The sequence below is a fragment of the Rhinolophus sinicus genome, chromosome 18 (genome assembly GCF_057876585.1).
Source record: "Rhinolophus sinicus isolate RSI-liver-muscle chromosome 18, RSI-T2T, whole genome shotgun sequence".
NCBI lineage: Eukaryota > Metazoa > Chordata > Mammalia > Chiroptera > Rhinolophidae > Rhinolophus > Rhinolophus sinicus.
This window is the reverse complement of record NC_142518.1, coordinates 82011617-82083705: the sequence shown is the minus strand read 5'-3', so window position 1 is coordinate 82083705 and position 72089 is coordinate 82011617. Positions and strand designations below refer to the sequence as shown.

At 39.9% G+C, this 72089-nt stretch overlaps 2 protein-coding genes, 1 non-coding gene and 2 pseudogenes across 4 annotated transcripts; 4 read left to right on the top strand and 1 right to left on the bottom strand.

The window, feature by feature from the left end:
• The first annotated feature begins 38409 nt into the window (after positions 1-38409).
• Positions 38410-38634, top strand: LOC109437682 (large ribosomal subunit protein eL38 pseudogene; annotated as a pseudogene).
• A 4158-nt stretch (positions 38635-42792) lies between these two features.
• On the top strand, positions 42793-42974 carry LOC148754667 (U2 spliceosomal RNA). Its single transcript, XR_016020106.1, has one exon. It is a non-coding gene; the product is annotated as a U2 spliceosomal RNA (small nuclear RNA).
• Positions 42975-43118: 144 nt separating this feature from the next.
• Positions 43119-58048, top strand: NKAP (NFKB activating protein). The gene is made up of 9 exons (XM_019717042.2): positions 43119-43644; positions 45815-45895; positions 49563-49633; positions 49933-50073; positions 51781-51844; positions 53003-53112; positions 53210-53285; positions 54265-54414; positions 56084-58048. Exons 1-9 carry the CDS (start codon positions 43259-43261, stop codon positions 56256-56258), a joined length of 1254 nt encoding a protein of 417 aa, XP_019572601.1. The 5' UTR covers positions 43119-43258; the 3' UTR covers positions 56259-58048.
• A 1557-nt stretch (positions 58049-59605) lies between these two features.
• AKAP14 (A-kinase anchoring protein 14) lies at positions 59606-65720 on the bottom strand. The gene is made up of 5 exons (XM_019717031.3): positions 65564-65720; positions 65389-65480; positions 61034-61213; positions 60250-60302; positions 59606-59707 (listed from the first exon to the last, which is right to left on the bottom strand). The coding sequence occupies exons 1-5, from the start codon at positions 65718-65720 to the stop codon at positions 59623-59625; spliced, it is 567 nt and encodes a 188-aa protein (XP_019572590.3). The 3' UTR covers positions 59606-59622.
• On the top strand, positions 61113-69336 carry LOC109437674 (antizyme inhibitor 1 pseudogene; annotated as a pseudogene). Its single transcript, XR_012493264.2, has 2 exons — positions 61113-62841; positions 66825-69336. The product of XR_012493264.2 is annotated as an antizyme inhibitor 1 pseudogene (transcript).
• Positions 69337-72089: the final 2753 nt, after the last annotated feature.

The window sequence follows — 72089 nt, the reverse complement described above, 5'->3', positions numbered from 1 at the left end:
GTGTTCCAGTGAGAGTGAGACCTTGCCTCAGCCAGATCATCTTTCTTAACAGACGTGTTCTCATTCTCCTTTGTGGAACCCTCACACAGTGCTATCTTTATTTGGCAAGTGAGACAAATGTTCATGGGTGTCGTAGTAAAAGGTTGGCAATGATAGAGAGCCAGTCTCATCATTTCAAGCTGCTCTTCCAAGCACAGTACCTCTTTTTCTTCTGGAAGATACCTGGGTTAGAGGAAGAAACCACAGTGGTCTCGCTGCACTGCAGGGGACTTTTGCGAGCATCCAGTCCATTCCCTTCATATTACAGATGAGGGAACGCAATCTCAGGGTAGTGGGGTGGCCAGCAAGAGAAAGCATGCAGAGGTCCTCCCGGAGTAGGCCAGCCTCTAGGTGGCCATGCCTTCCCCTGAGCCCTGGATCATCCAGCTATAGGCAGTGCACATCAGCCCAGGTTCAACTCTTCAGCAGTTACACCTCCCTCCCGCCCAGAACTTTTTCCCTCAAAGGGCTGAAAACTCAAAGCTCCCTCATTATTGAGTCGTTTTACCTCTAGGACAAGTAATCAAACTCCATGAAGGCATCCAGTCACCTGGTGTCCACAATTTCAGGCCTTGAGAGACTGATGCGATTTGTACCCTCCTCTCAAAAGTGTGCTTCCACTACAACATCCCTCATTTCTCCCAGTCTCCTTGCAAGGGAGAGTGTGCCAACCAATGGCATGACCCATGAGCAAAAGCGAGCTTTGAGATTGTGTTGAATTGACCCAGGAAAGTAGGTTAACAGCTTGGAAACTGTTAAGCAATAAAAATTCACTTTGGAATTGATTATGGTTTGCCTTGATCAGTGTTACACTTGCTCCTTCTCAGATATCAGCATAGATCTATGGGGCAGGGACCCTGAGTGCAACGGTGTAAATATAATTTTCAACTGCAATGAACTGTATCCTCTCCACCCCTGCCACACAAAGAGTGGGTCTTAAGGTGAATGTCTGAATTCCCAATATTTTAGACTCTAGAAATACAAAAGACATTTCCTACACACACTCTTGCTTTCAAAATCAGAGGACGGAAGATTGAAGTGGTGGTGTTCGGGCATGGGTACATAATTGATATGCCTAGACACATCCAAAATACAGCCCCCAGATAAAAATTAGAGCTGTTATGAAAATTGTAGATTTGGAGCAGGATTTTCTCCTATTCCAGACCCAAGAGTTGTGGTTTAGCAAAGAAAACAATGGAGGCAAGGTGGAAACCAAAGAAAAGTCTCTGTCCAATTCTTTCTTGAACAAGGGAGACAAATGAGGAAACAAAGGCTATTTTAAAACAGGAAGTAGAAAAGGAGGCTGTAGAGACCTAGGGGAGCAATACATTCAACAACTGGGCCCAGAGCTGTTCATCAGGTTTAGTGAGCTGGGTGGTAAGTGAGGTGGTAGACAAGCACTTCTTCTGGGTGGTAGCCAGTCGGACACAAGGAGATGGCTCTGGCCTGCTGGGCTTTATAAGAAAAAGGAAAAACAGAGCTCAGGTTCCTATGCAAATGACTTCCTATGTCTCCTTGCACAGCTCCCATCACAAGGTCAAGCAACAGACCCGTCTTGTCTCTTTTTCTCTCTCATCTACCCTCCTTTTAACTCAACTGATCACCTTAGGGACCGCACCAGGATTGAAATAATCATAAGGAAGAAGGAAAAGTCAAAACAGGGAGGGGGTCTCACAATGTGATTAGCCCTCGCCCAGGTCCCCAACCCCAACACCCCCAAGAAACATCCAGGATGGTTCTATTTCTTCATTTTAACCAGAAGAAATTTCCAGAAATATCCAAGGGTTTCTATGAGCCTACCCACCACAATAAAACCTTGCTTCCTACAGGGAGTCATACAGAGATATTGCAAGATGTTACATTGGTTCTTCTGCTATTTATTTAACATAGAGACTTAGATTTCAGGTGTCGCTGTGGCCAAACCTGTCCTTCCATTAGATGAATGCATTCTGTAGTTTCAAAACTCCACTTAACCTTCAGCTTAAAAGAATGTTCAGTCCATTGATTCCAAACATGAAGGCGGACCACTGTCCTGGTCAAGATGGGGCTATGAAGAGATGAGGAAAGAGAGCTCCTAGTCATGAGGTATCTGCTCAAGAGTAGCAACCAAATCCAAAGCCAGAAATTGAGGTCCATTATCCTCACCCTTTTCTTTCTCACCATCCCTTCCCTTGAGAACCATGAGAAGACCTTAATCCATAGGCAACAGACAAATGTTATTTGAATACCTCTTAATACTCCCTTGACATTTCAGGGTCCTTTGCATTGCATAAGCATGGCTTGTTCTTCCTCACCACTAGTACTGTAATATTGTACATCAATATCTCAATTAAATAGAATCACACCAGGTAGAAATTTTGGTTCATAGCATTGCATATTTATTGTAGGAAAAGGTAAATTACCAGGAAAGAAACTTTTTTTTCTTTTGTTGAGTGTTTATCTTTTTTACTTTCCTACTGTTTCCATTGTAACCATTTAGAGAAACTCACAGGGGTCAGTACACATTCCATCAAATTGTCTGTCTTTTCTAGCTACTCTCTTCTGACAGTGAAATTTGATCTCCGGATTGATGACTCTGAGGCACTACACCCTCACAGCAGACCCCCAGAACCTGCCATGTTTGTTTCTGACCCTACACCTTTGCTTGTTATTTTCCTGTGCCCCTTTTTCATCTAGCCAATTCATTCAGGCCTTGCCTCTTTCCCTCTTGCCTTTTCCTCCTTTTCCAACCTAGCCTGTCCAGCTGTTCTCTCTGCTCCCTGAACTTCTACACTCTTGAAGTGTGCATCACTCATTTGTCGAGAAAAGTTATAAACCATGTCCTCCCAATGAAACTTAACTCTTTCATGATATAATTCTTGTGTCCCTTACCTGCACAGTAAGTACCTCAAGTTTCCTGTTAGGTGTTCTACGTTTTTTGCTTCCCGCAATACAGCTAGCAAGGTGGTGCTTTATGTGTAACAACAATGAATAATGACAATAATAACAGTTACAATTTTCTGAGGGCTTATTGTATACCAAGTACTGCGCTAAGCAATGTGCATGTATTACCATTATTCTTTTTGCAGATGAAGAAACTACTACAGAGAGATTAAATAATATGCCCAATATCACACAGCTGACAAGTGGCTGCAATAGAGTTCACTGAATCAAATATTCAATTCACTTAAATAAATTCTTTGTATTTGAGAGAAAAATGTACTAGTGCATGTTTTCACGTTTCTTTTCTTAAAAAATGGAAGTAAACAAAAAACATAGGTTTTGTGTTCATTCACAGTTCATCATAATATTCCATTAACAAAAATAACCCCATATCTTGGGCCTTCTATTGAATTAAGGTTTCACTTGAATATATCTCTATGCAATACTTCTGGATAAAAATTAAGTATGTTAAACCACTGGGTATGAACCAGGTAGTTCTCATTTATTTTGTGCCTGCACCAATTAAATGGATTCCATTTTCTCTGCTTTAAACTATCTTTTTTGTTATTCATTCATTTATCCACTTATTCTATATCTTAGGATTTAAAGCAATGTATAACATATAAGACACATACAATACAATAAGAAAAGAAAAATTAAAAGTAGCTGTTTTTTTTAAAAGTGGATTAAGCTGTTATTTTTCAAAGAAAACACGATGTCCCTTTCCCGGTGTGAATGGTAAGCAGTGTGTGAACACACAATATGATGGAAATACAGAATTCTCACACTTTAAAAAGCAAGACAAGGATTTCTAGTTTCCAGTCCAACATGTAAAGAGTATGGAAGTCATTCTTGTCTTGGTGTAGAATTAACCCCTGGTCGTTTGCAGAATGTAAAAGGATTTACGAGACTCTACAAGAGTAAGAAAAGATTTATTGAAAGTAAAAGAGAGAGCGAAAGAGAGTTCTATTTGGAACTGGCAGAAGTTTTCCAGGGCAGTCTGAGAGGGACAGCTGCAGAGACAGAGAGGTAAGAGAGACATACTGGCAGAAGTTTGCCAGGGCAGTCTGATGGAGACACTGCACTGATGAGAAGGAGTGCTGGGGTTTTATATTTTTCTAAGCAGGATGTAGGGTGCTTGTCAGCTTGCAGGGAGGCTGCCATTACAATTGTCTTCTCCTGAGAACTATTCTGTTCCTACCTATGATGGATGTAACGTGCTTGTCAGCTTGCAGATGCAGTGCTAGCCAGGGGATTCAGAGCCAAATGGTTAATGCTCAGTTCATTCCTGTTAGCCCACAAGCTCGCTCCTGTTAATTCTTTGCCTGTCCCACCCTGCTAGCTCACAAGCCCACTCCCATTAATTCTTTATTCAGCTCATAAATTCTCATATTCATAACAAGAAAAAAATGAACAAAATGAAAACAACTCTTCTTAGAGCCATCAGAAAATTAGATCACAGAGTCAAACTGCTGCTCTGAAAACTAGAGAAGGAAACTCTTTATCTAAAGAGAAACACAGTTTACCAGGAGCAGAAGGCCAAAAGCAGAAACCCACAGTTGGAGCCAGTATGAGTAGAAACACATTAAACTAACTGAAAAATTTCTAGAGCTCTACCATAAGTGTGGACTATTTTGAGAGTTAGCACTGTGTGAATGGCTTTCTTAAGGAGACTCCATACTTTCATGATTTTTACCTCTAGAAGCCCCACCAAATTATCACTGTAATTGGAGAAAAATCCCCTCCTGCTTACAGCAGGGGGAGGGTAAAAGTAACCTTTCTGAAATATGTCCAGAGCTCTTTGTTTTCCTCAACCAAGGCCTGCCCTGAAGAGAAACTATTTTACCAGAGACTAAGTCACTGGGGTTTGACCAAAGCCTAACGGACCACCGGGGAGGGAAATACCCAACTCCAGCTCCTTCTAGCCTTCCTGTCTCAGTGAAAGGGAAGGGTAGGGAAGCTGAAAAGCACTCTCAAATGTCACAACCCAGGGAGGCAGGCTCACTAAAACACTGAGATCCAATCATAGAACTATAGAATGCTTCCCAGCCCCTGAATCTTACCAAAACACCAGCAGTGCTCCTGTGTAATAACAGTGAATTGCAGCTAAAAGAACTGCATACCTTAGACCCTATTTAAGAACAAGAATCTAGGGAAACTCAAAGATAATAGGGGAGAGAAAAACAAGGACACTAAACGAAATTTTAGCCTCTGATACCTACAGTTACAGCAAACAGTGAACACATTCTAAATCCTAGCCAGATAAACATAAAACCTCACACTAAAACACTGTCTACTTCAGTTCCTTTACCTAATACATCATGTCAGGCTTTCAACAAAAGAATTGTAAGGCATCTTAAAAATAATAATTGAAAAAACATATTTGGACGAGACAAAGCAAGCATTAGAACCAGACTCAAATATGGGAGAGATTTTGGAATTATTTAACCTGAATTTAAAATAACTGTGATTAATATGATCAGTGTTCTAATGAAAAAAGTGGACAATGATGAGACAAGTGAAGAATGAACAGGAGAATAAATAGATCAAAATGGCGGCACGAGGTGAGCCTCTGGAAATCTCCCCTGGAATTTAAAACTAATCGAACAACTATAACTCCACAAAGGATTCCCTGCACAGCAGACAGGAAAGACGAAGAGTCTCACAGCTAAATTCACCTAAAGGTGGGCAAATCGCGCAAGCAGGGGAGGAGAGAAGGGAGAAGTGTGGAGAAGGAGTCGCGCGGGCATAGAACGCAGACATAGCTCAGTGCTCTGAGGTCGCTGCATCCCAGAACTACCGCAGCTGTGGGAGAGGGAAGAACTCGGACTGCTAGGGCTCAGTTTATGGCTCACAGGACTGAGGGGACAGCATATAACATGGCTGAACCCAACACTCATGGCAGAGACCTCGGAGCAAAGACTGAGGGAACAAGGCTGAAAACGGTGGTTGAAGCTCTCACTACCGAGCAGAAAATGGAAGCCTTAGGCACTGAGACTAGCCGACCCCTCCCTACCCTCCCAGAGCTCGCCCCACCCCTACCTGCCCACTGCTAGAAGCAGAAAAGTAGCAGTGTCAGATCAGAAGAACAGAATATTTGCAGTTCTGAGACCTGTGGTCCACAGACACAGATTCGCAGCCCAACTAGTTCCAGCAAAGGGGAGAGAGCTGTGGAAGCAGGAACGGCTGTGGTGGTGGTCGCTGCTATTGCTCTGAGCCACCTCTCACAACCCACCCCGCCCCTGTCCCCACCTATCTGGGTGATCCATGCAGGAGTAAACAGAACTGATGAAGCACACGGCCTCTAAATCTGGTGCAGGAAGAGATTTGGGACTTCAAAAGCTCTCCGCATCCCCACAGGGACGTGGCACCCTATGACCCAAGCGAACTGTTAACAAAGGAGAAGCCCACCTCCCAGGGAATCCCCCCATTGTTTGAGAAACTGGTATACTGCAGAGAAAACATAGCACTACCATGTGAGAGAGAAAAAAAGGCTACAGTCCGAGAGAAAATAAAACATTCTACCAAAAAGTACTGGAAAACAAAAGAAAGACCTCTTCCTATCAACGTGTTGCAGGAGCCATTCCTGTAGATAGATGTCTACGAATAGAAATAATAAATCATTAATTGCCATGAATAACCAAGGCAACAAGACAGCTCAGAAAGAAAGTGAAAAGTCTCCAGAAAAGGAACGTAAAGATATGCAACTATGTGACTTAAATGACAGAGAATTCAAGATTGCAGTTCTGAAAAAACTCAATGAGATGCAAGAAAACACAGAAAGGCAGTTTAAGGAACTCAGAAACACAAAGAATAATATGAACATATTACCAAAGAGATTGAAATTTAAAAAAGGAACCAAATAGAATTTCTGGAGATTAAGAACGCAATAGAATAAATTAAGAATGAAATAGTCAGCTTAGGTAATAGAATTGACCAGATGGAGGAAAGAATCAGTGACATCGAAGATAGAAACATGGAAATGACATAGATGAAGGACGAGAGAGACTTGAGACTTAAAGAAATGAAAGAACTCTACAAGAACTTTCTGACTCCATAAGAAAGAGCAGTATAAGAATAACGGGCATACCAGAAAGAGAAGAAAAAGAGAAGGAACACAATGTATATTCAAGAAGTAGTTGATGAGAACTTCCCAATTGTGAAAAGAATGGGATCCTCAAATCTAAGAAGCAAACAGAACACTTAATTACCTCAACCCCAACAGGCCTTCTCCATGGCACATTGTATTGAAGGTGTCAAAAAAAAAATGACAAAGAAAGAATCCTCAAGGAAACCAGGGAAAAGCAGACAGTAACCTACAAAGGAAAGCCCATTAGAATATCATCAGATTTCTCAACAGAAACTCTACAAGCCAGGAGGGAGTGGAACCAAATATTCAAACTACTGAAAGAGAGAAATTATGAGCCAAGAAAAATATACACATCAAAGATATTCTTTAGATATGAAGGAGGAATAAAGACCTTTCCAGACATACAGAAGCTGAGGGAATTTTCTAATACAAAACCTGCACTACAAGAAATACCAAAGGAGGCTATTCGACCACCGTCAACGGGGACAATTTGTGGCAACCAAAACTAAAAGGGGGAGAGTAAAGGCCTGAACCGGAATATGGGAATGGAGAACGTAAGCGTGCTGAAGAAAATGGAATACTCTAAATATCAAACTTTCTTTTATATAAACTTAAGGGTAACCACTCAAAAAAAATCCAGAACTGAAATATATACTCTGATAAAAGAAGAAACAGAGGGAAACATCATAGAATACCACCATACAGAAATAATAGACAACAACAAAAAGGCAAAGAAACCACGGAGACACAATCTTACCAGAAAACTAAAGATAGAACGATAGGAAATCTTCACATATCAATAATCACCCTAAATGTAAATGGACTGAACTCACCAACAAAAAGGCACAGAGTAGAAGATTGGATCAAAAAACTAAACCCAACCATATGCTGTCTCCAAGAGACACATCTCAGCTACAAGGACAAGCACAGACTCAAAGTGAAAGGGTGGAAATTGACACTCCAAGCATATAGTACCCAGAGAAAATCAGGTGTAGCCATAATGGTATCAGATGAAACAGACTTCAGGGTAAAAAAAAGATAACAAGAGACAAAGATGGACATTTCATAATGGTAAAGGGGACTATACAACAAGAAGACATAACAATCATCAATATTTATGCCCCCAATCAGGGGGCACCGAAATATACCAAGCAACTACTAACAGAACTAAAGGGAGAAATTGACCAAAACAGAATTATACTCGGAAACTTAAATATATCATTGACAGCTATGGATAGATCATCCAAACAGAAAATAAATAATGAAATAGCAGCCCTAAATGACACATTAGATGAAATGAACATAATTGACATATATAGAGCACTTCATCCTAAAATATCATACTACACATTCTTTTCTAGTGTACATGGAACAATATCAAGGATAGACCATATATTGGGATATAAAATCAGCCTCAGGAAATTTAAGAAGATTGACATCATACAAGCATATTCTCTGATCACAAGGCTTTGAAATTGGATATCAACTGCAAAAAGAAAGCAGGGAAAAACACAAATACATGGAGATTAAACAACATACTTTTAAAGAACGACTAGGTCAAAGAAGAAAGTAGCGGAGAGATCAAAAGATACATAGAAACAAATGACAATGAAAACACATCCTACCAAAATTTTTGGGATGCAGCGAAAGCAGTTTTAAGAGGGAAATTTACATCATTAGAGGCCTACCTCAAGAAACAAGAAAAATCCCAAATAAATAACCTCACATTACACTTTAAAGAACTAGAAAAATAAGAACAAATGAAACCCAAGGTCAGCAGAAGAAAGGAAATAATAAAAATAAGAGCAGAACTAAATGAAATAGAGAACAAAAAGACAATAGAAAAAATTAATGAGACAAACAGCTGGTTCTTTGAAAAGATTAACAAAATTGACAAACCCTTGGCTAGACTCACTAAGATAAAAAGAGTGAAGACACTAGTTAACAAAATCAAAAATGAAAAAGGGGAAGTTATCACGGATACCACAGAAATACAAACGATCATCCAAGAATACTATGAAGGACTATATGCCACCAAATTCAATAACCTAGAAGAATTGGACAAGTTCTTAGAAACATATAGCCTTCCAAGTCTGAACCATGAAGAACTGGAAAATCTAAACAGACCAATCACCAGTAACGAAATTGAATCAGTCATCCAAAACCTTCCCAAAAGCAGAAGTCCAGGACCAGATGGCTTCACTAGTGAATTCTTCCAAACCTTCAAAGAGGATCTAATACCAATCCTGCTCAAACTCTTCCAAAAAATTGAAGAAGAGACAGTACTCCCTAACTCATTTTATGAGCCAAACATTACCCTGATACCAAAACCTGGTAAGGACAGCATAAAAAAAAGAAAACTACAGACCAATATCTCTGATGAATACCGATGCAAAAATCCTAAATAAAATTCTAGCAAATTGAATACAACAATGCATTAAAAAGATTATTCATCACGACCAAGTGGATTCATCCCGGGGCACAAGGATGGTTCAACATCCGCAAATCCATCAATGTGATACATCACATAAACAAAATAAAGGACAAAAATCATATGATTATATCAATTGATGCAGAAAAAGCATTTGACGAGATGCAACATCCATTTATGATTAAAACACTTAATAAAATACGTATAGAAGGAAAATACCTTAACATAATAAAGCCATATATGACAAGCCCTCAGCTAATCTCATAATTAATGGAGAAAAACTGAAGCCCTTTGCTCTACATTCAGGAACAGACAGGGCTCTCCCCTATCACCTCGGCTTTTCAACATAGTGTTGGAAGTCCTTGCCAGAGCAATCAGGCAAGAGAAAGAAACAAAAGGCATCCAAATTGGGAAAGAAGAAGTTAAATCATCACTCTTTGCAGATGACATGATGCTATATATAGAAAACCCTAAAGACTCCACCAAAAAGCTATTAGAAACAATCAACGAATACAGTAAAGTGGCTGGCTACAAATTCAACGTACAAAAGTCCATTGCTTTCCTACATACTAACAATGAAATCTCAGAAAAAGAAATACAAAAAACAATTCCTTTTGCAATTGCAGCAAAATGAATAAAATACCTAGGAATAAACTTAACCAAGGATGTGAAAGACCTATATGCTGAAAACTGTAAGACATTTTTAAAAGAAATTGAAGAAGACACATAGAAATAGAAAGATATTCCATGCTCATGGATTGGAAGAATCAACATAGATAAATGGCCATATTACCCAAAGCAATATACAGATTTAATGCAATCCCCATCAAAATCCCAATGGCATATTTTAAAGAAATAGAGCAAAAAATCATCAGATTTGTTTGGAACCACAAAAGACCCCGAATAGCCAAAGCAATCCTAAGGAAAAAGAACTATAATGGAGGTATCACACTTCCTGACTTTGGCCTGTACTACAGGGCCACAATAATCAAAACAGCATGGTATTGGCAGAAAAACAGACACATAGACCAATGGAATAGAATTGAGAACCCAGAAATAAAACCACATAAATATGGACAGATAATTTTTGACAAAGAAGCTAAAAACATACAATGGAGCAAAGACAGCCTCTTCAATAAATGGTGCTGGGAGAATTGGATAGCCACATGCAAAAGAATGAAACTGGACTGCTATTTGTCACCATGTACCAAAGTCAATTCAAAATGGATCAAAGACTTAAGCATAAGACCTGACACAATAAACTGCATAGAAGAAAACATAGGTACTAAACTTATGGACCTTGGGTTCAAAGAGCATTTTATGAACTTGACTCCAAAGGCAATGGAAGTAAAAGCTAAAATAAACGAATGGGACTATATGAAACTTAAAAGCTTCTGCACAGCAAAAGAAACCATTGACAAAATAAAGAGGCCACCAACTGAATGGGAGAAGATTTTTGCTAACAGTGCCTCCGATAAGGGGCTAGTATCCAGAATATACAAGGAACTCATGCAACTCAACAACAAAAAAACAAACAACCCAATTGAAAAATGGGCAGAGGACTTGAAGAGACATTTCTCCAAAGAGGACATACAAATGGCAAATAGACATATGAAAAAATGCTCAACATCACTAATCAACAGAGAAATGCAAATCAAAACCACAATGAGATATCACCTCACCCCAGTCAGAATGGCTATCATCAACAAGACAAATAGTAACAAATGTTGGAGAGGTTGTGGAGAAAAAGGAACCCTCATACACTGTTGGTGGGAATGCAGACTGGTGCAGCCGTTATGGAAGGCAGTGTGGAGGTTCCTCAAAGAATTACGAATAGAATTGCCGTATGACCCAGCAATCCCTCTCCTGGGTATCTACCCAAAAAATCTGAAAACATTTAGAGATAAAGACACGTGTGCTCCAATGTTCATTGCAGCTTTGTTTACGGTGGCCAAGACATGGAAACAACCAAAATGTCCTTCGATAGATGAATGGATAAAGAAGTTGTGGTACATATACACAATGGAATACTATTCGGCAGTGAGAAAAGATGATATAGGAACATTTGTGACAACATGGATGGATCTTGAGAGAGTAATGCTGAGCGAAACAAGTCAGACAGAAAAAGCAGAGAACCATGTGATTTCACTGATATGTGGTATATAAACCAAAAACAACAAAAGAACAAGACAAACAAGTGAGAAACAGAAACTCATAGACACAGACAATAGTTTAGTGGTTACCAGAGGGTAAGGGGGGTGAGGGTGGGAGATGAGGGTAAGGGGGATCAAATATATGGTGATGGAAGGAGAACTGACTCTGGGTGTTGAACACACAATGGGATTTATAGATGATGTAATACAGTATTGTACACCTGAAAACCATGTAATTTTACTAACAATTGTCACCCCAATAAATTGAAAAGAAATGCTAGAAGTCAAAAACTCTGTAATAGAAATGAAGAATACCTTTGATGGGCACAACAACAGACTGGACAAAGCAGGTAAGAATCGATGAGCTAGAAGACATGACAATAGAAACTTGAATCATAAGAAAGTTGAATCACAATAAAAAGCTCAATTAAAATCAGAGAAGGCAGAAAGAGTGAAAGATAAAATAGAAACCAAGAACAATGACAATGAAAAAATAACAGTTACAAAAATGGTAGATATTAATACAATATGACAATAGAAACTTTTCAAAATGAAAAGCAAAGAGGAAAAAGAATGTAAAAAATCAGAACAGAATATTGAAGAACTGTAGACAATTACAAAAGGTATAATGTATGTAATGGGAATCCCAGAAGTAGAAGAAAGAGAGAAAGTAATGGGAAAAATATTTAAAGTAATGGAAAAATATTTAAGTAAAAATATTTAAACTGGCGGAGAATTTTTTCAAACTAATGGCAGACACCAACAAAGAACATCAAGCAGGATAAATACAAAAAATAATCTACACTGGGGCATATCATATTCAAGCTATAGAAAATCAAAGACAAAAAGATAATCTTGAAAGAAGCAAGATGAAAAATATAACCTATAGAGGAACAAGAATCAGAATCATTTTAGAATTATCTTCAGAAAATATGCAAGTAAGAAGAGAGTGAAGTGCAATATTTAATGTGTTAGGAAAAAAATACCACCAACCTAGCATTCTGTATCCACCAATATTATCCTTCAAAAATGAGGAAAAATAAAGACTTTCTCAGACAAAGCAAAATTGAGGGAATTTGTCTCCAGTATACCACCTTGCAAGAAATGTTAAAAGAAGCAATTTAGGGAGAAGGAAATTGATATAGGTCAGAAATTTAGATCTACATTAAAAAAAAGAACAGGGGCTGACAGGTGGCTCAGTTGGTTAGAGCGTGAGCTCTGGGCAACAGGACTGCCGGTTCAATTCCCACATGGGCCAGAGAGCTGCGCCCTCCGCAACTAGAATGAAGTCAATGAGCTGCCGCTCAGCTCCCAGGTGGCCAGATGGCTCAGCTGGTTGGAGCATGGGCTCTCAACCACAAGGTTACCAGTTCGACTCCTCGACTCCTGCAAGGGATGGTGGACTGCACCCCCTGCAACTAACAATGACAACTAGACCTGCTGCTGAGCTGCGCCCTCCAAAACTAAGATTGAAAGGACAACAACAACTTGACTTGGAAACAGTCCTGGAATTACACACTGTTCCCCAATAAGGTCCTGTTTGTTCCCCTTTTCCATAAATAAATAAATAAATAAATAAATAAATAAATAAATAAATAAATAAATGGTGAAATAAAATAATACCGGATCTTTAAAAAAGAAGAACATTAGAGAAATAATAAATAAAGGTAAAATAAAGTACTTTATTTTTAATATTCTTAATTAATCTAACATAACAGTTTGTTCAAAATAATGATAGCAAAAATGTATCCAGTAATTATAGCATATGGGTAAGTGAAATGAATGACAGCAACGTTATAAAGGATAAGAGAAGAATTGGGAATTCTGTGTATAGGGTATTTTCACCACTAATGAAGTGACAGTGTTATCTGAAAGTGGACTTAGATTCGTTGTAAATGTATATTGCAAACTCTAGGACAACCACTAAAAAAAAATTTAAAGCACAACTGATATGTTAAGAGAGGGTAGAAAACAGAGACTTCCGGAAAAATGGCGGCGTGAGGTGAGCCTCTGTAAAGCTCCCCTGGAATTTACAACGAATCGAACAACAAAAACTCCACAAAGGACTCCCTGCACAGCACACAGGCAACACGAAGAGGCCCACTACCGACTGAAATCACCTACAGGTGGGAGATTCGCGCGAGTGGAGGGAGGAGGAAAGGGAGAAGTGCGCGGAGACGGAGACGCGCGGGCGGAGGACGCAGACCTAGCTCAGTGCGCCGAGCTCGCTGCTTCCCGGAGCTACCGCAGCTGCGGGAGAGGGAAGAACTCGGACTGCTAGGGCTCCGCCAGGGCTCCACAGGGCTGAGGGGACAGCATATAACATGGCTGAACCCAACGCTCACAGCAGAGACCTCGGAGAAAAGACTGAGGGAAAAAGGCTGAAAACGGTGGTTTAAGCCCTCACTGCCGAGCAGAGAACGGAGCCTTAGGCACTGAGACTAGCCGCCCCCTCCCTCCCCTCCCAGAGCTCGCCCCGCCCCCACCTGCCCGGTGCTAAAAGCGAAACAGTAGCAGTGTCAGATAAAACAACAGAAAATTTGCTGTTTTGAGAACTGTGGACTGCAAACACAATTTCACAGCCCAACTAGTTCCAGCAAAGGGGAGAGAGCTGTGGAAGCAGGACGGGCTGTGGTGGTGGTTGCCGCCATTGCTCTGGGCCACCTCTCACAACCTACCCCGCCTCTGACCCCACCTATCTGGGCGGATCCCTGCAGGAGTAAACAGAACTGCTGAAACCTACGGGCTCTGAATCAGGAGCTGGAAGAGCTTTGGAACATCAAAAGCTCTCCGCATACCCACCAGGACACTGCGCCCTGTGACCTAGACGAACTGTTAACAGAGGAGAAGCCCGTCTCCCAGGGAATCCCCCCATTGTGTGAGAAGTTGGAATAGTGCAGAGAAAACATAGCACTACTGTGTGGGAGAAGGAAAATAAGTTGCAGTTGGAGAAATAATAAAACATTCTACCAACAAGTACTGGCAAACAAAAGAAAGACCGCTTTCTATCAACCTGTTGCAGAAGCCACTCCTGTAGATGTCTAGGAAGAGAAATAGTAAACCAGTAATCGCCATGAATAACCAAGGCAACAAGATAACTCAGAAAGAAAGTGAAAAATCTCCAGAGAAGGCACTTAAAGATACAGAAATATGTGACTTAAATGACAGAGAATTCAAGATTGCAGTTCTGAAAAAACTCAACGAGATACAAGAAAACACAGATAGGCAGTTAAAGGAACTCAGAAACTCAATCAAAGAACAGCATGAACATTTTACGAAAGAGATTGAAATCTTAAAAAAGAACCAAATAGAATTTCTGGATATTAAGAACTCAATAGAAGAAATTAAGAATGAAATAACCAGCTTAGATAGTAGAGTTGATCAGATGGAGGAAAGAGTCAGTGACATCGAAGATAGAAACCTGGAAATGACACAGAGAGAAGAAGAAAGAGACTTGAGACTTAAAAGAAATGAAAGAACTCTACAAGAACTTTCTGACTCCATCAGAAAGAGCAATATAAGAATAATGGGCATACCAGAAGGAGAAGAAAGAGAGAAGGGAACAGAGAATATATTCAAACAAATTGTCGATGAGAACTTCCCAAATTTGTGGACAGAACTGGACCCTCGAATCCAAGAAGCAAATAGAACACCTAGTTACCTCAATCCCAACAGACCTTCTCCAAGGCACATTGTATTGAAGCTGTCTAAAATCAACGACAAAGAAAGAATCCTCAAGGCAGCCAGGGAAAAGAAGACGGTAACTTACAAAGGAAAGCCCATTAGATTATCATCAGATTTTTCAGCAGAAACTCTACAAGCCAGGAGGGAGTGGAACCAAATATTCAAACTATTGAAAGAGAGAAATCATGAGCCAAGAATAATATATCCAGCAAAGATATCCTTTAGATATGAAGGAGGAATAAAGACCTTTCCAGACATACAGAAGCTGAGGGAATTTTCTAATACACGACCTGCACTACAAGAAATACTAAAGGAGGCTATTGGACCACCATCAACAGGGACAATTTGTGGCAACCAAAACTCAAAAAGGGGGAGAGTAAAGGCCTGAACCGGAATATGGGAATGGAGAGAGTAAGCGTGCTGAAGATAATGGAATACTATAAATATCAAACTTTCTTTTACATAAACTTAAGGGTAACCACTCAAAAAAAATCCAGAACTGAAATATATACTGAAATAAGAGAAGAAACAGAGGGAAACATCATAGAATACCACCACACAGAAATAATAGACAACAACAAAAAGGCAAAGAAACAATGGAGACACAGCCTTACCAGAAAACTAAAGATAGAATGACAGGAAATCCTCACATATCAATAATCACCCTAAATGTAAATGGACTGAACTCACCAATAAAAAGGCACAGAGTAGCAGATTGGATCAAAAAACTAAACCCAACCATATGCTGTCTCCAAGAGACACATCTCAGCTACAAGGACAAGCACAGACTCAAAGTGAAAGGGTGGAAATTGAGACTCCAAGCAAATGGTACCCAGAGAAAATCAGGTGTAGCCATAATGATATCAGATGAAACAGACTTCAAGGTGAAAAAGATAACAAGAGACAAAGATGGACATTTCATAATGGTGAAGGGGACTGTACAACAAGAAGACATAACAGTCATCAATATTTATGCCCCCAATCAGGGAGCACCGAAATACACCAAGCAACTACTAACAGAACTAAAGGGAGAAATTGACCAAAACACAATTATACTAGGGGACTTAAATACATCATTGACAGCTATGGATAGATCATCCAAACAGAAAATAAATAACAAAATAGTAGCCCTAAATGACACATTAGATGAAATGGACATAATTGACATTTATAGAGCACTTCATCCTAAAACATCAGACTATACATTCTTTTCTGGTGTACATGGAACATTCTCAAGGATAGACCATATATTGGGACATAAAATCAGTCTCAACAAATTTAAGAAGATTGAAATCATACCATGCATATTCTCTGATCACAAGGCTTTGAAATTGGATATCAACTGTAAAAAGAAAGCGGGAAAAAACACAAATACATGGAGACTAAACAACATACTTTTAAAGAAGGACTGGATCAAAGAAGAAATTAGAGGAGAGATCAAAAGATACATAGAAACAAATGACAATGAAAATACATCCTACCAAAATTTCTGGGATGCAGCGAAAGCAGTTTTAAGAGGGAAATTTATCTCATTACAGGCCTATCTCAAGAAACAAGAAAACTCCCAAATAAATAACCTCATGTTACACCTTAAAGAACTAGAAAAAGAAGAACAAGTAAAACCCAAGGTCAGCAGAAGAAAGGAAATAATAAAAATTAAAGGAGAAATAAATGAAATAGAGAACAAAAAGACAATAGAAAAATTAATGTGACAAAGAGCTGGTTCTTTGAAAAGATTAACAAAATTGACAAACCCTTGGCTAGACTTACTAAGATAAAAAGAGAGAAGACACTGATTAACAAAATCAGAAACGTAAAAGGGGAAGTTATCACGGACACCACAGAAATACAAAGGATCATCCAAGAATACTATGAAGGACTATATGCCACCAAATTCAATAACCTAGAAGAAATGGACAAGTTCTTAGAAACATATAGCCTTCCAAGGCTGAACCATGAAGAACTGGAAAATCTAAACAGACCGATCACCAGTAACGAAATTGAATCAGTCATCCAAAACCTTCCCAAAAGCAAAAGTCCGGGACCAGATGGCTTCACTAGTGAATTCTACCAAACCTTCAAAGAGGATCTAATACCAATTCTGCACAAACTCTTCCAAAAAATTGAAGAAGAGACAGTACTCCCTAACTCATTTTATGAGGCCAACATTACCCTGATACCAAAACCTGGTAAGGACAGCACAAAAAAAGAAAACTACAGACCAATATCTCTAATGAATACCGATGCAAAAATCCTAAATAAAATTCTAGCAAATCGAATACAACAATGCATTAAAAAGATTATTCATCACGACCAAGTGGGGTTCATCCCCGGGGCACAAGGATGGTTCAACATACGCAAATCCATCAATGTGATACATCACATAAACAAAATAAAGGACAAAAATCATATGATTATATCAATTGATGCAGAAAAAGCATTTGACAAGATACAACATCCATTTATGATTAAAACACTTAATAAAATGGGTATAGAAGGAAAATACCTTAACATAATAAAGGCCATATATGACAAGCCCTCTGCTAATCTCATAATTAATGGAGAAAAGCTGAAGCCCTTTGCTCTACGTTCAGGAACACGACAGGGATGTCCCCTATCACCTCTGCTTTTCAACATAGTGTTGGAAGTCCTTGCCAGAGCAATCAGGCAAGAGAAAGAAATAAAAGGCATCCAAATTGGGAATGAAGAAGTTAAATTATCACTCTTTGCAGATGACATGATGCTATATATAGAAAACCCTAAAGACTCCACCAAAAAGCTACTAGAAACAATCAACGAATACAGTAAAGTTGCCGGCTACAAAATCAACGCACAAAAGTCCATTGCCTTCCTATATACTAACAATGAAATCTCAGAAAAAGAAATACAAAAAACAATTCCTTTTGCAATTGCAGCAAAAAGAATAAAATACCTAGGAATAAACTTAACCAAGGATGTGAAAGACCTATATGCTGAAAACTATAAGACATTTTTGAAAGAAATTGAAGAAGACACAAAGAAATGGAAAGACATTCCATGCTCATGGATTGGAAGAATCAACATAGTTAAAATGGCCATATTACCCAAAGCAATATACAGATTCAATGCAATCCCCATCAAAATCCCAATGGCATATTTTAAAGAAATAGAACAAAAAATCATCAGATTTGTTTGGAACCACAAAAGACCCCGAATAGCCAAAGCAATCCTAAGGAAAAAGAACTATAATGGAGGTATCACACTTCCTGACTTTGGCCTGTACTACAGGGCCACAATAATCAAAACAGCATGGTATTGGCAGAAAAACAGACACATAGACCAATGGAATAGAATTGAGAACCCAGAAATAAAACCACATAAATATGGACAGATAATTTTTGACAAAGAAGCTAAAAACATACAATGGAGCAAAGACAGCCTCTTCAATAAATGGTGCTGGGAGAATTGGATAGCCACGTGCAAAAGAATGAAACTGGACTGCTATTTGTCACCATGTACCAAAGTCAATTCAAAATGGATCAAAGACTTAAGCATAAGACCTGACACAATAAACTGCATAGAAGAAAACATAGGTACTAAACTTATGGACCTTGGGTTCAAAGAGCATTTTATGAACTTGACTCCAAAGGCAATGGAAGTAAAAGCTAAAATAAACGAATGGGACTATATGAAACTTAAAAGCTTCTGCACAGCAAAAGAAACCATTGACAAAATAAAGAGGCCACCAACTGAATGGGAGAAGATTTTTGCTAACAGTGCCTCCGATAAGGGGCTAGTATCCAGAATATACAAGGAACTCATGCAACTCAACAACAAAAAAACAAACAACCCAATTGAAAAATGGGCAGAGGACTTGAAGAGACATTTCTCCAAAGAGGACATACAAATGGCAAATAGACATATGAAAAAATGCTCAACATCACTAATCAACAGAGAAATGCAAATCAAAACCACAATGAGATATCACCTCACCCCAGTCAGAATGGCTATCATCAACAAGACAAATAGTAACAAATGTTGGAGAGGTTGTGGAGAAAAAGGAACCCTCATACACTGTTGGTGGGAATGCAGACTGGTGCAGCCGTTATGGAAGGCAGTGTGGAGGTTCCTCAAAGAATTACGAATAGAATTGCCGTATGACCCAGCAATCCCTCTCCTGGGTATCTACCAAAAAAATCTGAAAACATTTAGAGATAAAGACACGTGTGCTCCAATGTTCATTGCAGCTTTGTTTACGGTGGCCAAGACATGGAAACAACCAAAATGTCCTTCGATAGATGAATGGATAAAGAAGTTGTGGTACATATACACAATGGAATACTATTCGGCAGTGAGAAAAGATGATATAGGAACATTTGTGACAACATGGATGGATCTTGAGAGAGTAATGCTGAGCGAAACAAGTCAGACAGAAAAAGCAGAGAACCATGTGATTTCACTGATATGTGGTATATAAACCAAAAACAACAAAAGAACAAGACAAACAAATGAGAAACAGAAACTCATAGACACGGACAATAGTTTAGTGGTTGCCAGAGGGTAAGGGGGGTGGGGGGGGAGGTGAGGGTAAGGGGGATCGAATATATGGTGATGGAAGAACTGACTCTGGGTGATGAACATACAATGGGATTTATAGATGATGTAATACAGAATTGTACACCTGAAATCTATGTAATTTTACTAACAATTGTCACCCCAATAAATTTAATTTAAAAAAAAAAAAAAAAAAGAGAGGGTAGAAAACAATACAATTAATAATAAATAATAAAATAAATCACAATAAAAAAGCTCAATTAAACCAGAGAAGGCAAAAAGTGTGAAAGACAAAATAGAAACCAAGAAAAATGACAATGAATAGAAAACTGTTACAAAAATAGTACATATTAATCCAAATATATCAATAATCATTTTAAATGTGAATGGTCTAAATATGCCAATTAAAAGACAGAGACTGTCAGAGTGGATAAAAAAAAATAAGACCCAACTATATGTTGTCTACAAGAACCCACTTTAAATATAAAGACACAGACAGATTAAAAGTAAAGAGATGGAGAAAGATATACCATGCTAACACTAAGCAAAAGAAAGCTGAAACAGCTATATTAATTTCAGACAAAGCACACTTTGGAACAAGAAAAATTATTAGAGATAAAGAGGTGCATTACATAACAATAAAGGACTCAATTTTCCAAGAAGGCATGACAATCTTTTTTTTTTTTTAATCTATTCATATTCACATCACTCTGAACTGCAGCTGGTTTTTTTGTTTGTTTGTTTGTTTGTTTTTTAGATTTTATTAGGGAAGGAGAACAGGACTTTATTGGGGAACAGTGTGTAATTCCAGGATTTTTTCCAAGTCATGTTGTTGTCCTTTCAATCATAGCTGTAGAGGGCGCAGCTCAGCTCCAGGTCCAGTTGCCGTTTTCTAGTTGCAGGGGGCACAGCCCACCATCCCCTGCGGGAGTTGAACTGGCAACCTTGTGGTTGAGAGCCCACTGGCCCTTATGGGAATCGAACCGGCAGCCTTCAGCATTGGGAACATGGAGCTCCAACCACCTGAGCCACCGGGCTGGCCCCAGGCATGACAATCTTTAATGCTTAACAACACAGTGTCAAAATAAATGAGGCAAAAAGTGACAGAACTGCAAAGAGAAACAGACAAATCTACTATGCACTTGGAGACTTCAACACCCTTATATTAGTAACTGACATATGTAGCAGGTAGAAAACCAGTAAGGATATAGTTGAAATACCCTGTTTCCCCGAAAATAAGACCTAGCCAGACAATCAGCTCTAATGCATCTTTTGGAGCAAAAATTAATATAAGACCCGGTATATATTATATTATATTATATTATATTATATTATATTATATTATATTATACTATATTATTTTATGTTATGTTATATTGACCTGGTTTTATAGTAAAATAAGACCGGGTCTTATATTAATTTTTGCTCCAAAAGACACATTAGAGCTGATTGTCTGGCTAGGTCTTATTTTTGGAAAAACACAGTAATAGCACCATCAATAAACCAGATCTAATTGACATTATAGAATGCTTCATCAAAAACAGCACAATGCATATTCTTCTCAAGCTCACATGGAATATTCACTAAGATAGACTACATTCTGGGCCATGAAACACACTTCTAATTAACACATTGATCAAAGAAGAAATCTCAAGAGAATTTTAACTAAATGGAAATGAAAATACAATTGTCAAAATTTGTGGGATGCAATGAAATCAGTGCATAGAGGGACATTAATCACATTTAATGCATACGAGTATATTAGAAAATTTAAAATTAGAAAGATTTAAAATTAATAATCTAAGTGTCCACCTTGGAAAACTAAAGAAAGAAGAGCAAATTAAATACAAGTAAGCAGAAGAAAAGATATAAAAATCAGAGCAAAAATCAATGAAATTGAAACCAAAAGCAACAAAAGAACAAGACAAACAAATGAGAAACAGAAACTCATAGACACAGACAATAGTTTAGTGGTTGCCAGAGGGTAACGGGGGCGGGGGGTGGGGGGTGGGAGATGAGGGTAAGGGGGATCGAATATATGGTGATGGAAGGAGAACTGACTCTGGGTGGTGAACACACAATGGGATTTATAGATGATGTAATACAGAATTGTACACCTGAAATCTATGTAATTTTACTAACAATTGTCACCCCAATAAATTTAATAAAATAAAATTTAAAAAAAAAAAAAAAGAAAACAGGAAAACAATACAGAAAATAAATGAACCAAAAGTTGGTTCTTTGAAAAATATCAGTAAAAGTGATAAATCTCTATCCAAGCTAACCAAGATAAAAAGAGAGAAGACACAAATTACTAATATGATAAATGAAAGAGGAGCCACCACTACTGAGTCCATGGACATTAAAAGGATAATAAAAGAATATCATGAAAAATTCTATGGACACAAATTCAACAACTTCAAAGTAATTCCTTTTAAGGAATTCCTTGAAAGACACAATCTATCATTACTCATATAAAGAGAAATGAACTATTTGAAATGAACTATCTGAACAGGCCTATGTCTATTGTTAAAATTGGATCAGTAGGGGCCTGCCCGGTGGCTCAGGTGGTTGGAGCACCGTGCTCCTAACAACGAGGTTGCTGGTTTGATTCCCACATGGGCCAGTGAGCTGGGCCCTCTACAACTAAGATTGTGAACAACAGCTCTCCCTGGAGCTGGGCTGCCGTGAGCAGCCGGAGGTTGGTGTGAGCTGCCAAGATCTGCCGTGGGCTCGCTGTGAGCGGCCGACCAATGCCTCAGCCGGGGGGAGTGCAAGGCTCATAATACCAGCATGGGCCATGGAGCTGTGTCCTACACAACTAGACAGAAACAACAGCTTGAACTGGAGTGGGGGTGGGGAGCTGGAAGAAAGGGGGAAAATAAAAAAAGAAAATAAAATTGGATCAGTAATTAATAACCTTCCAAAACAGAAAACACAAGGCATAGATGGGTTCACTGGGGAATTCTACCAAACATTTAAAAAAATAAATGAAACCAATTCTCTACAATCTGTTATAGAAAATAGAAGCAGAGGGAACACTTCCTAACTAATTCTGAGGTCAGCATTACCTTAATACCAAAACCAGACAATACATTACAAAAAAGGAAAACTAAAGACCAGTATCTCTCATAAACATAGATGTAAAAATCCTCAACAAAATATTAGCAAATCGAATCCAACACTGTATGAAAAGAATTATACACCATGACCAACTGGGATTTATCCCAGATACCCAAGGCTGGTTCACACTCAAAAGTTAATTAATGTAATCCATCACATAAACGGGCTAAAGAAGAAAAATCACACAATCATATCAACAGATGCAGAAAAATCACTTGACAAAATCCAACACCAATTCATGTCAAAAACTCTCAGCAAACTATGAATAGAAGGGAAATTCCTCAGCATGATAAAATACATCTATAAAAAACCTACAGCTACCATCATACTTAATGGTGAGAAAACTAGATGTTTGTACCATCAGATTAGGAACAAAACAAAGATGTCTCCTCTAACCACTCCTATTGAACATCATACTGGATGTCCTGGCTAATAGAATAAAACAAAGTAAAATAAAAGGTATACAGATGGGGAAGGAAGAAATAAAATGCTTTGTTCACAGTGACATGATTGTCTAGGTAGAAATTCCCAAGGAATTGACAAAAAAGAAAAAAAAACCTCCTGGAACTAATAAATAATTATAGCAAGATTGCAGGGCACAGGTAAATATATAAAAACAACTTTCCTATACACCAGCAGTGAGCAATTGGAATTTGAAATTAAAAACACACTATTTATATTAGCGTCAAAAAATTGTCTAGACACTGACAATAGTTGTGGCTACCAGAGGGTAAGGGGGGAGGGAGGTGATAAATGAGAGTAAGGGGGATCAAATATATTGTGACGGAAAGAGAACTGAGTCTGGGTGGTGAACACACAATGTGATATATAGATGATGTATTACAGAATTGTACACCTGAAACCTATGTAACTTTGCTAACAATTTTCACCCCAAACAAACTTTAATTTAAAAAATTGAAATACTTAATATCTCTATATCTATATGTGGAAAACTACAAAATTCTGATGTAAGAAATCAAAGACCTGAATAAATAGAGAGGTATTCTATGTTCATAGATAGGAAGACTCAATATTATCAAGATGTCAATTCTTTCCAACTTGATCAATAGATTGAATACAATCCAAATCAAATCCCAGCAAGTTACTTTGTGGAGATTGACAAACTGATCCTAAAGTTTATATGGAAAGGCAAAAGACCCAAAGTAGCCAACACTGAAGAAGAACAAAACCAGAAGACTGACACTACCTAACTTCAAGACTCAATTTAAAGCTACAGTAATCAAAACATTGTATTGCCTAATGAGTAAACAAATAGATAAATGGAACAGAATAGAGAACTCAGAAATAGACTCACATAAATATAGTCAACTAATATTTTGCTAAAAGAGCAAAGGCAATCCAATGGAGCAAACACAATCTTTTCAACAAATGGTGCTGGAACAACTGTGCAAAAACTTACACATGAATGCTTGTAGTAGTTTTATTCTTAATCACCAAAACCTGTAAGCAACCAAGATGTCCTTCAATCGGTGAATAGATAAACTGTGGTGCATCCATACAATAGAATATTATTCAGCAATAAAAAAGAAATGAGTTATCAAGCCATGAAAAGACATGGAGGAACCATAAATATATATTGCTAAGTGGAAGAAGCCCGTCTGAGTCCAACAATATGACATTCTGGAAAAGGTATAACTGTAGGGATGGTAAAAAGATCAGTAGTGACTAGGAGTTGGAGGGAGAAAAGGGGAAGAAGGTAAGAGAGGAAGGATGAATAGGTGGAGCACAGGGGATTTTAGGGCAGTGAAACTATTCTGTATGATACTGTAGTAGTGATACATGACATTATGCATTTGACAAAATCCATAAAAAGCAAAACACAAAGAGTGAACCCTAGTGTAAACCATAGACTTCAGTTAATTATAATTACATAATTAATATTAGTTCATCAGTTGTAACAAACATACCACATCAACGCAAAATATTAATAATGAGGGGGAACTGTGAGGGCCAAGAGTGGGGGGGCGGAGAGAGAGAGACTATATGAGAACTGTGTTTTCTGCTCAATTTTTCTGTCAACCTAAAACTTCTCTAAAAAATAAAGTCTACTATTTTTTTAAAGCAAGACAAGATCAAAGCATAAATATTGCTAGCATCTCCACTCATTTGAATCCAATGTTTTCAAAATGTGCCTATTCTGAGTTTTCAGTTTATTGGTGTGTCTTATCTGATAATAGATATAAAAGTACTTCATGTAGTGTTGCTTACATTTTGCAAAACTGCATTCTGAGGAACTCCTATTGTTTCATTTTTGAAGCAAAAGAAGGAAAAAAGGGGAGATGAAGAAGGAGGAGGAAGATAAGAAGGTGGCAGCTTGAGGAATTCAAAGCCGTAGTCCCATATTTGACATTTGCCCTTAAAGAAGAGCAAAAGGGCAGCACATTTATCTTTTAATATCATCCAACAAAAGTTTGTACCCTAAATGCTGCAAATGAAGGATGTCAGTAAACTGGAGTTAAGCAATGCAGGAGCACAGGGCTGTTATCTTCTTTATCTGTATTCACCCCCCTTTCCCATTTCTCCTCTTTCACATAGATGTGAATTGCTGGTTGTTCTATTTTATTTGAAATCTGTGACACCACACCATTGGCTTGCTTTCAGATTTAGGTTATTCGCCAAGTTTTAGAGCTTCCTCATTTTCCACCCTCTCAGATATTGAAGATGAGCCTTCTCACACTCAGCTTAGCCTCTAACAGAGTTAGCCAACATCCTATTCCCTAGAGGCCTGTTGGGCAGCAAAGCACTCAAATTCTCCATCCAAGTCATGTGCTGGGCAGTGCATTAGTCACCCTTTTCTCTCTCTATCTTTTGCATGTGCAGGCATGATCTTTAGTTCAAATACATCCTGGAACGGTCACATCATTCCATTTTACCCTGTTATTTTTGGTTGTCAGAACACTCCCACAAGCTTTAGCCACATTTCTACCTGTTGGCAGACACTACTCCTACCAGTGAGATTAAATTAGAAATAATTGTCCATTTATGGCACAGGCTTTCTAATGTGAAATTCATATTGGTTGACCCAAGAGTTTGAAAAGTTTTCCATACATCTAGAGGCCTAATATCATCAAACTCCTTCATATAAATGGAGCATCAATTCCGCATCAGAGAAGAAATTCTGGTAAGCCAGGTGTTAGAGGGACCAACGAAGCCAGCATCCCAGTAGAGTTACTAGCGATCACAAGTCTGTATCAATCAAGAAGTATTTGGGGGGCCAGCCCGGTGGCTCAGGCAGTTGGAGTTCAGTGCTCCTAACTCCGCAGGCTGCCAGTTCAATTCCCACATGAGCCAGTGAACACACCTTAAGCTGAGCTGCCTCCTGAATGGCTCAGTTGGTTGGAAAGCAGGCTCTCACACAAGGTTGCCAGTTCTATTCCTCGAGTCCCGCAAGGGATTGAACACGGCACCTTGAGCTAAGCTGCTGCTGAGCTCCCAGATGGCTCAGTTGTTTGGAGCTCCTCCTCTCAACCACAAGGTTGCCAGTTCTACTCCTGCAAGGGATGGTGGGCTGTGCCCCCGGCAACTAGCAATGGCAACTGGACCTGGAGCTGAGCTGAGCTCTCCACAACTAAGATTGAAAGGACAATAATGTGACTTGGAAAAAAATCCTGGAAGTACACACTGTTCCCCGATAAAGTCCTGTTCCCCTTCCCCAATAAAATCTTTAAAAAAAAAAAAAAAAAAAAAAGAAGTATTTGGAAAGAAAATTATTTTCTAAAAGTATGTAGTTAAGGTTTTGAGCTCATAAATCCTTTCAGAACAAATTAGTAATTGAAAACTTTGCTTTAGTCTTGCAACTGCTTAAACAATTATTAGTATAATTGGAAAGCTCCTACAAATTTAAACGGACACAGACTACATAAGAGTCCACCTAACTCCCACTATCGCAACCCCCATTTTCACAACCCAGATCTCTGCCTCAGTGCTCTGGGTGGCAGCCATGCACCTGTCCACACAACTCAGATTGCAAAGAGAAGTAGTTAATGGAAGCTGAATGCCCTCATAGCCTAAAACACACAAATAATTTAAGTTCCGTAAAGAATGGATCCATGTAAGTGTGAATGATTCTGTTTTAGCTGGGTTGGGCATAAACAGCACCCAAATTCTGCCCCACCTCAGTGACTGCTTGTACCTGTCTGTGTGCTCTAGCTTCCCCCTCACTTCTTATTCAAGAAACACAAGCTACTCCAAGGAAACTGAGCAGGAAGAGTATTATGCCAATCTGGTGCCGAAGCAGGGATTTTCTCATTGAAACTAAAGTACATGCCTACCAGCCATAGGGCAGCAAACCAAGTGTCACCAGAGGCTCACAGGGATGTCCAAGAGAAGACTCAACACAGAGCAGCAGTGACTGCGTTCTTGTCCCGCCACAAGAAAGAATTCAAGAGTAGGTGTGGGGACAGAGCCCCAGAGAGCAGTTTCTAGGCTCTCGGCCTCACGTGGAAAGGTGCTGGCTCAGGTAGTAGATGGCCATCAGCTGTGGCTTGTTGGTCATCAGCTGTAACCATTGAGCCATTGGCCACTAATATAACTGCTGCGGCTGCGTTGGGGAGTTGAGGAGAGTCGTCGGTCAGTTGGCAGAAAAGCGGACAGCAGGTCGCACGTCGTGTGAATCCAGCCTCCAGGGAGACTATAGTGGTATGACTCCCATACCTATGGCTCCGTGGGTGTTCCTTTTTGGCCTCACCATGTCCTGTGTTCTTATGTGGGGAGCGGGAGCAGATACCCGAGCAGATACCCCGCATAACACCCTGCATGACACATGGCACAGCGAGCAGGGTGTGGTGTCGGCCAAAACTCTCCGGAATGTACTGGAGCAGTTTATACGTATAAAAGCTCAGTTTCGTAAGCAGGGTACGGTGCCGGCCAAATCCTACCAAAGCATGGTGAAGCGGTTTGTGCGTGTGAGAGCTCAGCTTCGGGAGGCCCATGAGGAGTGACACCGGGAACGGGAGGCATGGTCTGCCTGGGAGACTCAAGCCTCCAGCTGGCACACCACCCTCTTGGCCATGGAGGGTGTTGCCTTCATTTTGGTAATCTGCTGCGGCCTTAGGCTCTGAGGGTTGTGGACATCTTACACGGAGGCCTCCACCCACTCAGACACCTGGCACAGTGAGCAAGATTCCGACCAGGTAGGAATGGAGTCTGACTCTGGGCAGGAGGACATGTGGCCCCCACACAGTGTGTGGTGCCCGGTGGCCACTATTCTCAGGAGTTGGACCCCCAAGGAGGGGTGGGAGGACATGGAAGGCTCTCAGGCCAGTGTGGAGCGGGCCCTGCAGGCTCTGGCTGAGCGGTGGCTGGAGGAGAAGGCTACAGCCGGCCGCGTGGGCTGGATGTTCCTCATGGCCTTGAGTCTCAACATGGAAAATACGCTGAATGAAATAGCCCAGGTGCTGGACCAGGTGTCCCGGTTGGAGGCTCTGGAAGCCCAGGTCCACCTGTTAGAAGAAGGACCCCACAGCGGAGACTCTGAGGCAGAGGCGGAGGAAGCAAGTGGAGACAATGTAGCTCCTAACCCCCAAGCCTGGCCAATCTTGAAGCAAAGGGTGAAACATGAGCAACCTTTGGGCCCCGGGGGCATTGCTGCCAGCAACCCAGCTGTGACTGAGTCACAACCTACACCCCTTACACTCCCACTGAGTTGCAGGAGCTGGGGAGGTGGTACAGACAGCGCCCTGGAGAGCCAGTCTCGGCTTGGCTATTATGTTTATGGGATGAGGGAGCAGACAACATTCTCTGCTCCCCAGGAGAGATGGGAAAGCTAGCCTTCGTGACAGTGCATCCATCCCTGCGACAAAGGTTACAGAACTGCCATAGGTTGGCCCATGACCAGGGCAACCATTCTCTAATGGAGTGACTCACTGCTGCGGTACGCACAGTATGGGGACAGGCTGGAAAGCTGCCAGACACTGTGAGTCAATGGCAGTCATATACGGAACTTATACAAATCATCCATGAAATGGGTATGAGACATGTTATTTTCAACCCTGATATGCATGGGCTGGATGATAAGCTTTTTACTGCCAGCATGAGAGATCTGGTTTTGGATACTGCACTTGCAAGTGCTTTTGGATCCTTGGTTGCCATTCTTACGCCCCATGTGGGGCGACGGATCCATGAAGTTACAACTGCCATGGCCACCCTAGGGGATGTTGAAAGCCGGAGGCAAAGGAAGTTAAGACAGGACGTCCGCGCAGTTAAGACCTGGAAGCCCAAATCAAAAGTAAAGGGGCGAGGTCGTGGACCTCAGAGAGTAACACGCGCACAGATGTGGCATGATCTCGTGGCAGCAGGGGTCGATTGGGAGAAAATAGACCGACAACCCAATGCACTGTTGTTGGAACTTTGGAAACAGTTGCATCCGGAACAGCAATTCCGGAGAAGCCTAAAGGAGAAGTCTGGGAAAGCGCGACCCGTGTCCCTCCAGGACTTCATGCAGCCTCCTGAGGCCAACTCCTTTCAGCTTGATTAGGGGTGGGGCCAAGGTACCCGGTCAGAGGGGACGAGCAGGGACCGAAGGCTCCACGTGGAACTGTCCATACATTGGTCCCTTTCTAATGTGCAGAGGGTTTTGGCCCTAGTCAACACTGGCGCAGACTTCAGTCTTGTTTATGGGAACCCAGAACTGTTCCCTGGACCAGCAATCTGCACTGATGGCTACGGGGGAAAGGCTGTGACTGTAAAAGCTGTTTCCTTACCACTGGGTATAGGAAGGCTTCCCCCTTGTCCTACAAGGTTTATGTCTCCCCCATTCCGGAGTATATTCTAGGGGTGGACGTGCTACATGGCCTCAGCTTACAGACATCGGTAGGAGAGTTCCGTCTCCAGATCCGGGTGGTGAAAGCGGTGACACGCGGGCATGCTCACCACCCTCCTCAACTGTTGCCACAGCCCTGGCGTGTGGTTACAGTGTGTCAGTGCCACCTGCCAGGAGGGCAGGAGGAGATTGGTTGTATAATATTGGAATTGGAGAAGGCACATATTGTGAGGCCAACGCACAGTCCCTTTAACTCCCCAGTATGGCCTGTCAAGAAGCCAGATGGGACCTGGTGAATGACTATGGACTATAGGGCAGGGTATTGGTGACCCAAGTTGGAGCAGCTATAAGGGGCCTTCTAACCAGGGCTGGTTCCCTCCTTTTCCTGCTCATGTCTACCTTTCTACCTACCCTATTAATGTGACATAATGTCAAATGGAAAAAGTGGACCACACTACTGGATATCTTCTTTCTTTATTCTGATTGGTGAATAGAGGTAGAATCTTATTTTTCTTTTTTCTTTTCTTTTTTAATTGGGGAAGGGGAACAGGACTTTATTGGCGAACAGTGTATACTTCCAGAACTTTTTTCCAAGTCAAGTTGTTGTCCTTTCAGTCTTAGTTGTGGAGGGCGCAGCTCAGCTCCATGTCCAGTTGCCATTGCTAGTTGCAGGGGGCGCAGCCCACCATCCCCTGTGGGAGTCAAACTGGCAACCTTGTGGTTGAGAGGACACGCTCCAACCAACTAAGCCATCCGGGAGCTCAGCGGCAGCTCAGCTCAAGGTGCCGTGTTCAATCTTAGTTGTAGTGTGCGCTGCCCACCATCCCTTGTGGGACTCGAGGAACTGAACTGGCAACCTCGTGGTTGAGAGCACACGCCCCAACCAACTGAGCCATCCGGGAGGCAGCTCAGCTCCAGGTGCCGTGTTCAATCTTAGCTGCAGGGTGCAGAGCCCACCATCCCTTGCGGGACTCGAGGAGTTGAACCAGCAACCTTGTGGTTGAGAGCCCACTGGCAATGTGGGAATCGAACCGGCAGCCTTCAGAGTTAGGAGCATGGAGCTCTAACCGCCTGAGCCACCGGGCCAGCCCCTAGAATCTTATTTTAAGATAAAATATGCCATCAATTATTCATATTGGTTCCTCCACTCAGGACTACAGAGATTTTATTTAACCTCAATAATTTTATATCTGTATTTCCTTTCCACAAAAAATTCCAGTTCTCAATGACCCCAGTACAATTATTCATTTATTTTATCCCACAATACATATAGAGCAGCATCAGTGTAAAAATACCAACACTACCACCAACAAAAGAATTACTGAAAAGAGTTGAGGACTTTAATTATTTTTATCTTTAGGGCATACCCCACTAGGGAATGCATGATGAAATTACTGAATCTTAAACTGACATGAAACTATTTCTCTGTGTGGTTATGACACTAATTTTACACAGGTTAATTTTTTTAATTTTACTTTCAATATTTAGGGGCTACTTTTTAATTTAATTTTGTTGTATACTATGTTGACTATCTTCTCTATAAAAACAATTGGTCATGGGGTGAAGACCAAGAAATTAAGTAAGAGAATTTATATGATTTGGGATGTAGATTGGGGAAATTTCTAATAAGAAAGTTTTCAGTGGATAATCTACAACTAACTTTCCTGACACCAGGCTGTACACTTTCACAATGGTCTCTAAAAGCCAACTTTGCACCAGTGCTTGTGAGGCCTAGGAAATTGACAACCCCCTTCAGGGAGGTGCTTCACTGGGAACCAAGTGAATGTATCCAGTATCTGCAGCTGGAGAAAGGCAAGAACCAGTTTCTTCTAGCTAGGTTGATCCTTATGAAGGGACCTGGCCTTTAGCTAATTATAATGTCATTACAATCTCATTTGCATTACAGTTGCTACAATGGGATGTTACCAAAACATGCCTCCAGGAGGCATAAGTACCCTGGGTCAGCATTTCCTCAGCACAACTCTTCCCTGAGTTTGCCTGCACTTTCTTCTCAGGTGTGTACTTTCGGTTCAAATACATTTCCTGGGCTTTGCTTGCATCTGCCTTACTGTCACGTGGGGCAGCCTGCGGGGTCTCTGCTCCCGCTCCCCACATAAGAATGCAGGATGTGGCTAGGCCAAAAAGGAACACCCACAAAGCCACAGGTAGGGGAGTCATACCACTATAGTCTCACTGGAGGCTGGATTCACACGACGTGCAACCTGCTGTCCGCTTTTCTGCCAACCAACCGACGACTCACATTGACTCCCCAGCACAGCAGCATCAGTTATATTAGTGGCCAATGGCTCAATGGTTACAGCTGACGGCCAACAAGCCACAGCTGATGGCCATCTACTACCTGAGCCAGCACCTTTCCACGTGCAGCCGAGAGCCTGGAAACTGCTCTCTGGGGTTCTGTCCCCACACTCCACCCCTACAGGGTCTCGCCTCACAATCTATGCAACAAGCGTCTTCCGTGAGGGTCCTTGTGCCATATTAGCCTACAGGCACCCGACCACACAACACCCAAAAACTTGATGGATAAGCCAGGGCCTTGGACCTTTTCCTCATTCACCGCCCAGCGCATGACTTCAGGTGGCAGAGAAGAGGGAGCTACTTGCTCTAAATCAGAAAGAGAATCTGATGTTAATAAAATATCATCGACATAATGAAACAAGGCCACAGAGGATGGGCGATCCGACTGTGCCAATTCCTGGGCCACGAGCCCGTGGCAGATAGTGGGGCTGTGCAAGTATCCTTGCAGAAGGACTTGAAAAGTCCACTGCCGCCCATCCCAAGTAAAAGCAAAGTGCTCTTGACACTCGGGTGCAATGTCAATGGACAAAAAAGCATTGGCCAAGTCCGCTACATAGTGATATGTTCCCAGGCGGACAGTCAGACGATCCATTAAATCGTGAATTGAAGGCACTGCAGCATGCAAGGGTGGTGTCACCTTATTTAACTTTGTGCCCACCTTTGTTTTGAAGGATATCAAAAACAAAGGTGGGCACAAAACTAGCTCAGCAGGATAGCAGGCTCGCACATGCCCCTAAAGCAAGAAGATGGAAAAATGTCACAGAGGGATAGGAAAACATACTGCTTATCAGCATGTACACCCTGCTTCTCAGGGCCATTGTAATGAGCTCAGAATACCTTAGGAGCAAGAAGGGAGCATGAGGCATGCCAGTGGAAGAGGGAGAGACAATTACACCCATAGAAATAAAAACTCTCATACAGTGTAAGGACAGGCTGCTTTTCCCTCTCTTGGGACATCCCACTCAATAATCTTTAGAGTGTATCTGCTTTGCTAGTAAACTTCTTACTATCCTGTGATTGCATAAACTCTGTCCCTTGACTGCATTCTTTCCCTCAAAAAGACACGAAGTGAGGTAAAATTGTCACAGCAGGTAACAATATATCTTTCCTTTTCAATTCCAAAAAACGAGATTTCCAATAATTAATGGCATTAGTTTTCACAGTCTGATAAGTTACTTCTTAGGAGGCCATCTAGCGACTAGTAGAATGGATTCAAAATTTCCACAGCAAACTCATTGTACCTTCAAAATTAAAGTCAGTAGAACTAGTGTTCCAATGCTCTTTCATTTAAAAAATAGTGTAAAGTGAGAGATTGTGTCCAAGATGGCAGATTAGGTGAATGCTATGCCTACTGCATCCCAGGATCACACCAAAATTACAAATAAATTATAGAACAGTTAACCTCAAGAATCACCTGAAGACTAGCTGAACAGAACCACTATAACTAAGGATATAAAGAAGAGGCCACATTGAGACAGGTAGGAGGGGAGACGTGACACAGGCTGACCCCAAACCCACAAATGGCTGTTGAATGTTGGGAGGGACATCTCGGTGGCAAAGGTCCCCCCTGAAGAGGGAGGGGTCCCAGCCCCACACTGGGTTCCTCAGCCCAGAGGAGTTCCCTTGGCATCTGGCAGTGAAAATCAGTGAGGACTCTGTCTGCCCTTCCTGGTGGGGTGGAGGGTGGCTGGAAACCCAGATGCCCTCTTGTAAAGCCGGCACACGGATTTGCTTGCTTGCAGGCACTCACCTAATCTTTGGTGGAAGGGCAGCAGCTCAGGAGGCCCAAGGATGTGCGGGGAAGGACTGAGTTATGTGGCTTCGGTTAGGAGTTGGAGTCATTGTTGTCTCTGTGTGGAGCCTGACACACATGTGGCCATCTTTTCAGTGTTACACCCTCCCCCAAAAGGCCAAGCTGGGAATACATTGGTCTGGTGAATCCACATATGCACACTGCTGGGTCCCCTCCCTCTTGAGCACCAGCTTTGAGAGGGGGACACCCTGGGTCCTTACTCAACCCCACCCTGCCCCCCGCAAAGCTGGTGCTACATCACCTAGGACTTTCTTGACTGCTGGGCTGCTGGCCCCACCCCACAGGCTGTGGAAGCCTTTTTACAGTGGGCAGATGTCCCAGGGTGGCCGGGGAAATGTTTGCTGGTGGGCTGTAACCCAAGACCTGTGCCACAGCATCTCCTGGGCAGTTCTTGGGAATCTGCGGGTCTGAGATGGGCTGTGGATGGCCATGGTGTACTTGGGATGTTTTTGTGGGATAGTCAAGGGCCCAGCACCAGTGCGAAAGGTGAAACTGCACTGACTTTGTAGAAACCACCAACCACATCCCTTAGCTCCCTGTAAACCTGCCCCACTCACCTAGAACTGCATTGCCAGGGGCACTCTGGGTGCTTAGGTGATGGATCCTGCCCCACAGGCCACGGAGGCATTTTGCAGCAGCAGAGGGCCCGCAATGTCCCAGGGAGATTTTGGTGGTGGACAGTGATCCAAAACCTGTGCTGCAGCCACTCTTAGGCAGCTAGCAGGGATTTGTGAGCCTGAGGCAAGCAATGGCTGACTGCAGTGTTCTAAGGGCATTTCATGAAGTGGTCACAGGCCAGGCACTGCCCCGAGCAAGGCAAGTAGTGACAGGCTGTGATGTTCTCAGGGTGCTGTGCAAAGTGGTCACAGGCTGGGCACTGGCACAAGAACTGAATCTGCATTCACTTTGTAAAAACCAATGGCTACATCTTGTGACTCCCTGGGACTCCATCCCACCCAGCTAGTGCTGCATTGCTGAGGGCACTCTCAACAGTGGGTCAACCAGTATGGCCCGAACACCTAAGGAGGCTCTTTGAACAGCTGGGCCTTACGGGCAGCCAGCAGGTAGCAATAGGCCTAGGGGGCCTTGGGCATCTTGCTAAGCTGCCTCAGGCCCAACTGGTGGCAGCCAGCTTTGGTTCAGAGTGAAGCAGCCCCCATATGCCTCCAGGTCCAGCACAGGCTGCAGCCAACCACATATAGCTTTGAGGCTGCCACCAGGTAGCCACAGAGTGGTAATAGGTAAGGCTGAAATTGGTCTGTACAGGAGCCCCTCACAAGAAACACCAGAAACAGCACACCCAGAGGCCAAATTCAGATCACATCAGAGCACTACCTGGCTAACCCCACAAATAGCACATCCAAAGGAGGGGTCTCAACAAGGCACAGAGCTCATGGGGGCAAAGCCTCCTCTAAGGGGTCAGCCCCCACCCAGCAGTTAATACAATGTGAGTATAACCAATCCTCACAGTCAGCCTGGGAGTCAATTCCACACACTGATGCACCAAAAGCAATCAAGGCTCAATTACAACAGAAGAACACACACAACACACTCAAGGGACACTCCCGGTGCACATGTACAGGAGATCAGGGAGACTGCACCATTGGACCACATAGGACACATACTACATAAGGCCACCACCAAAGACTGCGAGACATAGGAGATCTACCTAATACATAAAAGCAAACACAAAGTGGCAGCCAGAATGAGAAAACAAAAAAAAAAAAACATGTCCTAAATGAAAGAACAGGAGAAACCTCCAGAAATAGAATTAAATGAAACAGAGGCAATCAACCTACCAGAAACAGAGTCCACAACACTAGCTATAAGAATGCTTAAGAGAGGGATAGTGGATGGGGGGGAGGGGGTTCACACAGTGTGAGGGATATAAATGATAAACGTCTAAGTTTTGCTTTGTCTTGTGCACCTGAAACTAATAAAATAATTTTTAAAAAAAGAATGCTTAAGGAACTTAGTGAGAATTTCAAAAAAGAGATAGCAAACATTAAAAAAAGACATAGAAACCATAAAAAAGAATGAGTCAGAAATAAAGAATACATTAACCTAAATGAAGAATACACCAGAAGGAATCACCAACAGATTAGATGAAGCAGAGGATCAAATCAGCAATTTAGAAGACAAGATAGCAGAAAACACCCAATCGAAACTACAAAACGAAAAAGAATAAAAAACAATGAAGATAGCTTAAGGGACCTGTAGGACAACATCAAGTGTAACAACATTAGCATCATAGGAATACCAGAAGGAGAAGAGAGTAAGCAAACCCTATTTGAAAACCTATTTGAAAAAATAATGACTGAAAACTTCCCTAACCTGACGAAGGAAACAGACATACAAGCCCAGGAAGAGCAGAGAGTCCCAAACAACATGATCCTAAACAGGTCCACACCAAGACACATCAAAATTAAAATGGCAAAGGTTAAAGACAAAGAGAGAATCCTAAAAGCAGCAAGAGAAAGACAACTAATTACATATAAGGAAGCTCCCATAAGACTACCAGCTGATTCCTCAACAGAAACTTTGCAGGCCAGAAGGGAGTGACAGGAAATATTCAATATGATGAAAACTAAGGGCCTACAACCAAGACTATTCTACTCATCAAGGCTATCATTCAAAATTGAAGGAGATGCAGCACTATTCACAATAGCCAAGAAATGGAAACAACTGAAATGCCTAGACGACTGGATTAAGAAACTGTTGTACATTTATACAATAGAATATTACTCAGCCATATAAAAGAATGAAATCTTACCATTTGCAATGATATGGATGGACCTAGGGAACATTATGCTAAGTGAAATAAGTCAGACAGAGAAAGACAAATACCATATGTTCTCACTTATATGTGGAATCTAAAGAAAAGAATAAATGAGCAAAGTAAACAGAAATAGTCTCACAGAGATAGAGAAAAAAACTGATCGCTGCTAGATGAGAGCGGGGTGGGGATGAGGAAGAAGGGGAGGGGATTAGAAAGCACAAATTGGTAACTATAATATTGCCATGGGGATATGAAAGATAGCTTGGGGAATATAATCAATAATGTAAAGATTTTGTAGGGTGTCAGATGGGCAAATGTCTTATTAGGGAGACCACTTCAGGGATGGTGTAGATGCCTGACCACTGCACTGTACACCTGAAGCTGAAGCTGAATAATATTGTATGCCAACTATAATTATACATACACACACACACACACACACACACACACACACACACACAGTCATGGGATATAGACTTCAGCATACGGAATAGAGTCAATGGAATTGTAATAGATATGTACGATGTCAGGGGGTGAAATGTATGGCTATTGCAAAGTTTTGTGCACCTGAAACTAATAAAAATAAATTTAAAAAAAATGAAATTAAAGGAGAGATAAAGAGCTTCCCAGATAAGCAAAAGCTAAAGGAATTCATTACCACCAAGCCAGTATTACAAGAAATGTTAAAACGACTTCTTCTTTTTTTAAAAGGACTTCTTTAAGCAGAAGAAAGGAGAAAACAAACAAATGAAGAGCAAAAATATAAATAATAAAATGGCAATCACCATGTACCTATCAATAATCACTTTAAATGTAAATGGATTAATACTCCAATCAAAAGACATAGGGTAGCTGAACGGATAAGAAAACAAGACCCATGCATATGCTGTCTTCAAGAGACCCACCTCAGATAGAAAGACACACACAGACTGAAAGTAAAGGGATAGAAAGAAAAATTCACGCAAATGGAAGTGAGAAGCTGGGGTAGCAATACTTCCATCAGATAAAACAGAATTTAAAATGAAGACTATAATAAGAGATAAAAAAGAACATTACATAATAATAAAGGGATCAGTCCAACAAAAGGACATCACCTAGCAAGCATTTATGCACCCAACACAGGAGCACCTAAATACATAAAGCAAATATTGACTGACATAAAGTCTAGGATCAACATTATAGTAGTGGACTTTAACACACCACTGACACCAATGGACAGATCTTCCTGACAGAAAATCAACACGGAAACAGTGGCCTGAAATGATACATTAGACCAGATAGATTTAATTGATATTTTTAGAGCATTTCACCCCAAACCAGCAGAATATACATTCAAGTGCACATGGAACATTTTCCAAGATAGAACACTTGTTAGGCCACAAAACAAGTCTCAGTAAATTTAAGACAATTGAAGTCATATCAAGCATCGACCACACTGGTATGAAACTAGAAATCAATTACAAGAAAAAAAAACCTAAAAAAACACACAAACACATGGAGGCTAAATACCATGCTACTAAATAATGAATGGGTCAACAATGAGATCAAGGAAGAAATCAAAAGATACCTTGAGACAAACAAAAACGAAAACACAATGACCCAAAATCAACACAGTGAAAGCAGTCCTAATAGGGAAATTTGTAGCAATGCAGGCCTATCTAAAGAAACAAGAGGGGAGGTATGTGGAGAATGGGGGTGGGTAATCCGAGGTACTCCACAGCCAGGTGCCCGCCACACGTTCTCCGCGCCTCATAGCCATGCCTCGCAAAATTGAGGAAATCAAGGACTTCCTGCTCACAGCCAGGTGAAAGGATGCCAAATCTGCCAAAATCAAGAAAAATAAGGATAATGTGAAGTTTAAAGTTCGATGCAGCAGATACCTTTACACTCTGGTCATCACAAACAAAGAGAAGGCAGAAAAACTGAAGCAGTCCCTGCCCCCACGTTTGGCAGTGAAGGAGCTGAAATGAACCAGACATGCTGATCTGAAATGTATTAAATTTTTAAAAATTCAAAAAATGAAAGAAAGAAAGGAAGGAAGGAAGGAAGGAAGGAAGGAAGGAAGGAAGGAAGGAAGGAAGGAAGGAAGGAAAGAAAACATTCAAATAAACAGTCTAACTTTATACCTAATGGAACTGGAAAAAGAACTGCAAACAAAGCCCAGAGTGAGTACAAAGAAGGAAATAGTAAAGATCAGAGTGGAAATAAACAAAATAGAGACTTAAAAAAAACATACAAAGGATCAATGAATCCAAAAGCTGGGTTTTTTTCAAAGATAAACAAAATTGACAAACCTTTAATCAGACACACTAAGAAAACAAGAGAGAGGACCGCAATAATTAAAATCAGAAATGAAAGAAGAGAAGTGACAACAGACACCACAGAAATACACAAAATTTTAAGAAAATACTACGAGCAACTACATGGCAACAAATTGGACAATCTAGAAGAAATGGATAAATTCCTAGCAGCATACACTCTTCCAAGGCTGAATCAAAAAGAAACAAAATCTGAACAGACTAATTACTACCAATGAGATTGAATCAGTAATCAACAAGCTCCCAACAAACAAAAGTCCTGGACCAGATAGCTTCACAGGTGAATTTTACCAAATATTCAAAAAAGAATTAACATCTATTCTCCTCAAATTATTCCAAAAAATCCAGAAGGAGGGAAGGCTCCCGACCTCATTTTAGGAGGCCACCATTATGCTGATTCCAAAACTAAACAAAAGACATTACCAAAAAAATAAAAGAGAGAAAACTATAGGCGGATAGCCCGAATGAACATAAATGGAAAAATCCTCAACAAAATATTAGCAAACCAAATTCAGCAATACATTAAGAAGATCATACACCACGATCAAATGGGATTCATTCCTGGTATGAAGGTTGGTTCAATGTCCACAAATCAATTAATGTGATACATCACATTAACAAAATAAAAAATAAAAATCATATGATCATATCAATAGATGCAGAAAAAGCGTTTGACAAAATCCATCATCCTACATGATAAAAACTCAGCAAAGTGGGAACAGAGGGAACATATCTCAACATAATAAAAGCCATATATGACAAACCCACAACTAATATCATACTCAAGGGGGAAAGGTAAAAGCACTTCCCTTATGATCAAGAACAAGACAAAGATGCCCACTTTCACCACTTTTATTCAACACAGTAGTGGAAGTTCTAGCCACATCAATTAGAGGAGACAAAGAAATGTACGGCATCCAAATTGGACAGGAGGAAGTAAAATTGTCACTATTTGCAGGCTTTTCTCTATATATAGAGAGAAACCCAAAGATTCCACAGACACACACACACATACACAGACAAAAAATATATTGGAACTGGTAAATGAATTTAGTAATGTAGCAGGATACAAAATTAATATTCAGAAATCGGTTGCATTTTTATACACCAATAATGAACTATCAGAAAGAGAAATTAAGAAAACAATCCCATTTACAATTTCATCAAAAAATTATTAGGAATAAATTTAACCAAGGAAGTAAAAGACCTGTACTCAGAAAATTACAAGACATTGAAGAGAGAAATTTAAAAAGGTACAAATAAATGGAAACATACCATGCTCATGGATAGGAAGAATTAATATAATTTAAATGTCCATACTACCCAAAGCAATATACAGATTCAATGCAATCTCTTTCAAAATACCAATGGCATTTTTCACAGAACCACAACAAATAATCCTAAAATTTATATAGAATCATAAAAGACCCTGGATAGCCATGGCAATCCTGAGAAATAAGAACAAAGCTGGAGGTATCATGCTACCTGATATCAAATTATACGACAAGATCATAGTAATCAAAACAGCATAGTACTGGCATAAAAAGAGACACATAGATCAATGGAATAGAATAGAGAGCCCAGAAATAAACCCATGCCTATACAGTCATTTAATCTATGACAAAGGAGGCAAGAATTTACATTGCAATAAAGACAGTTTATTCGGTAAATGGTGCTGGGAAAACTGGACAGATACATGCAAAAAAAGAAAGAAACTGGACCACCTTCTTATACCATATACAAAAATAAATTCAAAATGGATTAAAGACTTAAATGTAAGACCTGAAACCATAAAACTCCTAGAAGAAAACAGGACGTAAACTCTTAGACATTACCCTTAGTAACATTTTTACTGCTATATCTTCTCAGGTAAGGGAAACAAAAGGAAAAATAAACAAATGGGATTACATCAACCTAAACAGTTTTTGCACAGCAAAGGAAACCATCAATAAAACAAAAAGATATCCTACTGAATGGGAGAAGATATTTGCCAATGATACCTGTGATAAGGGTTTAATATCCAAATTTGTCACCCCAATAAATTTAATAAAATAAAATTAAAAAAAAAAAAACTCATACAACTCAACACCAAAAAAACAATCCAATTAACAAATGGGCAGAGGACCTGAATAGACATTTCTCCAAAGAGGACATAGAGACATATGAAAAGATGCTCAACATCACTAATCATCAGAGAAATTCAAATAAAAACCACAATGAGATACCACCTCACACCTGTCAGAATGGCTATCATCAATAAATCAACAAACAACAAGTACTGGTGAGAATGTGGAGAATGTGGAAAAAAGTGCACTGCTGGTGGGATTGTAAATTGGTTCAGCCACTATGGAAAATAGTATGGAGGTTCCTTTAAAAATTCAAAATAGAACTACCTTCTGACCCAGTAATTCCACTCCTGGGTATTCATCCAAAGAAATCCAAAACACTAATTTGAAAAAATATATGCACTCCTATGTTTACTGCAGCACTATTCACAATAGTCAAGATATACAAACAATCAAACTGCCCAATAGATGATTGCATAAATTGTGGTACATTTATACAATGGAATATTACTCTCCCATAAAAAAGAATGAAATCTTACCATTTGCAACAGCATGGGTGGACCTAGAGGATATTATCCTAAACAAAGTAAGTGAGACTGAGAAAGACAAATACCATATGATCTCACTTATATGTGGAATCTAAGGAAGAGAATAAATGAGCAAACAAAATAGAAATAGACTCATAGACACAGAGAACATTGCTAGATTGCAGAGGGTAGGAGGATGGGTGAGAAAGGTGAAGGGATTAGGAAGTACAAATTGGCAGTCACAAAACAGTCACAGGTATGTGAAATACAATATAGGGAATATAATTAATAATGTTGTAAAGACTATGTAGGGTGTCAGATGGGTACTGGACTTATCGCGGGGATCACTTCATAGATTATATAAGTTCCTAACCACTGCTCTATACACCTGAAACTGATATAAAATAATATTGAATGTCAACTGTAATTAAGTGTGTGTGTGTGTGTGTGTGTCTGTGTGTGTGTGTATATATATTCACAGGTTGTAAAGTACAGCATAGGGAATATAGTCAATGGTATTTTAATAGCTATGTAGGATGTCAGATGGGTAGTAGACTTGGTGGGGTTATCACTTTGTGAGGGGTGTAAACATCTAATCATTATGTTGTTTTGTACACCTGAAACTAATAAAAAATTAATAAAAAATAGTGTAGAGTGAATAGAAATAATGACTATTAACCATGTAATGCTGAGTTAGCATATGATGGGACTAGTTTAAAGGGCTGGACAAGGAGGGGGTTACAAATTCCTTTTACTGGAGCACATTGGTGGAGGTGGGTGTCTGGGGGATAAATATGCAGTTTTTTCTCTAGGCTGCAAACTTAACTGGAGTGTACCGGGCTCAAGTCATTAACATAGAATTTATTTTCTCTAAGCTAACTGGGCAACATGGGCCAAAGACATCATAGCTAACCACCAATTTCGATAAACCCTACTTACTTTGCTTGGAATTGGAAAGAAAAAATTGTGTGCGTATGCCTACACACACACACACACACACACACACACACACACACACACACATTTTATTATATACCGGGGGTACCAAAATATATACACATTTTAAGAGATGTTATCTATGTATTACTTTTCAAAGCTGAATTGAATTACAGTGACAATGCAATGTGTGGTATGTTTGCTCAAAGATGGCATTAATCAAATGAATGCTAGCGTCATTCATTGTATCACAATTTTAACACACTTTTTCCCTTTCTTTAATCGCTTCTCGGCCATTTGGCTAAGATCAAGTGTAAAATATGTATACATTTTTTTGGCACCCTCTTTATATAAATAATTACACTGGTTTTGTTCTTCATAGGGCCGCTCCGTGAAAAATGGCTTTTGGCCTGTCCTCCTTCCCTTCAGGTATTTCAATTCAAGGATGAAGAAAGGATGTGGTTTCCAGTCCCACTTAGACTTCAGCAACCTCGCTCGGAACCAGATGGATGCACAGACCCGGTTGCCCCACCGGCTTCTTTATGCCCATACACACATCATGTCCCACTGGCAAGACTACTTAAGGCCGGGGAAAGTATTTGCCGTCGTACCCGGAACTGTTTCCAAGGTTTCTTTGGGCTCTAGTTGTGGCGTAGTTGGCTTGTTCTGGGAGCCAAGGCAACCGAGATCCTCCCAAGCTCGCGAGAGCGTCCTCTTCTCCCCGGTTTCCGGGACCTAGCGGCACTGATGGCTCCGGTGTCTGGTTCGCGCAGCCCAGAGAGGGAGGCCTCGGGCTTCAGGGGGAAGCGTCGCAGTTCCTCGAAGAGCCCTAAGCCCAGCAAATCCGCTCGCTCCCCGCGGGGACGCCGCTCTCGCTCGCACTCTTGCTCTCGGTCGGGGGATCGGAATGGCCTCAGTCATCAGCCGAGTGGCCTCAGCCAAGGCTCCCGAAACCAGTCTTACCGCTCTCGCTCGCGGTCACGCTCTCGAGAGCGGCCCTCTGCGACGCGGGGCACCCCCTTCGCTTCTGCCTCCTCGTCCGCCTATTATGGCGGCTACTCACGCCCCTATGGGAGCGACAAGCCTTGGCCCAGCCTCCTGGATAAAGAAAGGGAGGAGAGCCTGCGGCAGAAGTGAGTGAGATGGACGCACCTTCTCGTGCACGACCCCACCTGCCTTCCAAGTCTGATTTATCATCCCGCTACTGACTATTCGCATTTCGCTGTTTCTGCCTGCCTTGCGCCCATTTTCATCCCTTCAGTCCACCCACTACAACGCCTTATTCTCTTTTTTTCTTCCCTAGGTTTTCACTCATCCTCGGGCCCCTTTATTACAGTGCTCTGGTCTCCTGCTACTCTTTTCTGCCTCCTAGCTTGTAGCGGAGATGGCCTACCGGAATTATATAGCATCTACTTGGTTGTGTGGTTATCATTCGTAAGCATGTTTTTATTCACCACTAGACTGATCTCACGGAAAGGACCCCTGTTTTATCGATCACAAAATTCACAATGCTTAGCACTTGGTGGGCACACAACCATTGCTTGTTGAATGATCACACAGGTTTGAGATGATAACAGGATATGCAAGTGGAAATGTTTTGTAGCGAGTTGAGAAGGGTTGAGATTTAGGGTTTTAAATTGGAGAGGAGAAAAACCTCTGAGACAAGATAATTGAATGAGTGTAGGAAAAGGGATCTGCTAAACTATATTAGGCTATGTTGACAAAGGTTTTGTTAAGTGGTCTCAATCTAGACCATGAAAAATAAAGTCAGGGTGAGATCAGATCTCTAATGAGAGTATTTGAATGAAAAATGGGTAGTTTAAGAATAAGAAAGAAAAAGTGTTATAATTATTACCATATAAGTCTTAATACCTAATGCTTATGAGTGTTCAATTATGTGTCAGGCACTGTACTAAGTGCTTTACATACACTATGTGTTAATAAACAAGAAATGTAAAAGTATTTCAGGCATTAAGGTTAGGTTCCAACATCAGGGAAATGTCCCATGAATCGTTTTCTTCAGGGAGTGGGAAGTCATATAGCATAGTAATGAAGAAGACAGGTTCTAGAATCATACTGCCTGAGTTTGCAGCCCTGCTTTGCTACTTAATAGTTGTGTGACCTTGAGCAAATTACGTAACCTCTCTGAGCTTTATTTCTTCACCATTTAAAAGGGGATAAAATTAGCACGACTGCCTTTAGAGTTGTAATGATTTAGTGCCTGGAACATAACAAATAGTCCTTAAGTGTTAGCTATTATGTTTTCCTGCATAGGAACAGAAACAGTAAAAATGGTCTTGAGTTAGGTTGGAGACCTACCTCGCCAATTAAAATTTTCAGAAACTTACCCCAGGCTGTCAATTAAAAAGCAACCAGCTTCTTACTAGACAATCCTCACCAAAAGATGTTGGAAATTCTTGGATGAAATTTGCATTTGTACGTTTAGAAGATAAATTATTTGTCTTAAGAGTACAGATGAAGTCAGGTGATGAGAACTTGACTGCTTGTTCTTTACAGCCTGTCAGGCATACTTCCCCCAGTATGCATAATAGTCCCAGTTCAGTTATAAGTATGTCCCTTTTTCGACCGTTTCTTCAAGTGGAAAACACGAGTCTAACTGCATGGTTATAATATCTCTTCCCCTGAATAAAAAAAGTAAAAAATAGTTTATTCAAACAATCATATTTATTTTGTAAGGGCTTTAAAAAATGGGAGTCACAAGCAGCTAAACATTGAGGAATTGAGTCTTAATTTTTGTGTTTTGTTTGTTTATGAGTAATAGCAAAAATTAAGAGAAGAAATCACAAATATAAAACAAGAAAAAAAGATTTTGTGTCCTCCAAGAGTACATAATGATGTACTCCTTTTCTACATTAACTCCTGAGTTTCTGCAAATGGAAGGTTTGACCAAATCAAAAGTAAAGACTTCTCTTTACTTTCATAAATGTGTGTGAACAAATAAAGTTATTTTCAAATGTAAAACTGTTTCTGTCAAATGTTGCAGAAGATTAAATGAACAGTTAGGAGCTATGTCATGCATGTGGCGGAAAGGATGCACTTGATAATCTCCCAGGCTGCATTTCTGGCCCAGCCTCTCAGGCTGTCTGTAGTCTGTACCATTTGATAGTACTATCAAAACATCAAACTGTAAGTGTTGAGTTTACATTTAAGTCAACTTTTTGTTAATTTACAGTTCAAAATGTAAAGGGAAAATAGGACTTAACTGGACCCCTTTGAATTTGATTATGTATTTAGGAAACAATTTAGTCATGGAGTTTTAATTTACATGCCTATATCTTCTAGGAGATTAAGTGAGAGAGAGAGGATTGGTGAATTGGGAGCTCCTGAAGTATGGGGACTTTCTCCAAAGAATCCAGAGCCAGAGTAAGTGATTGAAATATATATATATATATATATATATATATATACACACACACACACACACATATACATATATATGTATATATATATATTAAATGTAACATTTGTTTAAATGCAGAGCCTGTTGTCAACATTTTTGTTAAGAACTTTTAAATATACCTCACATTTTTCTTTTTTCTTGTGATTTATGCTATTCTACCCCTTAAGTTTTAAAAACATTGAACATACCTAAGGATTAAAACATGCTGCTAGTGGATTTTAGCGTGCTAATTGTTCTCTTTAAATTGTAATTCATGAGGTACTAATTTCCTATGCATAGAAATGTTCAGTATTAATTACATTTATATTATTTCTAATTATTTGTTCTCAATCCAGTAGCAGATTGCATGTCAGATGTTAGCATTACAAAAAGACTTTTTGAGGTATAATTGACGTTCAACATTATATTAGTTTCAGGTGTACAACATTAATGATTTGATATTTGCATATATTGCAAAATGATCACCACAATAAGTCTAACATCTGTCACTATACATACTTATGGAATTTTTTTTGTTGTAATGAGAACTTTAAAGATTTACTCTCAGCAACTTCCAAATATGCAATACAGTATTAACTATAGCCACTGCGCTGTACATTACGTCCCCATGACTTATTTATTTTATGACTGGAATTTTGTATCTTTGACCCTTTTGTAACTGTCTACCTTCACCTATTTTACCGACACCTGCCCCCCCCCCCCCCGCCAACCCCTGCCTCTGGTAACCACCAATCTATTCTCTGTTCTCTGTGTCTATGAACTTGTTTTTAAGTGAGATCATATAGTATTTGTCTTTCTCTGTCTGACTTCTTTCACTCACTTGGCATAATGCCCTCAAGGTCCATCCATGTTGTTGCTAATGGCAAGATTTCCTTCTTTGTATGGCTGAATAGTATTCTGTTGATACACCACACATACACACACACACACACACACACACACACACACACACACACACAGTGCCAAAAAATTGTATACACATTTTAAGAAAGGAATAAACTGTATTAAAGGGGTAGCTGGATGGCTCAGTTGGTTAGAGCGTGAGCTCTTAACAACAAGGTTGCTGGTTCGATTCCCACATGGGCCAGTGAGCTGCTCCCTCCACAACTAGATTGAAAACGAGCTGTCGCTGAGCTGCCGGAGGGGCAGCCGGATGGCTCAGTTGACTAGAGCGCGAGCTCTCACCAAGTTTGCCGGTTCAATTCCCACATGGGATGGTGGACTGCGCCCCCTGCAACTAAGATTGAAAAGAGCCACGGACTTGGAGCTGAGCTGCGCCCTCCACAACTAGATTGAAGGACAACGACTTGGAGCTGATGGACCTTGGAGAAATACACTGTTCCCCAATATTCCCCAATAAAATTTATTTTAAAAAAGACTATTAAAATTATAATATTCAATATATACTGATAACAAAATATGAACACAAGGCACGTTTCACTTCTGCAATTACAAGAAGTACTCAAAGTGGTTACCATCAGTGTACATAAATACACACTCATATACACACACATACATACACGGGGGGGGGGGCTGCCAAAAAAATGTATACATATTTTAAGAGATGTTATCTGTGCTCAAATAGTAGTTCACCATAATCAGAAGTATCTGGACACTGATGGTAACTACTTTGAGCACCTCTTGTAATTGCAGAACTCAAACGTGACTTGTATTCATCTTTTGTTATTGGTATATATTGAGTATTGCAATTAATTCAGTTTTTTCCTTTCTTAAAATGGTAGATATATATATTTTTGGAGATATATATATATATATGCCACATTTTCTATATCCATTCAATCTGTCGGTAGACACTTAGGTTGTTTTCATATCTTGCCTATTGTAAATAATGCTATAGTGAACATGGGAGTGCAAATTATCTTTTCAAGTTAGTGTTTTTGTTTTCTTCTGATAAAAACCCAGAAGTAGAATTGCTGGATCATATATGGTGGTTCTATTTTTAATTTTTTGTGGAACCTCCATACTGTTTTCTACAGTGGCTGCACCAATTTACATTCCCACCAGCAGTGCACAAGGGTTGCCTTCACATCCTTGCCAACACATGTTATTTCTTGTCCTTTTGATAATAGCCATTCTGACAGGTGTGAGGTGACATCTTATTGTTGTTTTGATTTGCATTTCCCTGATGATTACTGATGTTGCCCATCTTTTCATGTACCTGTTGACTATCTCTATGTCTTCTTTGGAAAAATGTCTTTTCAGATCATCTGCCTATTTTTTAATTGGATTGTTTGTTTTTTTGTTATTGAGTTGTATGAGTTCTTTATATATTTTGGATATTAATTGATCAGATGTATGATTTGCAAATTTTTCTTCTATTCAGTAGGTTGCCTTTTCATTTTGTTGATGGTTTCCTTTGCTGTGCAGAACCTTTCAGTTTGATGTAGTTCCGTTTGTTTATTTTTGCTTTTGTTGCTTTGCATTCAGTGTCGTCAGAAAAATTATCACCAAGACTGATGCTAAGGAGCTTACCACCTATGTTTTCTTCTATTTTTGTGGTTTCAGGTCTTACATTCAAGTCTTTCATCCATTTTGAGTTACTTTTATGTATAGTGTAAGAAAGTGATCCATTTTCATTCTTTCACATGTGGCTGTCCAGTTTTCCCAGCACCATTTGTTGAATAGACTGTCCTTTCCCCATTGTATATTCTGGCCTCCTTTCTTGTAAATTAATTGACTATGTATGTGTACATTTCTTTCTGAGCTCTCTATTCTGTTTGCAAAGGAATTTTTGAATAATGAATATACTAATAGGGTTTTGTTTAGTTTTCCTGTATCAAATAGTATCTGAAGGCTTAATCCTTTTTCATTTTCCTTATTTTTTTTCTCTTTGATGCTATTCATAAGCTGCTTCTTCCCTCGCCTCTGTTTCTGTGTCTACTTTAGGTTGAGTTGAAACAGTAAGCTTGTCAGGTAAACTTGTAATTTGTGACAGAGTGATAAAGCATTATTATCTGAAACTTGTTCTTATAAATACCTTTGGAAAATGCTTGAAAAATCTGAACTCAAAGAATTAGAGTTGGAAGGAACCCTAAAATTAATTTTCTAGGTGATACCTAAATTATTCTGGATGTGATCTCCAGAGGAAAAGATAATATGATATAAGGATTCCTTTTCTAAACTACTATACAACTCTTATAATACTCATTTTCAGAATTTTCTACAACAGAATGAGATCTGTTTATATTGTAGTGTGTGAGGTTCTTCTTGTTTTGGGGATACAGAAAGTTGCTGCTCTGCCATATGTCCTTTACACACATAGAATAAAATTGTGACATCTTCCCTCAGACTTCTCCAGTTTCTTTCATCTTTCCTTACGGTTCCCGTATCCTTACTTTTGCCCTGTGCTTTCTTCTGAAAATATAAATCTTAGCTGTTTATTTCAGTTTGAATAGTACTTTGTAAGCTCTAAAGCATTATGCAAGTGTAAATGATCATTATATTATTATGAAGGTGGTAACTCCTTGAGCTGTACTGTTAGAAAAGCAGTCCAGTGCCTGCTTTTAATGGTTCTTCGACAATCATTTGTTACTGAAAATGTGTTTTTGTACCCTGTGGTCCATATTTCATCCCTTTTCTGATTCTTACAACCATCTTCTTTAAATTCAGCTCTGATGAACATACACCAGTAGAAGATGAAGAGCCAAAGAAAAGCACCACTTCAGCTTCTACTTCAGAAGGTATTTTTTTAAGGGGGGGCGCAGCTCACAGTAGCCCATGTGAGGATTGAACTGGCAACTGGTGTTATCAACACCAGGCTCCAACCTACTGAGCTAACCAGCCACCCCCAGGAGGTATTTTTAAATACAGAGCTTTTTTTATTGAGATGTTAAAAAAATAAGTTTATAAATAGTTGAACATTAGACTTTGCTTTTATTCAAATTGTCTATCATGTATTCCTTTTCAGTATTTCAAATACAATAAAATTGATACTCAGAAATGTCTTTACAACTTAGTTTTTTGTTTTTATTTTATGTAGAAGAAAAGAAGAAGAAGAAGAAATCTAGTCATTCAAAAGAAAGGTCCAAGAAAAGGAGGAAGAAAAAATCATCTAAAAGAAAACACAAGAAGTATTCTGACGATAGTGACAGTGACTCTGATTCCGAAACAGACTCCAGTGGTAAGAAAGTCAACATCATTCTCCAAGCTTTACTTCAAAACTAGTTTTCTTAAAGCTTATTTCAGAAGTAGGTTCTTAAAAACAACAATAATAGTCAAAAGTTTTTGAACACTTACTGACTTTGTGCCGGGCACTCTGCTAAGTGCTTGATATTCATTATTGCTTTTTAATCCACACAGTAACTATAGGATACGTCTTAGAGATGGAGAAAGGGAGACACAGAGCACATTATAAGTACCACCTTCAAGGTCACACAGTTGGGATTTGAACCTAAGCAATGTGACTCCAGATTGGTTGTATGTAGTTGTACAAGGCATGTGGCACTGAACCAAGTCAGGGTTGGGCTGCAAGATATGTGGTGCCAAACCAAGCGGTACAGGGCTGCATCAGCCCAGTAGAGCAGCTCTTTTGTGTAATTCTCAAACTCAGTGGACACCTTTGTGCAGTTTTCAAAAAGGCATACTACAAAGGACCCCTTTCAGGCTGGCAGCTGGTTTAAGGATGACACCCCTGTGGGGTGGCACATCACAAAAAGCAACCTTTTTGTGCCCTCTCCTGGCTGATGATTGACAGAGGGTGCCTCCTCTGAGAACACATTACACAAAGGCACCCCTTCTTCTGATGTCATTCCCACTGTCACTTTTCTTCCTCACGGCTAGAAGACTGAACTCTTTTTTTTTTTTTTTTTTAGTAAAGAAAGGTTTATTTATCGAAATGGAGACTGAACTTTGTTAAAGCACAAATCTGAGCATGTCAGTCCCCTACTTAAAATCATTCAGTAGCTTTGCATAGCCTTCAGGGTAAAGTTCAGACCCTGATTGATCCTGCTCGAATCAAATATACCCTGTCACTTTCTCTCATAGCATCCTGTGTAGCCTGAGAACTACCTTCTGTCTCCTCAATATTCCATGTTCTTTCTCTTGATTTTGTTACTTGACACTGAGAATCCGTCTGCTTGTAATGTCGGTCTCTCCCTGCATTCGGCTTGGCTTATTCGTTTCAACAATAGGCATGCATGACTTTTGTAATAAAACTGATTTTAAAAAGAACTAGCTTCAGAGTCACCTTTGCCTGGTCAATCATTCCTCAACCACCCTCCCCAAATCAGCCTGATTTTGAGACTCCTCTATAGGTCCAGAGCACCCCAGACTTCCCCCATCACTCTGGATTCTATTTATCTCTCTACCTTTGTCTCTTCCATTAGACTGAGCTCCTGGAAAGCATCCCCCCAAACACACATAGGGGTTTTTTCCCCCTTTTTTATCATGAAAATATTCAAGGGCTCAGAAAAATAAAGAGAATTGTATAATACCATATACATATTACCTAGATTTTAACAATTGTTAGTATTTTGACATATATGCCTCAAATATGATTTTTTTGCTGAGATAGTCAAAGTAAATTACAAGTATCACACTGCCACCCTAAATATTTCTGTGTACATCTCTAAAAAATGACATTTTCCTACTTAATCGCAATACTATTATCTTATGCAGTAAAATTAATAATAATATCCTGTATCACAAATACATAGTGTGACTTTAATTTATATGTCCCAGTGCCTAGCATATTTCCTGAGAATTAGCAATAAATGTTTGAATGAATGAATTTCTGTGTAATGACAAATAGAACAGCAACAAGATATTTACTCAAAAGTATTGGGGTTTAGAGTTAATTTTTTTAATTATAATGTGCTTTAATTTGTAGACGAAGATACAAAAAGGAGAGCAAAGAAAGCCAAGAAAAAGGAAAAGAAGAAGAAACGCAGATCGTCAGTTTTTTTCTTCAATTTTTATTACAGAAAAGTTCAACTATATATAAAATTACATAAAATAGTAAAATGATCCCCCATGTAACCATCACCCAGCTTGAACAGTTACCAACTCGGGCAGTCTCCACTGCCCCCCACTATTTTGAAACCAATCCCAGATATCATTTCATCCATAAACCAGCATGTTTCTCTAAAAGATAGGCATTCTTTTAAAAATATATATATATAACTACAATACTATTATCATACCTAAAATATTTAACAATAATTTCTCAATTTTCAGCAGTTTTGTGAAGTTTATTCAAGTCAGGATCCAAATAATGTCTATAAATTGCAATTGGTTGATATGTCTCTTACACCTCTAAATCAATACATTCCCCTTCTCTTTTTCTTCTTGCAATTTATTTATTGAAGAAACCAAGTCGTTCGTCCTGTAGAGTTTCCTGCAGTATGGATTTTGCTGATTGTATTTTTATGGTGTCCTTTTAACATATTCTCTGTATTTCCTATAGATTGATAATTACGTCTAGTCTTGATGAGATTCAGATTTGAGTTTTTGGCAGGAATACTTCATAGGCAGATAATGTCTGATTGTGTCTTTTGCTCATATTAACAGTCACCAATGGTCATTGCCTAGGTCCCTTATTTCATTAGGGATGCAAAATGGTGATAGTCTAATTCTGGCTTGCTTTCTTCATTTATTAAGGTAGAATAATTCTATAAGAGAAACCTACGCTCATCAGCTATTTGTTACACTGAAGTACAGTTTGTATAGGAAAGGCAGGATAATTGCTTATTATCTGTTTTATGAGTTTTCAAAATAATGAGTTGGGTTATTTTTGTATCATTATGAACCCAAGTATTCATACATGTTTGATGTTTTTCTAATTCATTACACTTAAAATTGATGTTCAAATTAGTAAGAGCTGTCTTTAAAACTGTTTTATTTCTGTTATCTTTTAGGGATCTTTTTTATAGTGAAACCTGATTTGGTTAAACAAGTTAGAAGATTTTTTTAATTAAACTTTTTTCTCTAACAAGTTTGAATAAGCTGAGAATCCAAATCATTTTAATCAGTCTTTCACAGCCTTAAAAAAATAATATGCCCTTTAACATGGGAATATTAAGTCAATTTATATCAAATTGTAATCATTACAGGAAGAAATACAAGAAAAAGAAGTCTAAGAAGAACAGAAAAGATTACAGTGATTCAAGCTCTAAAGATTCCCAAGAAGAGTTTCTGGAGAATCCCTGGAAGGATCGATCAAGTAGGTTCTTCTGATAGACTTTGATTCAGAACAGATAAAACACTAAGTTAACTGATTAGTCAAGATGTGAATGTGTTTCTGAACATCTTTCATGCAGAGCCTGAAGAACCCTCAGATTTAATTGGCCCAGAGGCTCCAAAAACACTTGCCTCTCAAGATGATAAACCTTTGAAGTAAGTAACAGTTAACTTACAATAACTAAAATACCTTCCCAAAAGTATGTCCCTAACTTATCTTTCCAAGCTTGTCTCACTCTGCTCCCTAATTTATACCCCAGGTTCCAACTGAGCTGAACTAAAACTTCCCTGTGTTTACTGTGCACTTTCCCACATCGTGCCCTGTTTACCTTATTTCTTCCCCCAATTTGCCTTCCCTTTTCCCAGCCCTGTTTTCTTCACTACCCTCAATTTCTTCCTTTTAAAATCCTTACCATCCTTCAAAGCTCTTTTCAAAAGGAGGTGCATTTGCTGATTCCCAATACCTTCCCTGTACAAGTTGGTGCAATTCCTACCCCTCTTTAATCCTTTAGTCCTCACAGCATTTCCTGTTTCTTTTGTGTAATGTATTATATATTCTACATTTTATTGCTGTTATATCCTTATTAATAATGTAAATTCCACAAGAATAGAGATTATTTTGTATTACAACTTTGAGTTTAATAGGTATTTAAGAAGCAGTCAATAAATTGAATGAAGGAGTGGTAAAGTTTTGAAAGTCCCCTTGAATGAAAATTAATAGATAACTGTTACTGTATAGTGTTGCTATTGGTTATAAGTCTAAAAAGTATGTGAAATAACGTTATTTGTATATTTTTTTAAGTGAAAAAGGGAAAAGAAATTCACTGAAAGCAGAGGCAGTAAAGGCAGTGCCTGTAGGGACAAATTGATCCATAACTGTAAAACATGAGTCTATATTTACTAACATCAGTTCTTTTGTTCTTCCAAAGTATCTCTGCATTTATGGGTTAGTCATAAACGTCACAGTGAGTTGTTCACTAATTAAATTAAAGTGATTCATATTGGGCTTCCCAGCATGCTGCCATCCAGCAACTGTTATTCCTACTGTTTTCTGAGAGTAAATAAATTTTTGTGCTTTCTTTAGATGTTGAGCCTTTTAAAATGAACCTTTTCTGAATTCTGAATTACTTTGTAGCTATGGCCATGCTCTGTTACCTGGTGAAGGTGCAGCTATGGCCGAATATGTAAAAGCTGGAAAGCGTATCCCACGAAGAGGTGAAATTGGCTTGACAAGTGAAGAAATTGCATCATTTGAATGCTCAGGTTACGTAATGAGTGGTAGCAGGTATGTTCTTGGCATTGAAGTCATTTTCTGTGGTTAGATAATTTCCTTCTTTCTCGCTACCAGATTTATATTTAGTGATGGACTTTCATTAAGTGACCACTCCTAATGAAAAGTAGAGTATAAGTATTGTTTTAATATTGGTTTTATTGGTTTAAATGTGTTTGTCTAAAATTCCAACTATGTATGCAACTCAGCCTCAGACTCAGCTATATCAAAGAATCAGTCTTTCCAGAGTCCTTTCTTATTTTGTATTTTGGCACAGATAGTTTATCCTCTGAAGGATATAGTTAAAATCAGCTATTTATCACTGCCCCTGAGGAATATGGCATTCTGGTAGTTAGGAAAGCATTTTCAGAGTCCAGAGTACTGACCATTACACCGTGGAACCAGCTTGGAAAGCATTTTCATAAGATAATGTTTCCTGATTTCTGAGTTTGCCTCTCATTATCTGTGGACTCAGAGAACATGGACTCTCCAGTTCTCTCTGGACTCTGAAGAGCAGACATCAGGTTCAGCATGGGGAAATGAATATAAAAGTAGGGAAGAGAGAGCAAAGTACCAGGAAGAACAAGGAGAGTGAATTAGGGCATCTGTACCAAGATCAAACTGAATTTTGGATTTTTAAAAACTATAGACTTTTAAAAGTAGATAAATATTTTAAAATAAAATTGGAGGCAAATATTTGCAGAACCCCTGAAGCACCTCCAGAATCTTGGAATTCTGAAAACCAACATTTGAAAACATTATATGTGAGGACCAGTACAGTAAGATAAGAAAAAGAAATTAGAGGCATAAAGAATGGAAAGGAGGCTATAACACTTCATGTTTTGTGAATAATATGATTGTTTACATAGAAAATCCTAAAGAATCTTCCGATAAATCATAAATAATAGGAGGGTTTAACAAGTTGTTGGATATAAGGTTAATACACAAAAACCAATTGCATTTCTATGCATCAGCAACAAACACCTAGAAAATGTAATTAAATAAAAACAAAACATTTATAACAGTATCAAAGAATATGAAGGACTTAGGAATAAATTTGAAAAGATGTCCAGGACCTGTACAGGGAAAACTATAAAACATTAAGAGGCGTCAAAGAAGACCTAAATAAATGGAAAGAGACCATGTTCACAGATCGAAAGGCAATATCGTAAGTTATCAGTTCTTCCTGAATTGATCTGTAGATTCAGTACAGTTCCAATCAAAATCACAGCAGTTTTTTTCATAAAACTTAATAAGATGGTTCTAAAACTGATATGTTAGACTGGAGGGCCAAGAATAGCCAAGTTACTTCTGAAGAAGAAGAGCAGGAAGATGAGATTTGCCCTACCAGGTGTGAGATTGCACATATCACCTAGGAAGTTTAATAATTTGCCTGTTTCTCATTTACTGGAAACAGCAGAACTAGACTTCTGCTATTAGTATTTGAAATTAACAACATTCACAATGTTGACAAAACATCAGATCATTATTTGAATGCTAGAAATGAATCAAAGGATACATTGGCAGATAAAATGAATGATCTTTTGAAAATTGAACCCATTACAAAAATAATGTCTATTGGTCAGCTTTTTAAGTGGACCACTGTATATTAAGAAAGGATTAGTGTGGAAGTACTGTGAGAATAATTACTGAGAAATTAAACCACAAATAAAATTATCTCCAGGCATCGCCGAATGGAGGCTGTACGACTGCGAAAAGAGAACCAGATCTATAGTGCTGATGAGAAGAGGGCTCTTGCATCCTTTAACCAAGAAGAGAGACGAAAGAGAGAAAACAAGATTCTGGCCAGTTTTCGAGAGATGGTATACAGAAAAACTAAAGGGAAGGATGACAAATAAGGATTTTCGGATTGTTCAGCAGATATTTATAACAACAAAAAAGAAAGTCTGGTTTCCATATATACATACAAAAAGATTATTGCTATGATCTGGAAAAGTTTTACAGTGCTACTGTGCCTTCTATTTGTTTCAGTCCTTCAATAAAAAGCTGCTTATTGATATAATTTTAGCAAGTTCTTTGGGTTATTTTGGATTGACCATAAAATTTTCTGGTTTAAAAATCCAAATTATGAATGAAATCCTACTGTATTGGGGGAGGTGACATTGAAAGAAAGGGTCAATGAGATGAGAATCTTAACTCTCACACCATGGGACAATGCTACTCTTAGCTTTATATGACGGCCCCACCCCCAACACCAAGTGAACTTGTGGGAAATTCTTATTCCTCTATTTTGAATGTGTTATAAGTGGACTTGATAGATAAATACAGGAGGCCAGTTTTGTTAACAAAATGAAGTCACTGCTGACAAAAGCAAATCTGGAATTTGATGATTGACTTGTATTATACAATATATAGTCTGCCCTGGAAATAATGTATTTTAATTTTAGTTCCTGCCTCTACCCCAAAACCAAAAAACAAACCAAAAAGCAAACTAACCCACAGACTTGTTGAATTGAAAATGTGAACATTAGTTTTAAAAATTCTTAATAGGTTGGTTACTTTAAGATGTTTTTTTCAAATATAACATATTGGGAAGTCTATTGTGCCGATGTTTTTATTTCCATCTAAGATGTGCTTAGATTATAATTTGAGTACTAGAAATGAATGGGAGTCAACTGTGGTCAGGAGTTTAATAGGGAAAAATATAGTGAATCATTGTTTTAGTTGTTGCATAAGGATGAAGCTAAAATGATATTAAACTTTTTTGTCTGTCCTTTATGTAATAAGCAGGCTTCATTTTAAATGTTGTTAAACTTTTCAGTTTATTTTTTACATCTGTCATTCAGTTTAATCTTTAACTTTGTACAGAACCCCCTCACTGTATCACTTTATGGCTACTATTCACTTTTAAGTTTGGGAGAAATGGAAAATTCTGGGACTATGAGATCACAATCTTTTTCCTTCCCTTATTTTGTTCAATTTTAGTTGTTAGGTCACAAAAGTGAAGGGGGAGGAGATAGTGGAAGTTTCGGTTGTTTTTGTTAAGGTTATTTTGAGCTGCATTATTATTATTATGTGCCTAGAATAAATTTAAATTACCTGGCTGATGGAGAAACTGACTCTGCTGTTATAAAATGCCCTCTCCTTTCTCCTTAGAATAGTTTAAAGTGGTGTTGTTCAGTGTTTTAAAATAAGGCAGTCAGATTTCAAAGCATAGATCAGAAGTTTTACCATTTAGCACATGTTCTAGGAAAATGCCTTTCACCCACAATTAATGAACTAAACCGCCAGTTGGCATGTAGCAACATTTATGACCCCTGTATTTGAAGTGATTTCTGTGTATCATCATTGCTGCCTAGCCTTAAAGAATCTATTGTTTCCAAAAGTTAAAAGGAAAGTGGGTCCCAAATTTATGAGTTGTAATCCATCTATTCCCTGTGTAATAAAACCTAAATTTACAATCCCCATTTAAAAAATTGTTCTCTAAGAACATTTTTTGTTACTGGCTCCTAGAGACTGAATGAGTTTGCTCTCTTATTTTCAGTAGGCAAGGTAGTTCAAATGCAACAATTTTGTGATATATAAATATTGTGGATTTTCATTGGATTTTCCTGTCTCCTCCACAGAGTAGATACTTAACAAATGCTTATTGAATAAATGGAAGAAAATAAATTAATTTATTTCAGAACTTTACCATGTCTTTCATCAGGGTTTGTTCAGGAAAGATCTGCCAAGAACAGCTTCAGTAGCATATTCTTTGGGAAAGAGGAAGGAAGGATAAAAGGGCTAAATGCATTTTATTTTCAGCACGTGAGAATTACTGCTTCAAACTGTGTTTAGTCACTTGAGCTATAAGTCTAATAGAGTTACTGTATTTGAAATACTATAGTTTTTGTTCTCCAAGGAGACTTTCCTAGTTTCCCACCCCCTCGCCTGTTGCTCTAAAATATTCCCTCCTTTTTTATTTATTGAATAAATGTAACAGTTAAAAGAAGAAGAAAAGGGCCAGCCCAGTTGCTCAGGTGGTTGGAGCAGGGTGCCCCTAACACAGAGGTCCCCAGTTCAATTCCCACATGGGCCAGTGAGCTGCGCCCTCTACAGCTAAGATTGTGAACAACAGCTCTCCCTGGAGCTGCGCTGCCATGAGCAGCCAGAGGTTGGCGTGAGCTGCGGGAGGCTGACTACTGTGCTGCTACAACCATCATGAGCTGCTGTGTGCTGCGGTGGGCTGCGGTGAGTGGCTGTGAGCGGCTGACCAGCGACTAGTGACCGACTGCCTCAGCCGGGGGGAGTGCAAGGCTCATAATACCAGCATGGGCCAGGGAGCTGTGTCCTACACGACTAGACTGAGAAACAACAGTTTGAACAGGAGTCGGGGGGAGGTGGAAGAACGGGAGAAAAATAAATAAAAAGTAAGTAAAAGAAGAAAATTACCCACAGTCTTACCACATCAATTGTCTTTAGGATTCTGTGCTCCCTTCCAGCGCTTGTCTATGTAAATATGTATTCTGATGTACCTGTGCATAATCACTCGTAATGTAATTCTGTCTTTGGTATTTTAAAACTGCAGCCAGGCAAGACAGCCTAAAAGGGATGGTAGGAACAAATGATAATCTGGTGTGAGGATGGGAAGAAGACAAGAAATAAGCAAGGGTGGCGACTGAGCCTTCCCAGTTTCATTGCCCCCTGTCCTCAAGCCACCCTGCTGCCATCATGGTCGTGGTGCTGCATTGTGGCAGGCAGTATGCCCGGTTTCAAAGTTTCAGAATGTATTGTTTAACAATGAGGCTTCACTTGCAGTAAATGAATGGGTCTGTGAGTAGAGAAACCCTTCAGCCTGGTTATATTATGAGCCATAGAACTGTTGCCATTTTTCTGTTCCCCACATAAAGAGGTGTGTCTGGGCTGGAGACTTAGGCTCAAATGAGGAAACAAGCAGCCAAGTACCAGTTTCAGTTGGTCTGACAGGTTGGTCTGAATTTTAGCAACTCTCTAAACTCAGCTTCTATACCTGTAAGACTCCGAGTGATGCAGATAGTGATGGGAAAAATCTTTTAGAAAATAGAAAACAACTTACTGGTTACTCTGGTAGCATGATGGAAGTTGCCAAATGGAAAATGAATGCAAAAAATACAGCTGGATTGTGTGCCACAAGTTTATTCAATAAATATTCTGTGGTTTGATGGAGAATACTGTATTTTTAATACATTCTGATTAGAAATTCAATCCTAAAACATTCTGTAAGAATCAGACACTGTTGAATTAGAAGGGAATTGACTCCATTAAAATATGTTTGGCCTCAATAAGGTCCCACAGCCATTTTTCTCGAAAGTAAGTCATTCCTGGTCTGCAGAGAAAGAAAAACAAATACACCAAAAGTTTTTAAAAGAAAACAAAACGTTGAGCCAGAGATTGATCCCCTGTTTACTCTGTTACATTCCTGGTGAGCAAAAACTCTTTTGGGGGTGGGGGAGTGAAGTCTGTCTCTATTCCTTAAACCCAATCAATAAAAGAATTAATGAGCTTATATGTAAAGACTCTTTAAGAAAGCTGCTACACAAATAAAAGGGATTATTATACCTGAGGTAATTCCATGTAATTGTGAATTTTCCCATAGAAACAATAGACATGGCCCACTTTGCCCCCATTCTACTTCAGTAATTAATCCTCGAGTTTCTAATCGCTGAAAAAAAAAAAGGAAAGAAAAAAAAACAATTTTCTAGAACAATGGCAGAATCTTACTTTCAGCCAATCCTAATGGGGTAGGTAGTCCAAAAGAGAAAAGTGACCATTACATGAATTATCTGTGGCTGTGGGCCTGTTGGATTCCTGGAGTATGATGATCTTTTTCTACCACCCTTTTTAAATAAGTCTCCAAATGTTTATTACCTGTGAACTAATGACTGGCCCTCAAAGATGTAAGAGACATCAATTGGTGCATCCTAAGAGAGAAAAGGACAATTGTCAGCCTTGATCAGTCATACACTTGTCCATATGTGTACTCTTAAATTTCTAGAATTCATCTTCCTTGTGAATTGGGAATGTGTAGGTGGTAGTTCTTTGTCACTTCAAATCTCTATTCTCCAAATGATCTTTTTGGCAACAAATACGTTAAGAATCGCCATGGTATTGGAAACAAGTCAGGAGCTTGAGTAAATCATTTACCTTCTTTACATGTTCCAGTATCCACCTCTTAGGAATGGCATCAGAATGAAATAATACAGATGAACAAAGTTCAAAAACATTTTTAAAGCAGCAGAACTTTAAACATCTAAGTGCAGAGGTCTGGGCTGGAGATACCAATTTGGGAACCACAAGCTAGAGGTGGCATTTAAAGCCAGTGAGTATAGAGAAGAGGTGCAAGGCCTGTGTTTTGGGACATTACAATATGAAGAGGTTGGTGGGAGGAGGAAAAACCAGCAGAGACTGAGAAGGAATGGTCAGTGAGGCAGGAGGAAAACCAGAAAAGTATGTTGTTCTAGAAGCTAAATGGAATGTTTCATGGAGGAGGGAGTGATCAGCTATGGCAAGTGCTGCAGATGAGCTGAGCAGGATGAGGACAGAAATATGACTACTAAGTTTCACAAAGGAGGTCATCAATGATCTCAACAAGAGAAGTCTCCATTCTCATTGAAGTCTCATCAATGGAAATGGCAGAAAAGGAGGAGCTTACCAGAGGTTTGTTTTTGTTGACCTTGATAGTGAAGTAGGCAGAGGCAGAGCCTAGTGCCATGGGTATGTTGGCAGTTGGGATGCTCCAGCGTACTGAGTAGATGTAGTAGAAGCTGTGAACCATGTCTTTCGTCTCTATCAACTTTGTGTAGTGCACCCAGTGGTCTTGATATTCCCAGGTCTGTTTCATAGAAAAAAGAAAGAGCCCACAGAGGAAGACAAGCAGACTTCTTGCTTCTATTCAAGTCCTCTAGATAAAAGCAGCACATAACAGTTGGGTTTACAGCCCTGCTTTTGGGGTCCATTGCTAACATTTTTGATTGGGATTCAACTCCTAATGATCAGTGCAGGACAGAAAAGGTGGAGGTGAAATGAAATGAGTGACTAATGCAAACATCACTTGAAATTGGGCTGTGGACCGTAGAGGCACATGCTCAGATGTGGGTGTGTAAATCCACACTACACATACATACACACTCACCTCCTTCCAGACCCTTACCTGGGAGGCAGGTTTGGTTAATTGGAAAATAGTTAGAAAGTGATCAGAACATGTGGTCTGCTCACTCCATTCTGGGAGACCTAAAGGTGTGACTGGAAAGGAATGAGGCTGATTTCACGAGCTGTTTTTGAAAATCAGATTAACTTCATTGCAGCTATAGGGCGTATATAAAATAAGGTCAGAAAAGGATGAGTCGGCGAAAGGATCATCCACATACCTGGAATTGCTGTCTGCACCTCCAAAGCACAAATATCCCCAGCACCTAGGGTCCATGGAAGTCCTAATGCAGGCCTGATTCTTAGCACAGGGCCTTGAACTCTATGGGTGTTTAACAAGTTCCATTCAACCACCCGCCCCCTTGGGCTGGCTATTAGAGTACATGAAGCTTCCAAATCAGAAAGATCCTGAATTAAGATGAAGGTCTGCAGAAGGAAGAAAGTGGGATTGTCTAACAATCCCAGTGATGTGTGGAGGGAGTGTGGGAAGAGATAGTAAAAAGATTTCAAGACCTCCTTTAAAAAAAAAAAAAAAAAAAGCAAGTAAACTGGCCTTCTGCCTCAGCTTACTTTATTTCAAGCTTCTACCCAAATGCCTGTTTCAGTCAGCCAGAGAGGAGCACCAGACTCTGGATTCCTTGAGATCAGGGACTGTCTTCCTACAGAGATCATCATTTTTTTTAATGAAGTCCAATAGTCAACCGCTTGACGCCCATAGAAGCATGCCTTTTTTTCCAAACCTTTCTATACTATTTGATGTATTTTTTCAGCCCTAATGTTTACTCTGTCACATAATCACAGACTCTGTAGCACTGGAATGGTCCCTAGAGATCATCTCATGAAGCCCCTTACTTTACAGATGAGAGTACAAGGACCTACAAGTGGGTAAGGACAGTCCAACACAACAGCTGGGACAGGGACCCAGGGCTCCTTAGCAGCCAGCTCAGCTCTCTCTCTACCCCACCAGATGCCTTAGTTCTAAGATTTTCTTCCACTCAACTTGGTGTCTTAGTGGGTTTTTTTTTCTCTTTTGTGAACTAAGGCAGCCTTAGGCACATCAAATTCAACTATCTCCATCAAGCCAGTTTCTTCCCATTTTTATCATTGTGCAAGCAGCTGACTTATATGTAGTTCCAGTGAGTGTGTATTATCCTTGTGTTTTGTAATTTTTGCATAACACTGCTTCATATACTCGCTTCTAGGAAACAGTGTCTCATTGTGCTACTCTACTATGGATGGCTTAGCCCATTACATATGTTGGATACTCAAAATCAACAGGCACCTGGAAGTATATTCACAAAACTGTTATCGATGGTAAGTAACCTTTGAGGGAGTACATCTGGGTATTGTGGGAGTGAAGGAATAACTTTCATTTTCTACTTTGTATTTTTGCTAACTGGGGTTTTTTATAATGATACTTTGTACTTATAAAAATTTTAACTGGAGAACGATGCCATACCCACCAATTTAAATAGCCATTGGATTTTCTTTCAGTGTTTTTAATGCAGTGACCTTCATAATAAAATAATTATTCATTCTATTTAAAAAAAATTTTAACTGTGTGTTAGGCATTGGGGATTTTCCAGTTTTTCTCTTATAAAGAAATTATTTATACATTCTTGTTGCCAGATTGCATTTCTCAAGAGAATAAACCAATTATAATGCCCGTTGGCAATGTTTAAGTGTACCTATTCCCTCTCCGCAAACACACAAGCCTTTTGACATCAGATTAATCATTCTTATTCACATTGTAATACCTTAAAATCTTTTGAATTTCCATTTTTTATTGCTAGTAAAACTCTGCATGATTTTTATCATCAAAAACTCCTTTTCCTACTATGGGGAAAAAGTATATCAGACAGACCTATGATCAAAACTTCATTTTGCTGCTTAAACAGAAAGACTTTGAACATATTGCCCAAGTTCTCTGAGCCTCAAGATTCCTCAATTGTAAAAGGAGTACACTAATATACCTACACTCAGGTTTGTTATGAGAATTAAATGAGGTGATGCACACGAAGTGCTCAGCAGTGCTTGGCACATAGCAATGCTTAGTGAATGATAACTCCGAATTTGCCATCCCCTGGTATATGGTGGATTCTGGGAAATCTGCACTAAGCTTGAGAAAGTTATCTATCAGAAACGCCTGGCACTTAGATGGTAGACTTCACTTCTAGGGCTCGCTACATTAGTGGGGCTGGGAACAGGGTGATTGGATGTCAGGAATTTTAAGTATCGAGCTTTTAGCTTTTCAGTCACCTTCTAGTTTCTAATTGTCTCTACCTGTGCAACAGCCCTACAAAGTAGGTAAGCTCTTCATCTGTGAAGAAATACTGGTATGAAGAGAATAAATCTGTTCATGTATTTAACACTTATTTATAGAGTACGTATGTGTACCTCACCTTTCTAGGGGCTAGGGACAGAGAAACAAAAGTCTTTGCCCTCATATGATACGGTAGTGAAAGAAAAGCAATGGTGTAAATAAGTAAAATCTAGTATCTTAGGTAGAACTAAGTGCTAAAAAAAAAATAAGAGAAAGACAGAGGTTCACAATTTTAGATGACATGGCTAGGAAAGGCCTCAATAAGCAGGTGTAATCTTAACAAAGATCTGAAGAGAGGTGAGGCATGAACCATGAGAATATCTCAGGGGAAAGTGTTCCAGGCAGAGGGAACAGCAAGTGCAAAGGCCCTGAGATGGGGACATGCATGGCAGTTGAACAGCAAGGAGACAAGTGTGGCTGGAGTGAGGAAGGTAAAAAGGGAGAAGGTAGTAGGTGATGGTATCTGGGCATTAAGTTGGGAGGGAGGACACTCAGATCACGTCGGGCCTTGTAAGCCATTGTCAGGACTTTTGTCTTTTACTCAGAGTGAGCAGTGGACTTTCCAAAGGTCAAAATTTCCCATCTCTTTGTCCCATTCCAGGCCAATTCAGGATCCTTGGGTGCATCTTGTAGGGTCCTTTACCCAACCCCAAATGGAAACATGCTCTGGAGCAATAAAGCCCAAGAGTAACTAGTACTTTGCACCATTCATCTTTATTACACTCTAGATACCCTTCCAAATGGCAACAGTGAGTTGTGCTCTCTGGATCACAGATGTAGGGTGTGAAGCCAAAAATCCCTGACCTTTCCTCATTCCAACCTGACCGGGGCTGCCTAGGGCCCTTAGGGCTGTGAGCTTTGATGGGCTAGCCAGAGGAACAGAGACAGCAGGAAAAGTCTCCCAGGGGTGGAGGTTTGCCTCCACCAATTTCAACTGGTCTCTCATCTGGGGAAGTACAATGAGTGGGAATTTCAATCATTCTTCATGTACCCACCAGTTATGCAAAGCAACCCAGGGCCTTTTCACCAGAGCTGCCAAGATAAGCCACACGAGTGGGTCAGAGCCAGGCACAGGAGGAAAAAAAAAAGGAATTCACGGGCATATGCATCTGACTGCAGGCAATACATCCCAAAGCTACATGAAAATGACTTTCGATCCTGCACATCCCCTGTTAATAGGAATGTTCTAAAGTTGGCGATGGTGAATTCTTGTTTGGGAGAAGCAACTGGTACCTCAGGCCACTGGGCCCCACATTTAATGCACCAGCATGAGCAAAATGTTCAACTGGAAATATAAGACATTTCTAGGGAAATGTTCAGTTATGATAATACGAACACTGGAAAATACAATTGTGCTTTTCACCTTCAAAGACTATCACACATTGATTTTGGAAGTCAGATGGGGACAATGTTTACTTGCTCTATTTGCCTTTGATATCATCTCCTAGGGTTTCTGGACTTCAAACTTTTCATCAAACTAGAGCCTTTTTATTGTTATTTGCCCTTGTACACCAAACTGGAGTGGTCAACTAACTTACCAAAACAAACTCTTCAATTTGTCTACGGCCCCTTTCTGCTGTGAATTCACCATGTGTGATCCAGTTGATGTTTTTGATGGTGTATTTATCTTCTGCAAACAAGACGTGAATTTGTTAGTTGCCTGGTAGTTGATGTTATGTAACAAGACAGTCCTTTAGGCTCCCACATTACTACCTTTCACAGTCTTAACAGCAGCGGAGATGGCCCTCTTCGCTAAATCTAGAGCAAGTTCAGTCACATTGCTGTCGTCTTCTGTGTCCGTCATCTGGCTTGAAGGACTTATATACACATCTATTGTCTCCCGAAATCTGACAGTTTTAGTCTTACGCATTTTCTTTTGCCTGGAAAAAGAAACTCAAGAGGTTAACTTTTGCACCTGTGTGTGCACACATGTACATACTCCTAAAAGTACAGACTATCTCTTGAAGAATCACAAGAGTCAGGAAACAGTTGTTTCTTCTAGGGAGGTGATTAGACGTTTGGGTAGGAGTGAGGCCTCTCTGTTTACCCTTTGTGCCTGGCTGCTGGGATCTACTTTTTTCCATTTTTCCTTTGAGTCGTTGCCATGCAGGGTGGCCTGCGGGGTCTCTGCTCCCGCTCCCCACACAAGAACGCAGGACATGGTGAGGCCAAAACGGAACACCCACAGAGCTATAGATAGGGGAGTCATACCACTATAGTCTCACTGGTGGCTGGGTTGGAGACACGGGAGGCAGGAGCCACACTATCCACAACCACTACTCTCTGCCAACCAACCCCACTTGCTAGCTGCAATCCACCGTGCTAACTGCAATCCGCTCTTGCTAGCTCAGCCACCATCTTCTTGCTAGCTCCCATTTTTCTGCTAGCGTAGACACGGCAGTTATATTAGTGGCCAATGGCTCACTGGTTACATACAGCTGACAGCCATCTAGCCACAGCTGATGGCCATCCAATCACAGTTGATGGCCATTTACTACCCGAGTGAGCACCTTTCCACGTGAGTCCGAGAGCCTGGAAACTGCACTCTTGGCTCTGTCCCCACAGTCGTGGATTCCATTTCCCTGCTATACTTAAGTCTCTTCACTTATGAGAAGTCATTTACTTCTTTTTTTTTTTTTTTTTTTTTAATTTTATTTTATTAAATTTATTGGGGTGACAATTGTTAGTAAAATTACATAGATTTCAGGTGTACAATTCTGTATTACATCATCTATAAATCCCATTGTGTGTCTAACACATAAATTCCTTGCAGGCAATCCTTGCCTTGAAGTAGCTGCAGGAAAGTGGATATCTCTTCCCAAAGGGAACTATTATTTATTTTTCTATAAAGAGCAACTCCCAGTTTGGGGATGTTTAATGTGCCTGATTTCATTTAACTCTCACCACAGACACTCTCTGGATCTTCGCTCAGCTGCAGTGTTTCCCTTTTTTCGCTTTCTCTGCTTCTTTTCAGTCTTTTCTCGCTCTTCTGCACTGCAGTGTGACGAGGCCGAACCCTCGGTCCCCACCCAGTCCTTGCCTTCTTATATCCGCACTGGTCTATTTCTCTATTCAGCCGCCCGCCCGCGGCAGCCACTGCTACACAGCTGGTGTCGGTGCCACGCTTTCCCTCCCCCCCATGTTGTCCCTGCAGCTTATGGCCCAGGCCACCTTGGGTATTTCTGCTCAAGGTAACCGCATCCCTCTTTAAAACTTCCGCCGAAAAAGAGAAGACGCTTTACCCAACTCTTTGGGCAGTTATCTCACGACGAACTTGCTGACCAAGTATACAACTACCGAGAGGGCCTAGAAGTGCTGTATAGAGAGCAGTTCGACTTCAACGCTGAGCCACCTTGGGAACCTAGCTGATGACAAGTTAGTTCCATCTCCTAACTTGTCCATGGAGGTCTTCACTTCAGAAATCCAAGACTCACATTCATCCAGCCTGGTGTCAAGTGGGCTGTTGCTGCCAGAATTATCTTGTGATTGATTATTTGAGAGATGTATCAATTTCTTCTGAAGTACAATCAACTATAGAAGCCTTTGTAGCAGTTTGTTGCATATTCTAAGGACCCAGACATAAGGCTTGGTGGCCCATCTCATTTTTCCTGGTTTATGACTTTCGGCTTTGTGGAACACAGCTGAGATGAAAGGATTTATTGACGATAAAAACTACTTCATTGGCCTGTTGGATGAAGAAACAAACCTTGGAAATGTTATTGATAACTATGTTTATGAACATACCGACAGGGGAAAATGCATTTTTTGTGGGAGATCTTGGAAAGATTGTGAAGAAACACAGCCAATGGCGGAATGTAGTGGCTCAGATAAAGCCATTCGACATGGTCAAGTGCAACTCCACTCCAGCTGTACTTGAGATTTTGACAGCTCTTGGAACTGGATTTGCTTGTTCCAGTAAAACTGAAATGATTTTAGTGCAATAATTGGGTGTATATCCAGAAAACATCACTTATATAAGTCCTTGCAAGCAAGTGTCACAGATAAAGTATGCAGCAAAAGTTGGAGTGAACATGATGACATGTGATAGTGAAGTAGAACTGAAGAAAATTGCACATAATCATCCAAATGCCAAGGTCTTGCTACATATTGCAACAGAAGATAATATTGGAGGCAAAGAGGGTAACATGAAGTTTGGCACTACCCTGAAGAACTGTAGGCATGTTTTGAAATGTGCAAAGGAACTTGATGTCCAAATTATTGGAGTTAAATTTCATATTTCAAGTGCTTGCAAAGAATCTGAAGTATATGTTCATGCTCTGATGCTCGACGTGTGTTTGATGTGGCTGGAGAATTTGGCTTCACAATGAAGGTGTTAGACATTGGTGGAGGTTTTCACAGGAACTGAGTTTCAGTTGGAAAAGGTTAATTATATTATCAGCCCTTTGTTGGATGTCTATTTTCCTGAAGGATCTGTCATTAAGATAATTTGAGAACCTGGAAGTTATTACGTGTCTTCTGCATTTACACTTGCAGTTAATATCATTGCAAAGAAAGTTGTTGAAAATGATCGATTTTCCTCTGGAGTAGAAAAAACAGAAGTGATGAACCAGCCTTTGTATATTATATGACTGATGGTGTTTATGGTTCTTTTGCAAGTAAACTGTCTGAGGACTTAAATGCCATTCCAGAGGTTCACAAGAAATACAAGGAAGATGAGCCTCTGTTTACAAGCAGCCTTTGGGATCCATCCTGTGATGAGCTTGATCAAATTGTGGAAAACTGTCTTCTTCCTGAGCTGAATGTGGGAGATTGGTTTATCTTTGATAACATGGGAGCAGATTCTTTCCATGAACCATCTGCTTTTAATGATTTTCAGAGTCCAGCTATTTACTACATAATGTCATTCAATGATTGGTATGAGATGCAAGATGCTGGAATTACTTCAGACACAATGATGAAGAACTTCTTCTTTGTGCCTTCTTGCATTCAGCTGAGCCAAGGAGAAAGATTTTCCACTGAAGCTTAAACAGGCATTAATGCTTCTTTAGATCTGAAGTTGCAGGTTATGCTTGTCTGGTCTACATTCCAGTGTGGGAAAAATTTGAACAATCTTATTCTGTTAATTATCTGAAGCAAACTATTAGTAATAGCTATTTGGAACAAGACAAAATCAGCTTTCATCTATAATTCATTGGGGGTAATTGGGAGATTTAGATAATGTATCCAAATTTAAACTTAATAAGTTGTCCCACCCCTTAAGCGTTTAAAATAAAATATGCAACAAAATAGATGACTTAGTGGCGATGGAAGCCCATTAATTGGGTTCCCCATTAAATCGTTTACATACAAGTACACAGTTTTTATACTAAGGATTCATGTTTAAAAGTCCTGTAAAATTAATGTCTTTCACCCAGATATATCAAATGTCAGTGGAAGACCAATGTGACTTCATTTGATATGTCTAGTGTATTTAGAATGTGTAAATTTGTGCTTTGAACTGTAGTTTAATAAATGTAAAATTGCTTCATAGTATTTGTTGTATTTGGCCTAATGTAACCCTTGTCTGATTGCAATAAAATTTTGTGTAGATTTAAAAAACAAACAAACAAAAAAACACTCGCACCACAGCCCTTTGAGATTGTGCACTGGCTACCTTTCATGGGCTCTTCTGGATCCAGTCTCCCCCATCTCCCCTGCTGTCTACCCTAGAAGGCTGACTTAATTGGACTTCATCAATGGGCTCTCCCATGCCCTCTGTCTTCCAGGAGGTTCCACACAATGGGGAGGCCAGGCTGAAGGGAGGAGAGTGAGGTCAAGATATTAGCTTGGTGCAAAGTAAATGCGGTTTGAAAGGTTAAAAATAATTGCAAAACCGCAGTTACTTTTGCACCAACCTGATATATATTCCCCACGGGGCTGTCCCCATACAGGGTCACCTGTGGCTGTCTGTAAGGAGAAGTCCCCCGCTTCTCCCAGGGTAGCTCTCTCACAAGCTCTCAGTCTGGCAAGAGTAACCGTTCTCTCCCCTCAGGCCTATGGCCCCACTCTTACTAGCCCTGGGGAGCTGCGCTTGCCCTTGTTTCCCCACTGTCTGCCCACACCTTTGTAAATATTCCCTTAACCTTTCCCTTCCTATCCTACTTCTAATATGCCAACAGTTTCCTACTGGGACCCTGAGTAATAAAGAGAGGGACTTGTTAACCTGTGAAATGATGAAGCCAAGCTCACACCCAGACTGTCCAGCTTCACGGCCCATGCTGTTAATTAACTATACTGCTCTCCTCCCTCCAAGATTCACAAAGAGTCATGGGGCCCTGTTCTCACATTTCCATCTGGAGTCTAGAATGTGTTCATTCTCTTTGTGTGAGCCTCTTTCAAAAAGGGTCACCCTTTGTTCCCGTTCTCGATATCATCCTTGGTCCCAGGGTGTGGTGTGTGCTGCATAAGGCAACCTGGTTCTTGTGGCTATCAGTCCCGGAATGCTTTAAACAGCCTTTAAACATTCTGGTAATAATGTTGACTCGTATTCATTTTGGTCTTTGTATCAGCATTTTAAGCTCAGTTTGACTCTGCCTCAGTGCCCTGTTGCTGCAGCTGGGGGATGGACAGGGTCATTTGCTGGGGGAAAATGGAATCTTCCCAGGCTGCCCATTCTAGAGTGAGGAGAGACTGCAGGCCCTTAACCGTAGAGAACTGGCTCTTCCCAGGCGGAGGGCCATGCCAATTTGACTAAAACCCTGTAGTTAAAGATAACAGTTTTCTGGTAAATTGGTAAATTTTGTAGGCTTTGGTGAGTCCATACAGCAACTTGATCCTTCAGAAAATGGCCCATTTGGTGACTTGGCCATTCCATGACTTGGCTTTCAGCAAATTGCCTCTTGATGAATTGACTGGAAGCCAAAGGTATGACTTCCAACACCAACCAAATGAGGTGGGGGCTTTATCCATGGAAGTACCTCCTTAAGACTTTTCCCTGGGGAACCCTGAGCTCCAATAGGATAGGGAAGTGGGGGGGAAATAGGAGTCAGGAAGATCTTATCCTCACACATCTGTAGGCACAAATCATTCTTAAGCATCCCTCCTACGGGCCTCTCCTAGTTCTTTTTCTCCCCTTCCCTTCCTAACAAGGTGGGCAGAACAGGTGTGAAGGGTCAGTGGTGTGCTCAAGTTTGGGGTCTGGGTGATGAATGGGGAGAACTACTGCAGGTCCTTTTTATGGAGCCCTCCCATCCTTAACTACCCCTGATACCTGAGTGACCACATCCTTGGTGGGAACAGTAGTAGCCAGGGAAGCTTAGAAAGAGTTTCTCAGCACCTTTTCCCCAGGATTCCCAGACGGAATGTTTACAAGTGCTGCCAAGGTAACACCGGTTTCAACCAATGGGAAGCAAAACCCAAATGTTTCTGACTACTTCTGTTAGTTATGGAGGGGGCTAGTCAGTCACAGCAACAATCTGACTTCCAAAATGAGACCAAGTTGTAGTGTCCATACCCAGCTTCTACCCAGCAGGAGATGACCTTGCAGGACTGTGCTAGAGGGAATAGCAACAATGAGCCTCACAGCTGGTATGTACTGGAGGCTTCAATATGTGCCAGTCACTGTGTGAAGGGCTCAGTGTGTGTTAAGTCACTCACTCTTCACAGCAGCCCCATGAGGGAGCTACCCTGTTTCCCGGAAAATAAAACCTAGCCAGACAATCAGCTCTAATGCATCTTATTTTACTATAATAGAAGACACGGTTTTATAATATAACATAATATTTTTATATATAAAACTTATAATAAGTTTTTATAATATAAAACCGGGTCTTATATTAATTTTTGCTCCAAAAGACGCATTAGAGCTCATTGTCCGGCTAGGTCTTATTTTCGGGGAAACACGGTATTAGTATTTTCATTACAGTTGAACAAACAGTTGAACAAACTGAGGCACAGAAAGTGTTAAAGAAGTTGCCTAAAACTCAAATCTAGAGCTGTCTCACGCCACTGAAGGAACTTTTTACTTATTTAGTCCCAAATTCTGAGGTTAGGACCTCCCTTGTGTGCTTATTTTCAAAAATATCTTTTTTTTTCCTTCACATTAAAAAAAGAATTTATTGAGGTAAAATTCACATAACAAAATTAACCATCTTAAAGTGAGCAATTCAGTGGCACTTAGTACATTCACAATATTTTTCCCCACAATTTAACATCTCTGAAATGGGAATTCATCTTACAATCAATGATATACTATGGTTTAATTGATAGTATTTTTTAAAATTATTCATAGTGCAATATA

What these genes read in the sequence shown, in the direction of transcription:
- NKAP (XM_019717042.2), top strand. Translation starts at nt 43,259, where the DNA reads ATGGCTCCGGTGTCTGGTTCGCGCAGCCCAGAGAGGGAGGCCTCGGGC. An exon ending in AAGAAGAAGAAACGCAGATC is followed by an intron (nt 51,845 to 53,002) that starts GTCAGTTTTTTT and finishes TAATCATTACAG; the next exon opens with GAAGAAATACAAGAAAAAGA. An exon ending in TACGTAATGAGTGGTAGCAG is followed by an intron (nt 54,415 to 56,083) that starts GTATGTTCTTGG and finishes AATTATCTCCAG; the next exon opens with GCATCGCCGAATGGAGGCTG.
- AKAP14 (XM_019717031.3), bottom strand. Translation starts at nt 65,720, where the DNA reads ATGCGTAAGACTAAAACTGTCAGATTTCGGGAGACAATAGATGTGTAT. An exon ending in AAATTGAAGAGTTTGTTTTG is followed by an intron (nt 61,214 to 65,388) that starts GTAAGTTAGTTG and finishes TCTATGAAACAG; the next exon opens with ACCTGGGAATATCAAGACCA. An exon ending in TCAACAAAAACAAACCTCTG is followed by an intron (nt 60,303 to 61,033) that starts GTAAGCTCCTCC and finishes TTTCTCTCTTAG; the next exon opens with GATGCACCAATTGATGTCTC.